The sequence below is a fragment of the Stegostoma tigrinum genome, chromosome 10, assembly GCF_030684315.1.
Source record: "Stegostoma tigrinum isolate sSteTig4 chromosome 10, sSteTig4.hap1, whole genome shotgun sequence".
NCBI classification, from domain to species: Eukaryota; Metazoa; Chordata; class Chondrichthyes; order Orectolobiformes; family Stegostomatidae; genus Stegostoma; species Stegostoma tigrinum.
The window spans coordinates 6965209-7030990 of NC_081363.1; the positions used below are offsets into that span (position 1 = coordinate 6965209).

Consider the following 65782-nt stretch of genomic DNA (forward strand, 5'->3'; position numbering starts at 1 on the left):
CAACCACTGCATCCCAAAACCAGTCCAACCTGTCTCTGCCTCCCTAACCAGTTCTTCCTCTCACCCATCCCTTCCTCCCACCCCAAGTCGCACCCCCATCTACCTACTAACCTCATCCCACCTCCTTGACCTGTCCGTCTTCCCTGGACTGACCTATCCCCTCCCTACCTCCCCACCTATACTCTCCTCTCCACCTATCTTCTTTTCTCTCCATCTTCGGTCCGCCTCCCCCTCTCTCCCTATTTATTCCAGTTCCCTCTCCCCATCCCCCTCTCTGATGAAGGGTCTAGGCCCGAAACGTCAGCTTTTGTGCTCCTGAGATGCTGCTTGGCCTGCTGTGTTCATCCAGCCTCACATTTTATTATCTTGGAATTCTCCAGCATCTGCAGTTCCCATTATCCCTTCACCAAATGGGGAGCTGGTCTGCTGAATGAATTGACTGGACTGGGCTTGGTGTTGGTTTTGAGGGCCAGTGCAAACAGTTGGCCGGCTGCTTAAAGCTGGGTCTGCCACTGCCAAGCAGGTAATTGGAAGCGAGCCTTTATATATTTGTACAAAGCTCCGGCAGAATATTTCCACCCGCCGCAGTGAGGCCTGACCTAATCAACTGCGTCGTGCTGTTTTTTTCAGGCTGACAAGTTTACAAGTCACGGGACTGACGAAAACCTGAAGTCTTGTCACCCTTCCAGATAAATCTCTGAAGTGAGGTTTTGGCCAGGAAATGAGTCCGGAATGAACGTCAAGCCAACGTAGACCGATGTGCTGTCAGGCTGAAGGCTTTAATTTGTTATGAAGCTTAAAGCAGCTCGACACTGAAACTTACAGGGCTGTCACCAGGAGAGATCTATGCAAAAACAAACAGTGTAATCACCTTCACCCCTTAAAAATTAGGCATTGTTTCTTACAAGCTGCTCTCAGGGGTTTTGTGCACCAGTTGCATTTACAGGCTCTCACGCCCGCTCTTTCTTTACGGCTCAAAAGCATTCAGTGCCACCATCATCCTGCTGCATCCTACAGCATCGTGCGTACAGCATACACACAGGCCATTCGGCTCGCCTTATCTACACACGTGTTGATCCTTCACAGGAAGCTCCCATTTCATTTAACTTCAAACCATGCCCTTCCCATTGTTTCTCCCTGGTTTAATTACCCAGTTTTCCCTTAAGTATATCTATCCTACTCACATCAACTATTGTATGTGGCAGAAAGTTTCACATTTAACAGTGGTTTCTTTCCAATTCATTAATGTATTAATTAATGGCAACCTTATATAGCTGGCCTCGGGGTTTGTTCTCCTGGCCAATGCAAATTTTTTCACAGCCAATCTGTATCCTAGCTGCACCTTTTCCCCCCTTGTTGTACACCCCTTGAGCTACTTGCATAACAAACTTCTATCAAATACAGGATGTCCCCAATTAATGAACATCTGACTTGTGAACACATACAAATGTAATCCCTTGCAGGGGTGTGTTTTAAATATCCAACATAATATTTCTTGTCCTTATAAATGGCTGCTTTATGCTGTTTGGCATTGTGTACGAATTAACTTGCAAACAAACTCAAGAATAGAACTGTTCACAACCTACGGACTGTCTGTAATCTAATCAAGGCATTTGGGAACATAGTAACAGAAGTAGGCCATTTAGCCCCTCAAGCCTGCTCTGCCATTCAATTAGATCATGGCTGAGCTGTGGCTTAACTCCATTAACCTACCTTTGACCCATATCCCTTAATACTTTTGCTTAGCAAAAGAAAATCCATCTCAGAAATTAAAAACTAACAACTGATCCTGCATCAATTGCTGTTTGTGGAAGAGAGTTTGAAATATCTACCACTCTGTGTGTAGAAGTGCTTCCTGACATCTCTGCTGAGTGGTCTGGCCCTAATTTTTAAATTATTCCATTAATTCTAGAATCCCTAACCAGGGGGGAATAGTTTATCTTTCCCTTCCCTGTCTTTTCCCACTAATATTTTGAAGTCTTCAGTCAAATCATCCCTTAACATTCTCGGCCTCATTTCTATAATCTATGTTAAAGGTTGCTTGAGACACTATATAAAGAAAAAAACCATTTCTCTCTTGTTCTAAACTTGCCCAAAAACTTTAGAATTTGAACTAAGCACATTAGAAATGAAATCAGCAAGTATTTTTTCACATGAAGCCAAGTAGGATTCTGGAAATCTCCCCCATTAAAAAACAATAGATGCTGACAAAGTACAGTCAAGGAGTCAATTAGAATTTCAAGATTTTATCAGAAGAGTATCAAGTGGGAGGAAGAAGCTACACACAAGTGGAAGGGATGGTGTAAGGGTTCTATCACTAGACTATTAATCTAGACAGGCAGGTAATGACCTGAGTTTGAATCCGACCATGGCTGATGGTGGAATTAAAATTCAATAAAAGTCAGGAATTAAGAGTTGCTGAGTGTTGGAAAATTGTTCATTAATGTCCTTAACGAAAGAAATCTGCTGGCCTACATGTGACTCCAGACCCATCGCAATATGGTTGGCCCTTGGCTACTCTCTGGGTAATTAGGGATGGGCAATAAATGCTGAACCTCGCTACTGATGCCCACATCACTAATGGATAAGTAAAAATAGCCCTGATCTAGGTGGTGATGGCACAAGCTCAAAGGGCTAAATGACCTCCTTTTCCGATGCTCCTCACAGTACCCAGTATAAAGATTAGAGCCCCTTTCAGTGTTAACATTACAGTATAAGGACTTTGGACAATATCGTGCAATACCATATGTAGCCACAGGATGGCGGTAGACTCCTTTGATTCTAAGATGCTGCTTGGCCTGCTATGTTCATCCAGCTCCACACTTTGTTATCTTGGATTCCCCAGCATCTGCAGTTCCCATTATCTCTCAGCCTCCAGCCTAGCTTGTACAGGAAAACTTGTGAGAGTCATAAAACTCCCGAACTAAGAACAGCTCAGGGTACATATTCTGCCTACCCAGTATCCCCTTCCATAGAAACGACAAATATGTCAATCACAATAGGTTGAAAATATACTTTCTCCACCATCAGCACAGAGTGACTTGGTTAACGATGTAAGAAATGGATCAGAATGCTATATGACCCAGAGAGCTCGCTCTGTCATTCAATAAAATTGTGGCTGATCTTGTATCTCTACTTGAATTCCGTTTCCTAACCCCAAGAGTCCAAAAATATATCCTGTCAGTCTTGAACATACGCTACAATGGGTTTCGGCCTGAAGCGTTGACTTTCCCGCTCCTCAGATGCTGCCTGACTACTGTGCTTTTCCAGCCTTACACCCATAGACGCGCACATCCACAGCTCTTTGAAGTTGATAACTCCCAAAGATTTTGCAGTGTGTACTAACAACTGATTGTGGTGTCGCCACTCAATGAAGCTTCTTTGATAGTGTTTTATCATTCTCGTTGTGGTAGTGCGCTGGAAATCAAGCCCCTCCTGAAGTTGTCACAGATGTGATATTCAATGACTTGTCCAACTTTACTTCTCTAACTCAGGTTAAAGGATTTTCCTAACAACACCAAAATACCTATTGTAATCAAACTGCTTTTGAAAAATATATGAATTGCTGATATGTAATTTTATAACTTAAACTCTTACCGCATTAAAATTTTGATATACATTCAAACAGACAGAGAGACAAGTATTATGGGACGGTGTAAAGTCAGACAATTCTGGCACCAGTCTGGATCATAGACATTGAACAGCAGCTTTTATTTTGAGTTTCTCTGAATTCCTCCTGACTCTTTGCTAATAACACAACATTGTGTATATACCTGTTCTCGGTCTTTCATTCTCACTGGTTGAAGCCTCATCCTTTCGGTTCCTCTGTAGGTGGCTTTTCCCCTTTTCCTTTCAATAGTGGAATTTGCAGAGAGCAGTTACAGGAAAACATGAGTTGGTACAGCTATTAGGAGATTTTCTGTTTTTCTCCACAGAGGAATTAGAGAGATTCAGGTCCTGTTTCTTTGCAGGCTAGAAGCTGTTTTGCTTATTGAACACAGGCTGAGGATATATGAAGGGTCATCAGACCCAAAACGTTAACTCCACAGTTTTCGACTCCACAGATGCTGCCAGACCTGCTGAGCTTTTCCAGCAACTTTGTTTTTGTTTCTGAGGATATGATTACCTACTTAGAGACAATAATTTATAAAGAGGAAATCATACTTGGCAAATCTACTTGAATTTTGAGGATGTTACGAGTAGAGTTGATACAGGGGAGCCAATGAATGTGGTTTACTTGGAAATTCAGAGTTTTTTTTGATAAGTTCCTACTTGAGATTAGTACATAAAATTGAAACATGGGGATTAGGGATATTACTGAGATGGATAGAGAACTGGTAGGAAACAGGAAACCAGCAGTATGAACAAACAGGACTTCTTCTGAATGACAGGCAGTGACAAATGGTATACCACAGGGATCACTGCTAGGATCCCAGCTATTCACAACATAGATTTAGATGAGGGAACTATATTAATATCACTAAGTTTTCAGTTGACACAAAGCTGCATGGTGGGGTGAACTGTGGGGAGGATACAAGCAGGAAAAATAATTAATTAAAGGAACTCATTGTGAGCACCTCGCTGGCTGCTGTGATCCTTGATTTTGTTACTCATGTTTGGCCAGTCTACCACATTTCTTGCTTTCCTCAGACTTGACTCAATTCCTAAATGGCTTGCATAGATGTACTTTAGCATTTCTCCTCTGAATTCATTTGGGATAATGACCATTTTCTTTCCACAATATATGATCTTTGGACTGTCAATTCACCTCTAAAGCAACAAGCACGTCCTTGATGTCTTTCATCACTACTCTTTGCGACACTGGAAGAGGTGTAGTTTTTTTGGGTTAGTTGTTTGAGTTTAGCAAGTCTGTTGTTTTCCAGTGGAAAGTAATGGGGCTAAAGAACTGCACATCTCCTGGAGCTGATGGAATGGATCCTAGGATATTGAAACAGGTAGCTAAAGATAGTGAATGCATAGATCATACAGTTCCAAGAATCCTTACATCGGAAAACTACCATCATAACATCTTTATTTAAAAAGGGGAGGAGACAAAGAACAGGTTAGTGAAGCTAACGTCCATTATTGGAAAAACTGTTAGAGTTTATCAGAAGGGTACAATTACAGACTATAGAGGAATACAGAACATGATCGGGCAGGGTCAAGCATGGCTTCATGAGGGAAAATCATACGCGACAAATGTATTGTAATTCTTTATGGAAGTACCAAGCAGGATAGACAAGGAGGAAGCTGTGGATGTAATATATTTGGATTTTCAAAAGACATTTAATAAGGTACCATGCATGAGGCTACTTAGTTAGATGAGACATGTGAATAGAGATTTGACAAAGTAGTAGAAGACAGAGCTGGGATAAGGGGTCATTTCAGAATAGCAAACGGTATATCTAGTGGAGTGCCACAGGATTAGTGCCACAATTATTTATAGTGTATATGACTTGGATGAGGAAAAAGAAATGTACTATAGCCAAGTTGTGGAAAACATAAAACAAATAAATGGGAAGGCAATCGGTGAGGCTGACGCAGATTCTACAGAGGATTCAAGAGACAGGTTAAGTGAATGTTCAAAACCTTAGCAAGTTGAACACAATGTGGAAAAATGTGAAATCATGCACTTTGGGAGAAGGAATAGAGAAGCTCAATGTAGTTAAACAAAGAAAGACTGCAAACTGCTACAGCACAGAGGGATTTGGAAGCCCTCGTATATAAATGCCAAAAAGCTAGCATGCAAGTTCAGCAGATAATAGGGGAGGCAAGTGGAATGCTAGTCTTTATTTCAAAGAAAATGGAGTGCAAAACAGGAGACTTGCTAAAACTGTACAAGGCACTAATCAGGCAACAGCTAGATATGCTGAACAGTTTTGAGCCCCTTGTCTAAAGGGGAGGATATACTGGCATTGAGACAGTCTGGATAAGGTTACTTAGGCTTATAACAAAAACAAAGTTGCTGAAAAAGCTCAGCAGATCTGGCAGCATCAGAGAAAGGGTCACTGGACCTGAAAAGTTAACTCTGTGAAGGAAACAAAACACATGCTGCCAGGCGTGCAGAGCTTTTCCAGCAAGTTTTTTGTTCCTGATTTACAGCAGTTCTTTTGGTTTTTAATTAGGGTTATCCTAGGTATGGAAGGACTAGCTTATGAAGACAGACCTTACTGAAATATACAAGGTTCTTAAAGGGCTTGACAGGGTAGCTATGGAAGCATTCATTCCCCTTGTGGGAAAGTCGAGGGTTACAGAGCAAAATCTCATAATTGAAAAGTTGCCCTTTTAAAACAGATGAGTAGGAATCCTCAGGGGAGTGAATCTGTGGAATTCTTCACCACAGAGAGCCAGCGAGTCTCAATTGTTGAGTACATTCAAGGCTGAGATGGACAAATTTTAACGAGTAAAGGAATCAAGGGTAACGGGAATAAAGTAGGAAACTGAAATTGAAGATTATTCAATCAGCCATGATCTCACTGAATGGCAGAAGAGATTCAATGGGCAACATGATCTATTTCTGCTCTACAGCTTATGGGTCACTGGGCCAGAAGGAGAGGAGCAAGAGACTTTTGAGCTAATTGGGTCAGCCAAAATTATTGTAGGTTTGAAAACAACGATGACACTTCCAACATTAAGACATTGCGATTAGCTTTTAGGTCCGTGGAGAGGAGAGAACAGAAAAAATAGGTGCGAGTTCAAAAATAGGCAGAATTTGGGTAATGAAGTGTGAAGCTGGATGAACACAGCAGGCCAAGCAGCATCTCAGGAGCACAAAGGCTGACGTTTCGGGCCTAGACCCTTCATCAGAGAGGGGGATGGGGTGAGGGTTCTGGAATAAATAGGGAGAGAGGGGGAAGCGGACCGAAGATGGAAAGAAGATAGGTGGAGAGGAGAGTATAGATGGGGAGGTAGGGAGGGGATAGGTCAGTCCAGGGAAGATGGACAGGTCAAGGAGGTGGGATGAGGTTAGTAGGTAGGAAATGGAGGTGCGGCTTGGGGTGGGAGGAAGGGATGGGTGAGAGAAAGAACAGGTTAGGGAGGCAGAGACAGGCTGGGCTGGTTTTGGGATGCAGTGTGGGGAGGGGAAGAGCTGGGCTGGTTGTGTGGTGCAGTGGGGGGAGGGGACGAACTGGGCTGGTTTTGGGATGCGGTGGGGGAAGGGGAGATTTTGAAGCTGGTGAAGTCCACATTGATACCATTGGGCTGCAGGGTTCCCAAGCGGAATATGAGTTGCTGTTCTTGCAACCTTCGGGTGGCATCATTGTGGCACTGCAGGAGGCCCATGATGGACATGTCATCTAAAGAATGGGAGGGGGAGTTGAAATGGTTTGCGACTGGGAGGTGCAGTTGTTCATTGCGAACCGAGCGGAGGTGTACTGCAAAGCGGTCCCGAAGCCTCTGCTTGGTTTCCCCAATGTAGAGGAAGCCACACCGGGTACAATGGATACAGTATACCACATTGGCAGGTGTGCAGGTGAACATCTGCTTAATATGGAAAGTCATCTTGGGGCCTGGGATAGGGGTGAGGGAGGAGGTGTGGGGGCAAGTGTAGCATTTCCTGCGGTTGCAGGGGAAGGTGCCGGGTGTGGTGGGGTTGGAGGGGAGTGTGGGGCGAACAAGGGAGTCACGGAGAGAGTGGTCTCTCCGGAAGGCAGACAAGGGTGGGGATGGAAAAATGTCTTGGGTGGTGGGGTCGGATTGTAGATGGTGGAAGTGTCGGAGGATGATGCGTTGTATCCGGAGGTTGGTGGGGTGGTGTGTGAGCCCTGCCGAATCTTCACCGTCCCCCCAGACCTCCCACTGACTGAGGACGAACGGTCAGTCTGAAGGAAGGGGCTCACCTTTGTCCCCCTCCACCCACACATCAACGAATACCAGTCACTTTTGGACAAGGAGCAGTTTTTCTGCCGCCTTCGCCTCCATGCTTACTTCTTCAACCGGGAGCCTAACTCTCCCTCCACTGACCCCTTCACCCACTTCCAACACAAGTCCTCTTCCTGGACACTACTCCCAGGCCTCCTACCCTCCCTCGACCACTTCATCTCCAACTGTTGTCGAGACATTAACCGCCTCAACCTCTCCACCCCTCTCACCCACTGCAACCTCTCCCCCGCAGAACGGGCAGCCGTCCGCTCCCTCAGCTCCAACCCCAACCTCACGATCAAACCCGCAGACAAGGGAGGCGCAGTGGTAGTGTGGCGCACTGACCTCTACATCGCCGAGGCCAGACGCCAACTCTCCGACACCACCTCCTATCGCCTCCTCGATCATGACCCCACACCCGAGCACCAAACCATCATCTCCAACACCATTCATGACCTCATCACCTCAGGGGAGCTCCCACCCACAGCCTCCAACCTTATTATTCCCCAACCCCGCACGGCCCATTTCTACCTCCTTCCCAAAATCCACAAACCTGCCTGTCCTGGTCGACCCATTGTCTCAGCCTGTTCCTGCCCCACCAAACTCATCTCCACCTATCTGGAGTCCATTTTCTCCCCTTTGGACCAGGAACTCCCCACCTATGTCCGTGACACCACCCACGCCCTCCACTTCCTCCAGAACTTCTGTATTCCGCATGCAGATGGCCTCAAGGCCCTCCGCTTCTTCCTTTCCCGCAGGCCTGACCAGTCCCCCTCCACCAACACCCTCATCCGTCTAGCCGAACGCGTCCTCACCCTCAACAACTTCTCTTTCGATTCCTCCCACATCCTACAGACAAAGGGTGTGGCCATGGGCACCCGCATGGGCTCCAGCTATGCCTGCCTCTTTGTAGGTTACGTGGAACAGTCCTTCTTCCGCACCGACACAGGCCCCAAACCCCACCTCTTCCTCCGATACATTGATGACTATATCGGCGCCACCTCATGCTCCCCAGAGGAGCTTGAACAGTTCATCCACTTCACCAACACCTTCCACCCCAACCTCAAGTTCACCTAGGCCATCTCCAGCACATCCCTCACCTTCCTGGACCTCTCAGTCTCCATCTCAGGCAACCAGCTTGTAACTGATGTCCATTTCAAGCCCACCGATTCCCACAGCTACCTAGAATACACCTCCCGCAAAAATTCCATCCCGTATTCCCAATTCCTCCGCCTCCGCCACATCTGCTCCCACGATGAGGCATTCCACTCCCGCACATCCCAGATGTCCAAGTTCTTCAAGGATCGCAACTTTCCCCCCACAGTGGTTAGGAACGCCCTTGACCGCGTCTCCCGCATCACATCCCTCACACCCCGCCCCCACCACAACCGCCCCCCCCAGAGGATCCCCCTCGTTCTCACACACCACCCCACCAACCTCCAGATACAACGCATCACCCTCCGACACTCCTGCCATCTACAATCCGACCCCACCACCCAAGACATTTTTCCATCCCCACTCCTATCTGCTTTCTGGAGAGACCACTCTCTCCGTGACTCCCTTGTTCGCTCCACACTGCCCTCCAACCCCACCACACCCAGCACCTTCCCCTGCAACTGCAGGAAATAGAACATAGAACATAGAACATAGAACAGTACAGCACAGAACAGGCCCTTCAGCCCACAATGTTGTGCCGACCATTGATCCTCATGGATGCACCCTCAAATTTCTGTGACCATATGCATGTCCAGCAGTCTCTTAAATGACCCCAATGACCTTGCTTCCACAACTGCTGCTGGCAACGCATTCCATGCTCTCACAACTCTCTGCGTAAAGAACCTGCCTCTGACATCCCCTCTATATTTTCCACCAACCAGCTTAAAACTATGACCCCTCGTGCTAGCCATTTCTGCCCTGGGAAATAGTCTCTGGCTATCGACTCTATCTATGCCTCTCATTATCTTGTATACCTCAATTAGGTCCCCTCTCCTCCTCCTTTTCTCCAATGAAAAGAGACCGAGCTCAGTCAACCTCTCTTCATAAGATAAGCCCTCCAGTCCAGGCAGCATCCTGGTAAACCTCCTCTGAACCCTCTCCAAAGCATCCACATCTTTCCTATAATAGGGCGCCCAGAACTGGACGCAGTATTCCAAGTGCGGTCTAACCAAAGTTTTATAGAGCTGCAACAAGATGTCACGACTCTTAAACTCAATCCCCCTGTTAATGAAAGCCAAAACACCATATGCTTTCTTAACAACCCTGTCCACTTGGGTGGCCATTTTAAGGGATCTATGTATCTGCACACCAAGATCCCTCTGTTCCTCCACGCTGCCAAGAATCCTATCCTTAATCCTGTACTCAGCTTTCAAATTCGACCTTCCAAAATGCATCACCTCGCATTTATCCAGGTTGAACTCCATCTGCCACCTCTCAGCCCATCTCTGCATCCTGTCAATGTCCCGCTGCAGCCTACAACAGCCCTCTACACTGTCAACGACACCTCCGACCTTTGTGTCGTCTGCAAACTTGCTGACCCATCCTTCAATTCCCTCGTCCAAGTCATTAATAAAAATTACAAACAGTAGAGGCCCAAGGACAGAGCCCTGTGGAACCCCACTCACCACTGACTTCCAGGCAGAATATTTTCCTTCTACTACCACTCGCTGTCTTCTGTTGGCCAGCCAATTCTGTATCCAAGCAGCTAAGTTCCCCTGTATCCCATTCCTCCTGACCTTCTGAATGAGCCTTCCATGGGGAACCTTATCAAATGCCTTACTGAAGTCCATATACACCACATCCACAGCTTGACCCTCATCAACCTTACTAGTCACATCCTCAAAAAACTCGATAAGGTTTGTAAGGCATGACCTACCCCTCACAAAGCCGTGTTGACTGTATTTGATCAAGCCATGCTCTTCCAGATGGTCATAAATCTTATCCCTCAGAATTCTTTCTAACACCTTGCAGACGACAGACGTGAGACTTACCGGTCTATAATTGCCGGGGATTTCCCTATTTCCTTTCTTGAAGAGAGGAATTACATTTGCCTCTCTCCAGTCCTCAGGTACGACTCCAGTGGAGAGCGAGGATGCAAAGATCTTCGCAAGTGGCAAAGCAATTGCATTTCTCGCTTCCCAAAGCAGCCGAGGACAAATCTGATCCGGGCCTGGCGACTTGTCAATCTTAATGTTTGACAAAATTTTCAGTACATCAGCTTCCTCTATCTCTATCCATTCCAGCATGCACACCTGCTCTTCAAAGGTTTCATTCACTACACAGGTCGTTTCTTTCGTAAAGACAGAAGCAAAAAACTCATTTAGGGCTTCCCCTACCTCCTCAGGCTCCACACACAAGTTCCCTATGCTATCCCTGATCGGCCCTACTCTTTCTTTGACCATTCTCTTATTCCTCACGTAAGTGTAAAATGCCTTTGTGTTTTCCCGGATTCCTTCTGCCAAGCCTTTCTCGTGCCCCCTCCTGGCTCTCCTCAGACCATTTTTGAGCTCCTTCCTTGCCTGCATGTAATCCTCTCTAGCTGAACTTGACCCTAGCTTCCTCCACCTTATGTAAGCTACCTTCTTCCTTTTCACGAGAAGCTCCACCGCTCTCGTCATCCAAGGTTCCTTTATCTTACCCCGTCTTGCCTGTCTCAGAGGGACATATTTACTCATCACTCCCAACAACTGTTCCTTAAACCATCTCCACATGTCTATAGTTCCCTTACCATGGAACAACTGCTCCCAGTCCATGCTTCCTAACTCGTGTCTAATCGCATCATAGTTTCCTCTTCCCCAATTAAATATCCTCCCATTCTGCCTAATCCTCTCCTTCTCCATAGCTATGTAGAATGAGAGAGTGTTATGGTCACTATCACCAAAATGCTCTCCCACCACAAGATCTGATACCTGCCCCGGCTCGTTTCCGAGCACCAAGTCTAGAATGGCCTCTCCCCTCGTCGGCCTGTCAACGTACTGCGTTAGGAAACCCTCCTGAACACACCTAACAAAAACAGCTCCATTCAAATCTTCTGCTCGAAGGAGGTTCCAATCAATATTAGGAAAGTTAAAGTCACCCATTACAACAACCCTACTGCGTCCACACTTTTCCAAAATCTGTCGACCTATGCTTTCTACAATCTCCCTGCTGCTATTGGGGGGCCTGTAGTAAACCCCTAACGAGGTGACTACTCCCTTGCTGTTCCTAATTTCCACCCATACTGACTCGGTCGGCAGATCTTCCTCGACAATGGAAGCTTCTGTAGCTGTGATACCCTCTCTGATTAGTAGTGCTACACCCCCTCCTCTTTTTCCCCCCTCCCTATTCTTTTTAAATGTTCTAAACCCTGGAATATCCAGCAACCATTCCAGCCCATGAGAAACCCATGTCTCTGTTATGGCCACAACATCATAGCACCAGGTACTGATCCATGCTCTAAGTTCATCACTTTTATTCCTGATACTCCTTGCATTAAAGCAAACACACTTTAACCGATCCCTTGGTTCCTTCCCAGGAAAATCCTTCCCACTAGCTGGTCTACCTCTTGCTACTGCCTCACCTGCATCAACGCTCACCTCTGGTATACAGCTCAGGTTCCCACCCCCCTGCCATACTAGTTTAAACCCTCTCGAACTACTCGAGCAAACCTTCCACCCAGGACATTGGTCCCCTTCCAGTTCAGATGCAACCCGTCCTTCTTGTACAGGTCCCACCTTCCCCAGAAGGCATCCCAATTATCAACATATCTGAAACCCTCCCTCCTACACCAGCTGCGTAGCCACGTGTTCAGCTGCGCCCGCTCCCTGTTCCTCACCTCGCTATCTCGTGGCACCGGTAGTAAACCAGAGAACACTACTCTGTTCGTCCTGCTCTGCAGCTTCCATCCTAACTCCCTGAAATCACTTTTTATATCCTCAAACCTATTTCTGGCTATATCATTTGTGCCAATATGTAACACGATTTCTGGCTGTTCACCCTCCCCTTTCAGAACTTTATACACCCGATCGGAGACGTCCCGGACCCTGGCACCAGGGAGGCAACATACCTTCCGGGAATCCCGATCTTGCCCACAAAATCTCCTGTCGATTCCCCTAACTATCGAGTCCCCTACCACGAGTACTTTTCTATTCTGCCCCCTTCCCTTCTTTGCCACAGTGTCAGGCTCAGTGCCAGAGAACTGACTACTATGGCTTTCCTCTGGTAGGTCAACCCCCCCAGCAGTATCCAAAACGGTATACTTATTGCTGAGGGGAATGCCCACAGGGGATCTCTGCACTGTCTGTCTGTCCCCTTTCCTCCCCCTAACTGTAACCCATCTATCCTCGTCCTGAGCCTTAGGAGTGACCAACTCCCGATAACTCCTCTCAATTACCCCCTCTGCCTCCCGAATGATCCGTAGTTCATCCAGCTCCAGCTCCATTTCCCTAACACGGTTTTCAAGGAGCTGTAGCTGGGTGCACTTCCCGCAGATGTAGCCAGCGGAGACGTGTGCCACATCTCCCAACTGCCACATTTTGCAGGAGGAGCAAGCAACTGCCCTAGCATCCATACCCCACTTATCTGAACACCCACTCAATACTAAAGCAGAAAGCTCACTTCAAGTAATAATAACAAATTAATAACAAACTTATGTTCAATAGAGAAAGTTTAGAATGAACCTTACCTTATTAACTAGGTTAGAGGAGGAGGGCGGGTGGGAGACACTACAGTTGTAGAGTCTCGGGTTAAGCCGCCTTGCTGATATATATGGTCACTGCTTTCCTTCCCGGCTGCCCCTCTGGTCCTCGTCACTTCCTCTGATGCTCCCGCTCCTTCTCTGAAAGAGGAAAAAAAAAACACCGCTGCCCGCTACCGGTAAGTAATTTTACACTTGCCCCCACACCTCCTCCCTCACCCCTATCCCAGGCCTCAAGATGACTTTCCATATTAAGCAGAGGTTCACCTGCACATCTGCCAATGTGGTATACTGTATCCATTGTACCCGGTGTGGCTTCCGCTACATTAGGGAAACCAAGTGGAGGCATGGGGACCGCTTTGCAGAACACCTCCGCTCGGTTCGCAATAAACAACTGCACCTCCCAGTTGCGAACCATTTCAACTCCCCCTCCCATTCTTTAGATGACATGTCCATCATGGGCCTCCTGCAGTGCCACAATGATGCCACCCGAAGGTTGCAGGAACAGCAACTCATATTCCGCTTGGGAACCCTGCAGCCCAATGGTATCAATGTGAACTTCACCAGCTTCAAAATCTCCCCTTCTCCCACCGCATCCCAAAACCAGCCCAGTTCGTCCCCTCCCCCCACTGCATCACACAACCAGCCCAGCTCTTCCCCTCCCCACACTGCATCCCAAAACCAGTCCAGCCTGTCTCTGCCTCCCTAACCTGTTCTTCCTCTCACCCATCCCTTCCTCCCACCCCAAGCCACACCTCCATGTCCTACCTACTAACCTCATCCCACCTCCTTGACCTGTCCGTCTTCCCTGGACTGACCTATCCCCTCCCTACCTCCCCACCTATACTCTCCTCTCCACCTATCTTCTTTTTTCTCCATCATCGTTCCGCCTCCCCCTCTCTCCCTATTTATTCCAGTTCCCTGTCCCCATCCCCCTCTCTGATGAAGGGTCTAGGCCCGAAACATCAGCTTTTGTGCTCCTGAGATGCTGCTTGGCCTGCTGTGTTCATCCAGCTTCACACTTTGTTGTCTTGGATTCTCCAGCATCTGCAGTTCCCATTATCACAGAAATTGGGTAATGCCAAGTTCACAAAGATTTGAATGAACAAAGCCGGCTGGAAGTGTTTTGTGGGTTTCCTGCAGGCTGTCAACCTCTTGTAAGTTGTTTAAAGTTGCTTTGGTCTAGTCAGGTGGGGACTGTTCCACCACACTCTTGCTTTGTGTGTTATAAAGGCTTTGGGGAGTCAGGACGCAATTTACTCGCTGCAGGAGGCTCTAAAAAGGAGAATATTAGGCGAGAGAGACCTAGGCAGCTGGAAGCACACTTTTTAAAAATCAATATTTATTCTGGGAAGGTGGGTGAATTGACCATCCAAACTGCCTTTGAGCTGGTAAGCTGTTTTCCTGAACCACTAGAGTCCATGTTGTGTAGTTACACGCACAGTGCTGATAGAGACGGAGTTCCAGGATTTTGATGCCAAAGCAGTAAAGTAACAATGATCAGAGATAATGGGAACTGCAGATGCTGGAGAATCCAAGGTAACAAAGTGTGAAGCTGGATAAACACAGCAGGCCAAGCAGCATCTTAGGAGCACAAAAGCTGAAGTTTCGGGCCTAGACCCTTCATCACAGAGGCGGATGGGGACAGGGTTCTGAAATAAATAGTAGGAGAGGAGGAGGCGGACTGAAGATGGATAGAGGACAAGATAGGTGGAGAGGAGAGTATAGGTGGGGAGGTAGGGAGGGAATAGGTCAGTCCAGGGAAGACAGGTCAAGGAGGCAGGATGAGGTTGGTAGGTGGGAAATGGAGGTGCGGCCTGAGGTGGGAGGAGGGGGATAGGTGAGAGGAAGAACAGGCTAGGGAGGCGGAGATGAGCTGGGCTGGTTTTGTAATGCAGTGGGGGGGGGAGGGGACGAACACATCCCTCACACTCCGCCCCTGCAATAACTGCCCCAAGAGAATCACCCTCGTCCTCACATACCACTCCACCAACCTCCGGATACAACGCATCATCCTCCGACACTTCCACCATCTACAATCCAACCCCACCACCCAAGACATTTTTCCATCCCCACCCGTCAGCTTTCCGGAGAGACCACTCTCTCTGTGACTCCCTTGTTCACTCCACACTACCCTCCAACCCCACCACACCCAGCACCTTCCCCTGCAACCGCAGGAAGTGCTACACTTGCCCCCACACCTCCTCCCAGGCCCCAAGATGACTTTCCATATTAAGCAGATGTTCACCTGCACATCTGCCAATGTGGTATATTGTATCCACTGTACCCGGTGTGGCTTCCCCTACATTGGGGAAACCAAGCGGAGGCTTGGCGACCGCTTTGCAGAACACCTCCGCTCGGTTCGCAACAAACAACTGCACCTCCCAGTCGCAAACCATTTCAACTCCCCCTCCCATTCTTTAGACGACATGTCCATCATGGGCCTCCTGCAGTGCCACAATGATGCCACCCAAAGGTTGCAGGAACAGCAACTCATATTCCGCTTGAGAACCCTGCAGCTCAATGGTATCAATGTGGGCTTCACAAGCTTCAAAATTACCCCCTACCCCAGTGCATCCCAAAACCAGCCCAGTTCGTCACCGCTCCCCCCGCCCCCCCCCCCCCCAACCTGTTCTTCCTCTCACCCCAGGTTGCACCTCCATTTTCCACCTACCACCTCATCCCGCCTCCTTGACCTGTCCGTCTTCCCTGGACTGACCTGTCCCCTCTCCACCTATCTTCTTTTCTTTCCATCTTCGGTCCGCCTCCCCCTCTCTCCCAATTTATTTCAGAACCCTCTCCCCAATGAAGGGTCTAGGCTCGAAACGTCAGCTTTTGTGCTCCTGAGATGCTGCTGTGTTCATCCAGCTCCACATTTTGTTACAAAGGAACAATGATGTAGTTTGAAGTCAGGATGGTGGCGATCTTCCAGTTGGTGGCATTGCTGTATATCCGTCGCAGTTACCTTACTGAGTGGTTTAGGTTGCAGTTTTGAAAGGTGCCATCAAAAGGTAGAACAAAGGTTGTGAGGAATGTGCAAGAAACCTGAACTGAAGAACAATGGAACTTAGAGAGCTGTAGGACTAGAGGAGGTTACTCAAATCAAGAGAAGGTTAAGACCACAAAGTGATCCAAAAATAATTCAGAATGACTGAGTGTGTAAGGGTGGAAAAGGGTAGTATGGCTGCAAAAACAGGCGCTTATGGGACAATATATGGAGTTTTGAACTGTGTCAAGCACATCATCATTTGAGATTAAAACTTTCTGCTCAATGCTGGGCCTATAACTTTGCATTCTAAAAATGGCCTGCAATTTAGGAACTAGTTCTAACTTTGCTAAACGTACCCTAATCAAGCTTCAGTGTGCTCTTATCATCTCTGGGCACAAAGTACCTTGATTCTACAGTTTTTTTTGCTGCATGTATCAATTCCAGGATAGTGTACATAAACAGGAATTAACAATCACACCACGTCAAATAAACAAGCCGTTTATTTAATCAAAATTTTACTGAACCATGTCACAAAAATATTAGGCAAAACAAAGCCTTTAAATTACACTATTTGAATATACACTTTATCTACAGATAGTGTGGCCAAACTGTTCCAAGCTATTCTTACACACCAACTATAAAAAATAACTATGGGCACAAGTTCATAAATCCCATGATTCCGGCTGACTGAAGAATTTGGTCCTTTAGCCAGTGGATCTGGGTTCCACAGCCTACTACCGAACTAAGCCAGAGAGAAGTATGGAGCCTAGTTACACTAACATTTCCAAAAAAAAAAACAAACGACAAAACAAATTGGTAACAACCTTGTGTGTTTGGGGTTTCTGTCTTTTAAATTAATGGGACTAATTTTCTTCATGTTCTTTCTTAAAAATCACAGGCCACCACACTGGTTTCTGTCCAGACAGGTGTTCTTCAAATGCTGCAAATGTGATGACGTGACCAACAGCAACTCTGTTCCAATGCACTGCTCACTGTCTGTAGCACAGCTGATATCACCAAGTTGCATTCACTTCTAGTGCAATGGAGTATCTCAGTACCAATGACCACGGTGAACCAGACCTTGAATGGAGGCAGAAGTCTTGTGAAGCAACAGCTCACAGCATGTCTTGGGGTGGTGGGATGGGACATTTTGGTCTCAGGCTAGAGGGAGGTGGCAAACCAAGTAGTTGCCAGTGTTATGACTCATGCCATCTTAAAGAGTAATGATGGAAGATTGTTTCTGAAAAGGAATAGCAAGGATCCAAATGTTCACAAGCACAAAAAAAAACCTTTGCCAACATCAAATCTTAATCCCAGCAGGGGTTACTACAAACCCATAAGCATCAGGAACTCTGCTTGATATTTTCCCTTATCTCCATAGAGGATGCAGGCCATTTGTGGTATGATGAGCATGAAGCATTCAAAATGTTTCCTTTTTCCAAATAAATTGTCCGTCATCTTTTTCTTGGTTCTTTTTGCTCATTTTAGGGATCAGAGCAAAACAAAAAAAAAAAAAGACCGGTCCTCATTCCTTCTGACTCCTGGAATGGAAACCCTTAGCAGCTCCTCAAGACAGTACAGTTCATATCTATAATTAGCCACTGATATCGGCACAAAGTCGCAGCTCCTTTGGCACGGGATGCAGGAGTTCCAACTCACCTCAGGAAAACCAAAAGTATCCTCAGATAAGCTTGCCCTGCCACTCAGCAGTTGTACTGCATCTTAAAAGTCCAGCTTTAAAACAGGAGGAAGTGCAGGAAGGATACTTTTTTTTAAAATTTGATGTCAAAATAGCTCTTCCTTGACTCAATTTAAAGTAAACCTATAGTCATGGCAATGAGGTGGGGATAAGGATTGGCAGGGAGTGCCCAGTTTAGTCTGGATCCTAATTCAAAAGCTGCACTGGAGGCTTAACTGCTCAAGGCCAGAAATTCACCTTATCAGAAATCCTTACTCTCTCAACAAACGTCTCCCCATCATCAAAATCGCAGTGCCCTGGAAAAGCCAAGCTTTTAACTTCTCCAAAGCAAGGTGGGGTTTCATCATCATGGGGCCAATACGATTAGGATCGCAAGAAACCAAAAACAAAACAAGGTGGTAAATGGGAAAGATTAAGGCTAAGAGCGAGCAATGTTGTTTTACAGCTCACAGAACCCAGAAAGTTACATCCCAATGCAGTAGCAAGACAATTTCTAACAGAGACATGGCACTAGAAACGGCTTAAGAGAGCAGCTCAGAGAGAAGGGGGATGGTAGTTTAGGGACCTGCTTCCATGGCTTTGGTTGGGGAAGTAAGAAATGAAAAGTTGATCTTCCACTGGTCCTATGGTGAAAGAATCGCCTAAATGACAGTAAAGCCATGAAGGCCACAAATCCAAATCCATCGACCCCTTCTAGAAAAGATTGGGCTGGGCATCAGTTGATGTCAGGATCATGGAAAATAAACAAAATGATATAATGAGGTGGAAAAGGGGCAAAAACTTCATTTAAAGAAAAAAAAGACCAAAAAAAAAGGGGGACACACTTAACAAGTGAACAAAATAAGTCAGCCTGTACTGAGCCTGACAAGGACTCCTTACAGAAGACTATGAGTGAAGCAGGGATGTCATCAACGAGGTGAGCATCCAAACAGCATCTACTGGAGAGATTCCGCTTTGAATAATTTACGTTGCATTCATACTCATTGCTTTGGCTGCTGTTGTGCCTATGATTCAATGTTCAGGTATCACATCACAACCTTCTGGTGAGAAGCTCTGAGCATGTGCACAGCATTTTTCACAGATGCATGTTGGCCAATTTCACTTCTCATTCAGTTCCAAAAACAGAGTTATACTTTGGAAGTACATTCAAAATTCTGGCAACACACCCATCAATGGTCTAGCTGATAGGAAAGGCAGCTGAGGCCTAACGATCAGGAAAAATCGCAGCTAAAGCCCTGTGTCTGCTTAATTAACCAAAATCAGACAATGGGAAGTAACAACATAAAAAAAATTACACAGGGCTCCTGTAGCTGATTATCACTAATATCATGGGCCCTCTTGTTTGATTGAATACCAGGTAAGGGCAGGATTGGCACTCTGAAATGATGCCCTCCTCAGATGTACAGTCTCCCAAACACAAAGAATTTCAAATTTGACACAGGTTGAGAAGGGTAACCAGGACCTGTCCTTGAAGACTTCAGGTGACAACAGGTTCAAGGTAAAAGGTAGAGGAAATGAAGGAAATGGCCATTAAAAGTAAGAAGTTCCAGTGGTAAATTACAATAACACTGGTTTCTGAAAGGGCTCTGGTGGGACAGCTTACCTGGAACAAAATTACACAAGAATCACATTCTGCAAGCTCTAGATGGTAAGATCATGAACTGATTTGCCTCTTAACCAACTGATGTTCCTTTGGCATTTCCATTATCTTAAAAGCAGCACACTTGAAATTCTAGTCCATTAAAAGAAATAAGTATTAAAATAGCCTAAATTAGACCTTAAAATGGAGATTGGGCATCTTGCATCAGAACTTCATTCTGCTCAGCAGGCAGTGTCTGTCCATGAAACTTCATGAGGGCTCATTTGCCATGTGCAAGACTCACTAGTTGTGTTTCTTAAAAAATCAACCAAGGGGTTTCAATCCAAACTTGGCAAGCAGCGAGAGGTGATCAGATGAGCAGATGCCATTGGGCAACCCGTTGGCCAGCCAGATGTCATGTTCAGACAACAAGGAGAGTCGGCCCAGCAGCTTGAGGGGTCCGTCTTTGTACCGCCTACGCCCTATCAGGAAGAAAAGAAACGATGGTGTCATAATGCTGGGGAGGATGGGGTGAGATTCGAGTGCTCACACTGATCATTTCAAAGGCAGGATTAATAGTCATGAAGAATGGTCTGAAGTCACTGCTTTAGGAAGTGCAAAACAGGACAGCAGCTGCTTCAAACATTGATGTTAGATGACAAGTATTTATCAATTTATCATAGTAAATAAATTAACTGATGTCAGTCAGAAGTCACCAGTCCTTAAATGGACAAAAAAGACTTAACATTTCACAACGTGACCTCCCCGAACAGCCAAAGAAATTTTGATCTATTGAAATGCAGTAGTCTCAATACTCAACCTCAGCGATAAACCCAAACAAAACGGGCTCAGAAACCATAACCACTCTCCCCTACATCAAAGACATTTCCGAAATGACTGCCAGACTAGTCGGACCTCTTGGCATCAGGGCAGCCCACAAACCCACCAACACAATGAAACAGCAGCTAATGAACTTAAAAGACCCTATACAGACAACAAACAGAACAAATGTCATCTACAAAATACCTTGCAAGAACTGTGACAAACACTACATTGGACAAACTGGCAGAAAGCTAGCCACCAGGATACATGAACATCAACTAACCAAAAAATGACATGACCCACTATCACTCGTATCCTTACATGCAGATGAGGAAGGACACCACTTTGATTGGGACAACACATCCATCCTAGGACAAGCCAAACAGAGACATGCACGAGAATTCCTAGAAGCATGGCATTCCAACCGGAACTCCATCAACAAACACATTGATTTGGAGCCAATCTACCATCCCCTGAGAAAAAGAACAGGAAATGACATCACCAACCCAAGGAAACTTAACCAAATAAATAGAAAGCGGGACATAACACCAGCGCTTCGTCAAAGGCTCACTGATGATGTTACCTAGAATGGTGAAGTAACGTCTGAAAACGAACCTTCCAGCTCAGTGAGCAAACTCACATCCAAAACCTCAGCCTGAGCTACAAATCTTCTCAAAACTCACTATGCAGTATTCAGTTTACATATAGCAAATTCTCCCAAAAAGAATTGTTAATTCTTTTTAAGGCATTGATCAAGACGTATATTTTAGCAAAACACTGGAGATAATTCTCTTCTTAGATGTTTGGTAGTATGGAACTCAAGTATTGCTGATAAAGGACACACTTTGTCAAAGCCGTGCACTGAGCGTGACAGTTCACAACACCAATTCAAAGGAAGAACAGGATAGAGTGGACTTTGATAATTAGTGTGCTACCTCTGAGGTACGGATCAGCACATCCCTTCAGCTGCTCACAACAAGCAAGATACCGACCGTACCCAACCAGCCCCTGCTTACAAAACTCAAATGTCCAACAGTAGATGTAATTCCGCAATTGGAGAACATTGGCTGGATAATACTGAGTGCATGAAGAATTATGCTGATAAGCAATTTATGATTGTTAGTCAAGGTCAGATGGTGGCACACATGCATGTACTGTAAGCTACATTAACACAAAAGAACCTGTTCTTTGCAGACAAAGAACATACACACACACAGCATATATTTTAACTCAACAAAATAGGTGAGGCTGTTTGCTAGTTCATTTATTAGGGCAATTTCCTGACCAACCACAGTTAAGCTGCTTGGTTTAAAATTCGAACAACATATGGCAGTTAACTGTCAATCATTAGCTGCTGCATGCAATATCACTTGCCAACAGAGCAGCATTCTCCTCTCATACAATGTACCTTTGAACTGGTATTCTTGCAAATTGTCCTAATGAGTAAAAGACAATAAGCTTCAACAAAACGTGCCTTTTTCAGTAATACTCATGTCCTTCTCTTCAAAATTCAATCTTCCATACCTACCCGAGTGGGAAAAATGGAGGTCTCAATGTCATGCACGAGATGGTAATATCAACAGTTTGACATTCCCTCAGAAATGCACTCGTGTCAACCTGAATTTTGTGCTCAAATACCTGGAGTGGCATTTTAGCCTATAATTTTGTGACACAAGTGAGAAAACTTGACAATGAGCTCAGTGTCTGAGGGATTAATACAAAATGGGCCAAGGATGGACTTTAATTTAGATAAATGGGAGGTGCTGCATTTTGGATAGGCAAATCAGGACAGGACTTATACACTTAATCGGAAGGTCCTGAGGACCATTGCACGAAAGTCTCTTTGTTCAGCAGGTCTGTAATTCCTTGAAAGTGGAATCCCAGATAGACAGGATGGTGAAGGCAGCATTTGGTACGCTTGCCTTTATTGGTCAGTGCACGGAGTATAGGAGTTGGGAGGTCTCATTTGCAACTACAGCACATTGGTTAGGCAACTTTTGAAATATAACATGTAATGTGGTCTCCCTGCTAACAGGAAGGATGTTGTGAAACTTGGAAGGGTTCAGAAAAGATTTACAAGTATGTTGCCAGGGTTGGAAGTTTTGAGCTACAGGGAGAGGCTATTCTCCCTGGTGCGTTGGAAGCTGAGGGTGACATTATAAAGGTTTAGAAGATCATGAGTGGCACTGATAGGTTGAATAGCCAAGGTCTTTTCTAAAGGGTAGTGGACCCAAAACTAGATGGCATAGGTTTAAGGTTAGAAAGGAAGATTTAAAAGGAGCCCAAGGGGCAACTTCTTTGTGTGTGTGTATGGAATGAGCTGCCAGAGGAAGCTGGTACAATTACAACATTTAAGAGGCATCTGGATGAGTACATGAAATAGGAAGGGTTTAGAAGGATATGGGTCAAATGCTGACAAATGGAGTAGATTAATTTATGATGTCTAGTCAGCACGGACGTGTTGGACCAAAGAGTTTGCTTCCGTGTTGTACAGCTGTATGACTAAGTGCTGTTAACATTTCAGGGGCACACTTCATCAAAACTCTACTGTTATTTCTAGTAAAACATATCTAATTTTTTTTTTAAAGCCAGGGAATTTATAACAAATATCCAACAATTGCATTGCTTCTTCCATTTAAACTGGTGTTATAGTTATCATCACACATTAAAATGCCTTGGACTGTGGAAGATGGTTTTCTACTTTAATTCCACGTATCTGTCATCTATCTGTCATAAAGCCCAATAACAAGATATAACTATATGGCCCTCTGCAGCTTCTGAAGCCAAGTCTGTTCTACACACCAGGAAAGGAAAGTTGGAATTACGTTACCATACCTGTGGTCGAGTATATGCATGTAGGAGTGCTAAACATGCAATCCCGATATCAAAACAGAACAGCATTCTTAATTCAAACCGTTGAATGCAAATCTACATTCCCACCACCCACGTTGTGACACATTCCTGGATACAAACCCTTTCCACTCTTATCAGTGACTGGTTGTGCTGAGTAGAAGATGTAATCTACAGTGAGGCCAAAACCAGATGAGCAGGTTGTAACCTCAGGCCGACCTGTATCAGGCAGATAATGACTGTAGACTGATGTTAGGTTGAGGTTGTGTCGGAGGGTGGTTGGAGACCTGAGGGGACAGAAAGAGACCAAACAACATCATATCTGTCACATTGTTAATTTCAAGAACCCAAGTGCAGATAACATAATGATGGATGGGAAGCCGACGGAGTTGAAAAATGAAACTCCACAAGTTGTGAAGAATATTAGTGGAGCAAGATGTCAATTTAAAACAATCTGGCAGCTTTTATAGCTAGTTATTCTGTTGCCAAACTATGACAATCTTTCTTGAACAAGGCTGTAATTTTTCTAAGGATAATGCCAGCAATTACAGGGGGTTAGTTTAACTTTGGTGGGGCAGAAGTTTTAGAAATTATTTAGAACACAATCAGAAGTCACGTGAAAAAAAGCAGGAGCTGGCTATGAAAAGTCAACGCAAATTTCTAAAAGGAAAATCACAATTAACTAAGATAACAAAGTGTGGAGCTGGATGAACACAGCAGGCCAAGCAGCATCTCAGGAGCACAAAAGCTGACATTTCGGGCCTAGACCCTTCATCAGAGAGGGGGATGGGGAGAGGGAACTGGAATAAATAGGGTGAGAGGGGGAGGTGGACCGAAGATGGAGAGAAAGCAAGATAGGTAGAGAGTATAGGTGGGGAGGTAGGGAGGGGATTGGTCAGTCCAGGGAAGGTGGACAGGTCAAGGAGGCGGGATGAGGTGGTAGGTGGAAAATGGAGGTGTGGCTTGAGGTGGGAGGAAGGGATGGGTGAGAGGAAGAACAGGTTAGGGAAGCAGAGACAGGCTGGGCTGGTTTTGGGATGCAGTGGGGGAAGGAGAGGTTTTGAAGCTGAAGTCCACATTGATACCATTGGGCTGCAGGGTTCCCAAGCGGAATATGAGTTGCTGTTCTTGCAACCTTCGGGTGGCATCATTGTGGCACTGCAGAAGGCCCATGATGGACATGTCATCTAAAGAATGGGAAGGGGAGTTGAAATGGTTCGCGACTGGGAGGTGCATTTGTTTGTTACGCACCAAGCGGAGGTGTTCTGCTAAGCGGTCCCCAAGCCTCCGCTTGGTTTCCCCAATGTAGAGGAAGCCGCACCGGGTGCAATAGATACACAATATCCCACATTGGCAGATGTGCAGGTGAACATCTGCTTGATGTGGAAGGTCATCTTGGGGCCTGGGATAGGGTTGAGGGAGGTGGTGTGGGGGCAAGTGTAGCACTTCCTGCGGTTGTAGGGGAAGGAGCCGGGTGTGGTGTGGTGGGGTTGGAGGGGAGTGTGGAGCGGACAAGGGAGTCACGGAGAGAGTGGTCTCTGCACAAGGCAGACAAGGGTGGGGGATGGAAAAATAGCTTGGGTGGTGGGGTCGGATTGTAGATGGCGGAAGTGTCAGAGGATGATACGTTGTATCCAGAGGTTGGTGGGGTGTTATGTGAGAATGAGGGGGATCCTCTGGGGGCGGGTGTGGCGGGGGCGGGGTGAGAGAGATGTGTTGCGGGAAATGTGGTCGAGACCATACTCGACCACTGCGGGGGCCAAGTTGCGGTCCTTGAAGAACGTGGACATCTGGGATGTGCGGGAATGGAATGTCTCATCCTGGGAGCAGATGCAGCAGAGACGGAGGAATTGCGAATAGGGGATGGAATTTTTGCAGGAGGGTGGGTGGGAGGAGGTGTATTCTAGGTAGCTGTGGGAGTCAGTGGGCTTGAAATGGACATCAGTTTCTAGCTGGTTACCTGAGATGGAGACTGAGAGGTCCAGGAAGGTGAGGGATGTGTTGGAGATGGCACAGGTGAACTTGAGGTTGGGGTGGAAGGTGTTGGTAAAGTGGATGAACTGTTCGAGTTCCTCTGGGGAGCAAGAGGCGGCGCCGATACAGTCATCAATGTAACAGAGGAAGAGGTGGGAAGAAGTGGCCTATTCCAGGGATGCCTAACCTGAAGAAGTTACCCTCCTCCCTCCGGACCAACCTCAGGGAATCTCTCTCCCACTGCAACTCTCTTGTTTCTCCTCACCTATAGTCTCCTCTCTACCTATCTTCTTTTCTCTCCAACTTCGGTCCGCCTCCCCCTCTCCCTATTTATTCCAGTTCCCTCTCCAAAGAAGGGTCTAGGCCCGAAACGTCAGCTTTTGTGCTCCTGAGATGTTGCTTGGCCTGCTGTGTTCATCCAGCTCCACACTTTGTTATCTTGGATTCTCCAGCATCTGCAGTTCCCATTATCACTGATACAATTCTAACCTCACTGCGAAGCCTCTTCCAGGAATGCCTAACCTGAAGAAGTTACCCTCCTCCCTCCAGACCAACCTCAGGGAATCTCTCTCCCACTGCAACTCTCTTGTACCTCCTCACAATTAACTAACTTTCTGGAGTTTGTTAAAAGTAGAAACAGAAAGGCTTGATGATGGTAATGCTGTTGATGTGATTTGCAGAAGGCATTTCATACAGTGCCACACAGCCGACTGTGAGAAAACTACAGGTCATAGTGAAAAAGGAACAGTAGCAACGTGGATACAAAATTGGCTGAGCGTTAGGAAACAGAGTAACGGTCAGAGTTTTAAATATCAGACTAGAGGAAGGTTTAGTAGTGGCGTTCCCAAGGGTCGGTCTTGGGGCCCTCGCTTTTCCTGATGTATATTAATGATCTGGAGCTCGCTGTGAAGGGGACAATTTTAAAGTTCTCAGATAACACTAAATTTGGAAGACCTGTAAGGAGGATAGTGTGGAACTCCAAAAGGACATTGCCAAGTAGGTGAAATAAGCAGATAAAGTTCACTGCAAAGAAGATTAATTTTGATCAGAAAAACATTAAAGGCAATACAAAATACAGGACACAATTCTAACAGGTGCAGGAGCAGGGGGGCCTAGGTGTGTATTGAAGGTGGCATGTCAGATGGAGTCAGCAGTCAGTAAGCTTACAGCGTTCTCAGCCTTATTAATAGGGGCATCGAGTACAACAGCATGCAGCTGATGTTGAACTTGTACAAGACACCTGTTAGACCTCAGCTGGAATACTGTGCATAGTTACAGGCATTACATCTTAGAAAAGATGTGAATCCATTAGAGAGAGTGCAGAAGTGATTTGTTAGAATGGTTTCAGGATTGAGAAAGTTCAGAAGTGAGGGCTGTTCTTCTCGGACATGAAACAGTTCAGACAAGATTTAACAGAGGTTCACAAATCACGACAGTGTGATGGACAGAGTAGATGGGAGAAACTATTCCTGCTCATAAAAGGAAAAAAAGGCACAAATTTAAAAATGATGAGCAAACATGGGTGATGTGACAGAAACAAAATCAGACAGAAACTAGTTGGGAGTATGGAATACACAGCCTAAAGATATGGAAGAGGGAGCTATTCAAGACAGCATCGGATGATTATTTGGATAGAAATGTGCAAGGATATGAGGAAAAGGTAGGAAATTGACACTCGTAACAGGCCATCTTCTGCACTTTAAGAATGCTGTAAAAATCCGATTTATTAAACTGGATTCTATAAGACAGTAGGTATGGAATCTGAACTCAAGACCTCTAGATTGCTAGCACAGTGACATAACCACTACAACAACAACACCACCATCATCTTTCTTCACCCAGCCAGAAGTCACACAACACCAAGTTATAGTCCAACAGGTTTATTGGAAACCATACGCTTTCAAAGTGTAGTCCCTTGTCTGGTGAAGTGAGCAGGGAAAGCACACAGACCCAGAATTTACAGGTAGAGAGAGCAAAAGATCATACAACTCGTGTGAGTGGAGTGTCAAATAATAAGTCTCTCCAGGTGACCAGGGGTGTTAGACAGTGTGCGTAGTGTCAACAGCTGAATAACAAGCAAAGGAATGATCTATAAACTGATTAAAATGAGGCAGAGAGAATAATTACTAAAAATTAAAAGTAAGGCAGTGCTGGAGACAAACTAAATGACTAGAAATACCATGATAAATATAACAGCCGCATGCCAAGGGTGTGACAAAGTAATAAGTAATCCAAAACTATACAAACTAATTAAAGGTAGTGAGATCATAACAATTTATCAAGGTGATAGTAAAGAAGGTTTTACAGACACAGAACACTGTGGTGGGGTCACATATAACTTGACATGAACCCAAGATCACAGTTGAGGCCGTCTTCACGGGTATAGAGCTTGGCTCTCAATCTCTGCTTGATGATTCTGCATTGCTGTATATCTCAAAGTCCACCTTGGAGGACGCTTACCCAAAGATCAGAGGCGGAATGTCCTTGACCGCTGAAGTGCTCCCCCACTGGGACGGAACTTTCCTGTCTGGCAATTGTTACTTGGTGTCCATTCATCTGTTGTCGAAGCATCTGTATAGTCTTGCCATTACACCATGCCTTGGGACATCTTTGCCTGCAGCATAGGAGATTGACAATGTTGGCCAAGTCATGAGTATCTGCTGTGTATGTGATGTGTGGTGTTCCCATGTGTGATGGTAACATCCATGTCAATGATCTGACAGGTCTTGCAGAGGTTCCCATGGCAGGGTTGTGGTCATTGTTCTGAAGGCTGGGCAGTTTTGGTGTGATACCACTATGTAGTTGCTTCAGTAATTCCTTGCCATGAATCCAAAGGAAGAACGTGTCAATGAATCTGGTGTATAGCATTGGTCTGAGGTCCTGCACAGCAAAGCAGTCTTGTTCGAAACAGTGCAGGAAACTGTTGGCATATTCGGATGCTAATCTGGTCCCCACGGCTGTTCTGTGCACATAGTTGAAAAACGGATTATAGAAGTTGAAGACATTATGGTCGAGGATGAAGCGTCTGGAAATTGGCAGTTGTTGGTATTGAGTACTGAGGCTGTTTGTGGTGGTGCCATCATCGTGGGACATGCAGATGTCGAGTGCAAAAATGTCCATCGTGTCGAGCCTAGTGCAGCGGTCTTCTTGAGGGGTCCAGTTCGACTTTTTCTTCTTTGGTTGCTGCAGCATGGATCTCTTGGTCGACTGTTCTGGTTTATTGGTCATCTCATTGGGCTCGCTGCTGACATCTTGGGTTAATGGAAGAATTCCTCATTTACCTGATGAATTCCTCCGTGTCTGCCATGAGACCAATGGGGTCTATTTTGGTAGTGGGGCAGACATTGAGCCCTCAGCTGAGAATTTCCATTTCTTCCGGTTGAAGGGTGTGGTCAGACATGCTGACGACAGATTTCCCTGTGTGGGTAGCAGTTTCAACTGTGGGACCAGGGAAGGCTCAGTTGCTGCTGACGGTGATGCCAAGTTTCTCCAGTTTCTTGTGCTTTGGTGTGCATGTATATGATGTAGTTCCATTGGTGTCATGTGACCTCTGACTTTGTCCACCCAAGTCCAACACTGGCACCTCCATCATCACGGCTACCATTGAGCTGGCAGTTTGTGTTGTCAAAGTGGAAGAGACCTCCAAGAAGACTGCGCATATTGACACAGGCATCAAGTTTATGTTGAGATGTATGAAAGCACAGAAGATCCTGAAAAGACGACAGATCACAAAACCAAGATAATAAAATGTCAGGCTGGATGAACACAGCAGGCCCAGCAGCATCTCAGGAGCACAAAAGCTGACGTTTCGGGCCTAGACCCTCAGGCCCGAAACGTCAGCTTTTGTGCTCCTGAGATGCTGCTGGGCCTGCTGTGTTCATCCAGCCTCACATTTTATTATCTTGAATTCTCCAGCATCTGCAGTTCCCATTATCACAGATCACAAAACCAACCAGGTTGACCAACAATACAGACTATGCTGACAGACTCTGCCATCGCACCCCTCGCACACTCCTCAATCATCTTGTACAAGAACTCTACACCAGATGTTGCAACCTTGAAATTTAGTGGAGTCCATATTACCAGCTAGTGGTCAGTATAAAGCAGAGCAGCTACAAGGCACCACCAATCAGATGAGGCAATGGAACTATACCATCTACACTCTCACCAAGAACAAGAAACTGGAGAAACTTGGCATTACTACCAGCAGCAACCAAGCCTCCCCTGGTACTATGGTTGAAGCCAGTACCACCAGAGAAATCCATCATCAACTTGTCTGACTACACTGTTCAACTGGACAAAAATCAAAGTTCTCAGCCAAGGGTTCAGTTTCTACCAAAATGGACCCCATTGGTCTCACAGCATACACACAGGAATTCGTCAAGCAAATATGAGGAGCCTCTGGGGATTCTTTCACAAACCCCAAGATGTCAGCAGCGAGCCTAATGAGACAACCAATGAATCAGAACACACAGTCAGAGAAATCCGTGGGGCAGCAACCAAAGAAGGAAGAGTCAAATTGGACCTCTTTGGAAGACCACTGCACTAGGCTCGAAATGTATGTCCAAGATGTCAGGAGAGACGTTCACGCTAGATTCATCAGCAGTGCTCACAAAATAGTGCAGAACATCACCCAAGCCCAACGCAACACTGTGCTCTCAAGACCAATCACAACACTGTCTGCTGGTTTGATGACAAAGGAAGAGCCATCATCTCAAAGAGAAGGGAGCACTGCAAAGAAGCATACTGACAACCGAACAACCAGGAACACTACAGACAACTACCAGTCAATCCAACCAAAGAACACACCCATCAACTCAAGAGACAGATCAAGACCTTTCAGTCAGATCTTCAGAATATCCAAGCACTCTCATCCCACATATTTCTCGCATAGGAGACTTTCACCACCTTCCAAAGATACACAAAGCCAAGATACCTGGACGTCCCATCGTATCAGGCACTGGGACCCTGTGTGAGAATCTATCTGGGTGTGTCAAAGGTATCTCGAAACCCACTGTACAAGGAACTCCCAGCTTCTGTCACAACACTACAGATTTCTTGCAGAAACTCACTTAGACCACTAGAACCAGGAATCTTCTTCGTCACGATGGATGTTTTGGCACTTGGCACCAGCATCCCCCATGACAACGTCACTGCTGCAACCGCCTCAGTATTCAATACCAACAAATGCCAATTTCCAGACGCCATCCCACAACTTATCTGCTTTATCCTCGCCCACAAATCTTTCACCTTCGACAACCAGTTCTTTATTCAGGCACGTGGAACAGCCATGGGGGCCAGATCTACAACACTGTCATGCACAAGTTCGAACAAGACTTATTTGCTATACACCAGATTCATTAACATTTTCTTTCTTTGGTCTCATAGCAAGGAATCACTGAAACAACTATATAGCGATATCAACAAGTTTTATCCCACCATCTAACTTACCATGGACTACTCTTCAGAATTAGTCTCATTCTTGGACATAGCCATCTCCATCAAGAACAGAGATCTCAGTACTTCATTCTACCGCAAGCCCACAGATAAACTCAATGCTGCACTTCTCTAGTTTCTACCCTAAACATATTAAAGAAGCCATACCCCACAGACAAGCCCTGCACACGTGCAGGATCTGCTCAGATAAAGGAGGAACTCAACAGGCTACCTAAAGATTTTGAAAGACACCCTCGTAAGAGCAGGATACGATGCCCAACTCATTGATCACTAGTTCCAACATACCACACCGAAAAACTGCAAAAACGTCCTCAGAAGACAAACATAGGATATGACTTCCATGGAGTGGAGAGACGATGCCATGTTCTTCGCTGCCTTCAACATGTCATCGATGACAGTGAGCATCATCATCCCTCCACTTCTTACCTTCAAACAACTGCCAAACCTTAAACAGACCATCGTTCACAGCAAAACTACCCAGCATTTGGGATAACATTGACCACAACACTGCCATGGCAACCTCTGCAAGTCATGTCAGATCACTGAAAATGGATACTACCATCACATGTGGGAACACCACCCACAACGTACACAGTGGATACTCATGCGACTTGGCCAATGCTGCAGGCATGGTATATTGGCAAGACCATGCAGATGCTACGACAACAGATGAATGGATACTGGGCAACGATCGCCAGACAGGAATGTTCCTCCCAGTCAGGGAATACTTCAGCTGTCAAGGAAATTCAGCCCCCAATATTCAGGTAAGTGTCCTTCAAAGCAGACTTTGAGATATACAACAACGCAGAAATCGCTGAGCAGAGACTGATAGTCAAGTTCCATGCCCATGAAAACAGCCTCAACTGTGATCTTGGGTTCATGTCGCTCTACATGTGACCCCACCACACTGCTCTGTATCGGTAAAACTTTCTTTACTGCCCTGTTTGGTCACCATCACCACGATAAGGAAGGATTTTTTCAAACGAAGGTGCTTATCTCTCATATCTCATTAATCCTACTTGAGATAATGGCTCAATTGTATCCAAAACACGACCAACGATGGGATTCATTTGTGGATAAACTGAAAAATTCTCTAAATTTCTTCGCAGCTCTTAGATATCTAAGATCACAAATCTACGCTGCTCAGAACATTTCAATTGGGTTTTCAAAATTTTAGCAAAGTTCAGTCAAGACACACTTTTCAACACAACTCACCCTGCTCATGCCTTTCTGCAAATTTCAGCAATCTGCAAGGCCCAATACCTGACCAATTGCTCAAAGATTTTCTCTGCTAAATTGCAAACATCACAATTTAAGGAAATTAAACATGGAACATTCCAAGGCCATAGAAAGGGTATATACACATTTACTGAAAATTTTCAAACAATGAGGGAAATTAGTTATGTGGAGAGACTGGAGAAGTTGGGGTTAACCTTCTTATAAAGAAACTTAAGGGGACATTAAACGGGAATGCTTAAAACACTGTTGCAAACTGGAATTTGTTGGAATAGTTTGGACTATGCCAAGTTTCCAAAGAAACGCATTCCAAGATGTCATGAGTTCCAATATTTCAGCACTGTAAGTGGTCCCAACACTTATTTCCAGCTGCCGTTTAAAGCTAGATTTTAAAAATATTAATCCAGTTGCTGTTGACAACACAATACATACCTATTACAGAAGAGTTCATCCTCTGGCTCGGATACACTGACATAGCCTTCTGAACCATCCCCTGGAGGCTCTGAATGGAGACATCAATAAGATTGGCAGACTGAGAAACAATGGCCTCACTATTAAACATCATCCCACAACAAATTGGAGAGGAAAGGGTTTAAAAAGTCTAACCCAACCCACTCACTTGGGGTGGAGAGAATCCTGGAAGTTAGAAGATAATGGGGCATCTCCCTTTCAGGTGAACAATCCCCACCACCCAACCTCTCACTCACACAGCTTTGTTGTCCCCATCCATCTCCATGTCAATGTCCAGGCCAGAACTTCACTATACATCAACCTGACTGTACCTGGTTTTGCATCAGTCACACCTTCAATGAAGACAAGATTCTCTGGACGTTCGAGTGCTGGCGCGGAATATTGTAGCTGAAGGAGAAACTCACGGCCATATCTGCGTTTTCCTAAATGAGGAAACAAAATCAGATACCAAGCACTGCAAGCATCACTTGAATAATGAAACTTGGCAGGAAGCTATAAAGTGTGTGACATATATGGTCACATTGGATTTCCAAATTTGGCAGTGACACACCAAACAGATGTTGACCACAGCCCAAAAGATGACAGGTACAACAAAAAGAATTTCCAAACTTATCTTAGATAACAAAGTGTGTAGCTGGATGAACACCGCAGGCCAAGCAGCATCTAGGGAGCACAAAAGCTGACGTTTCAGGCCTAGACCATTCATCAGAAAAGGCGGATGGGGAGAGGGCTCTGAAATAAATAGTGGGGGGGGGGGGGGAGGCAGATTGAAGATGGATAGAGGAGAAGATAGGTGGAGAGGAGACAGACAAGTTAAAAGAGGTGGGGATGGAGCCGGTAGAAGTGAGTATAGGTGGGGAGGTAGGGAGGGGATAGATCAGTGCGGAGAGGACGGACAGGTCAAGGGGGCGGGATGAGGTTAGTAGGTAGGAAATGGAGGTGCAGCTTGGAGGTGGGAGGAGGTGATAGGTGAGAGGAAGAACAGGTTAGGGAGGTGGGGTCGAGCTGGGCTGGTTTTGGGATGCAGTGGTGGGGAAGGGAGATTTTGAAACGTGTCAATGTGGATTTCACAAACTTCAAAATGTCTCCTCCCCCCACTGCATCCCAAAGCACCTCCTAGACGCCAACCATTTCAACTCCCCCTTGCATTCCTTAGACGACATGTCCATCCTGGGCCTCCTGCAGTGCCACAACGATGCCACCCGAAGGTTGCAGGAACAGCAACTCATATTCCACTTGGGAACCCTGCAGCCCAATGGTATCAACGCGGACTTCACCAGCTTCAAAATCTCCCCTTCCCTCACCGCATCCCTAAACCAGCCCAGTTCAATCCGCCTCCCTAACCTGTTCTTCCTCTCACCTATCGCCTCCTCCCACCTCAAGATGCACCTCCATTTCCTACCTACTAACCTCATCCCGCCCCTTTGACCTGTCCATTCTCCCTGGGCTGGCCTATCCCCTCCCTACCTAACTCACCTCTACAGGCTCCGTCCCCACCCCTTTAACTTGTCTGTCTCCTCTCCACCCATCTTCTTCTTCTCTCCATCTTCGGTCCGCCTCCCCCTCTCTCCCTATTTATTCCAGAACCCTCTCCCCACCCCCCTCTCTGATGAAGGGACTAGGCCCAAAACATCAGCTTTTGTGCTCCTACGATGCTGCTTGGCCTGCTGTGTTCATCCAGCTCCACATTTTGTTCTCTCGGATTCTCCAGCATCTGCAGTTCCAATTATCTCTCTCCAAACTGATCTTTTTCTTTTAGCAGTCTGCCACAGAGCAAGCGAGATCATAGGCTAAATCCACCCACTAGAGCAAAGGGAATCAAGATAATGAAGTGGATACACTTTAAGTTCAGAATGGTGGCAGTCATGTCGGTTACTACTACAACAATTTCACTCAGCAGTACAAATTAACCATTCCTTTCCTCAAAACTTGTTAAATGTCAACCGAATTGCAACAATAATTGTGAAGAGGTCAGGAAAGTGCACCGCTTTGCTAAGTGTAGGCATTTATTTCTATTACTTGGCATTTTCATAAAGTGTACTTACTGTGAAATGTAGAAATACAGAACATTCTCAACATTAAGTTACATATTTAACAGGAGAAAAAAAATCCTTACTTTAAAAGATTCCGAAATAGGCCAGTTTTGAAACTCGAGCTCATTCACACAAGATGGACTCAAGACAAAACTCTGCCGTTAGTGTTATGTTGTAAAATTCACAGAATCATAGGATACAATCACAGAATCTCTCCAGTGTGGAAACAGGCTAGCAAGTCTACACAGACCCTCCAAAGAACATCCCACCCAGATAAAACTTTCCGCTGGCCTATGCTTGTGACTCTGCATAATCCATACCTACATACCAATGGACACAATGGGCAACTTTGCACAGCCAAACCAACAAACCTGCGCATCTTAAGACTGTATAGGAGGAAGCCGGAGCACCTGGAGGAAACTCACACAACCATGGGGAGAATATGCAAACTCCACATAGAAACTTGCCTGAGGGTGGAATCGAACCCGGGTCCCTGGTGTTGAGGCAGCGGTGCTAACGACTGGGCTATCATTCCACCTTATTCAGCGTGACACATACGGAACATACCATTTAAAAGTTTGGAGACAACCAATCTGTAACATTCTATCACAGCCCAAATTCAAGCATCCTTCTGCATACAGAATTGGCTGTCCAATAGAAGACAGAGGGTGTCAGCAGATGGAAAGTATTCAGCCCAGAGCTCAGTGGCCAGTCGTGATCTGCAGGAATCTGTTCCGGGGCCCTCGCTCTTCCTGATCCTTATAAAGGACTTGGATGAGCAAGTGCAAGGGTGGGGTTAGTAAATTTGCCGATGACACAAAAGTTGATGGAGTTGTGGATAGTGTGGAGGGCTGTTGTAGCTGCAGTGGGACACTGGCAAGATGCAGAGCTAGGGAAAGAAATGGCAGATGGAATTCAACCCAGAAAAGTGCGAAGTGGTTCATTTTGGTAGGCCCAATTTGTCTGTAGAATACAGGGCTAACGGCAGGATTCTTCGCAGTGTGGAGAGATGTTGGGGTCCTCGTCTCAAAGTTGCCACCCAAGTTGATAGGGTTGTTAAGGTGGCTTATGGTACATTAGCTTTCAGTGGCAGGGGAATTGAGTTTTAGAGTTGCAAGGTTATGCTGCAGCTCTGTAAAACCCAGTTAGATCACACTTGGAATATTATGTTCAGTTCTGGTCGCCTCATTACAGGAAGGAGGTGGATGCAGAAGCTTTACAGAGATGCAGAGGAGATTTACCAGGATGCTGCCTGGACTGAAGGGCAGGTCTTATGAGGAAAGGCTGAGAGAGCTTGGGTTTCTTTCTTTGGAGTGAAGAAGGATGAGAGGTGACTTGATACAGGTTTACATAATGATGACAGGCATAGATAGTGGATACCCAGCAAAATTTTCCAAGGGTGGAAACGACTATTACAAGGGGGCATAATTTTAAGATGACTGGAGGAAGGTATAGGGGAGATGTTCTTCACACAGAGAGTGTGGTGGGTGTGCGGAATGCCCTGCCGGCACTGGGAGCGGGGTCAGATACATTAGGAACATTTAAGCAACTCCTGGATAGGCATGAGAATGATAATAAAATGTAGAGTATGCAAGGTAGTTTGATTTAAGAGTTGGATAATTGGTCCACAATGTTGTGCCAACCTAAGGGCCTGCACTGTTCTATGGTCTTAAAACAGAACTTGTGTCAAATTATCCTGATCTTACATCTCATACCATTCTCCAAAACAGCTCAGTGCCATGATGAAGCCTTAGTTTTGTCCTCAAGAATGTAGAATAATTCAAAGTAATAGGTGGCTATTTAGTTCAGTGGGTCAGTTCTACCATTAAACAGCTCATTTACACTACAACTCCGCATACTGCCTTTACCTTTGATATAACTTTACCCATTAAAGATTTTGCAAATTTCAAGAGATCCATAATTTATCAGAATTGAATTCCTACACTTTGCATAAAGCAGTATTCCTGATTTCACTTCTGAATGACCTGTCATCTTAAGACACTGTGCTTTTGTTGTCTAATTATATGTCCCTTTAAACACCTTGATTAGATCATCACTCAATGCTCTAAAGCGAGCTAAATACCTTCATCATCATCCTGTCGACATATGACAGCACTTTCAACAAACTATGTACTTATACTTCTAGGTCCCTGTTTTACAACACTCCTCAGGACTTTACCATTTACTGAATAAGTCTTAGCTTGGTTTGACTTTCCAAAAGTGCAACGCACACACTTATCTATATTGAATTGCATTTGCCAATCCTCAACCCACTTCCCCATCTCGTCAAGACCTCGCTGTAATTTTTGATAACCTTCCTTGCTATCAATAATACCTCCTAATGATCTATCATCCACAAACTTACTAATCACGCCTTGAACATTCACATCCAGATTACTTATGTGAATAAAAAATAACAAAGGTCCCAGCACTGACCCTGTGGGACACTGCTAGTCACAGGCCTCCAGTCTGAGAAACAACCTTCAACCATCACCCTCTGCTTCCTACCATTCAGCCAATTTTGAATCCAATTAGCTAGCTCTCCCTGGATCCCATGTGACCTTTCATTACTAGCCTGCCATGCGGGACCTTGTCAAAGGCCTTCATAAAGTCCATTTGGATACCATCCTTTTGTTTACCTCCGAGAATCTCTAAAAGCTTTGAGAGATATAACTTCCTGCTCACAAATCCATGCTGACGATCCCTATTCAGACTGTGACTATCCAAGTGTTGGTTAATCCTGTCCCTCAGTATCCTCTCCAATTATTTGCCTACCACTGTTGTCAGGCTTACTGGCCTGTAGCTCCCTGGCTTGACTTTGCCACCTTTCATAAACAATGGAACAACACTAGCCACCCTCCAGTCTTCTGGAACTTCATCAGTGGCTACAGATGAAGCAAAAATCTCTGCAAGGGCCTCTGCAATTTCATCCATGGCCTCTCACAATGTCCAAGGAGGGACGTGATCAGGCCTTGGGGATTTATCCACCTTAATGTGCTTTTAGTCTGCAAACACCTCCTCTCTGATAATGTGTATTGGGTCCAAAACATCACCGCTTCTTTCCCTTATTTTCATAGCATCCATGATTCTGTCCTCAGTAAACACTAAGGAGAAATATTTATTAAAAACCTCCCCCATCTCCTGTGGCTCCAAACATAGACAGCCATGCTGATCTTTCAGGGGACCTATTCTTTACCTCGCCACCTTTTTACTCTTAATATAGCTATAGAAGCTCTTGCAATTATCCTTAACCTTATCTGCCAGATGCATCTCATACTGTCTTCTTGCTCTTCTGATTTCCCTCTTAAGTGTGCTCCTAGTCATCTAGGGATTCACTTCAGCTCTAAAGCTTAAAGCCAATGTATGCCGTCTTCTTTTTCCTGACCAGAGCCTCAATATCCCTTGTCAGCCAGGAATTCCAAAACATGCCAGCTTTTTCCTTCACCCTAACAGGGACATACTGTCCCTGGCCTCTTGATATCATACTTTTAAAAGCCTCCAATCTGCTCGTCATTCCTTTCACTTCAAACAGATTCACTCAATCAACCTCCGCGAGATTCTGCCTAATGGCCCCAAAATTAGCCCTGCTCTAGTTTAGCAGCTTAACCTGTGGACCTCAACTAGTTTTAACATAGTTATGGAAAAAGATAAGAGTTATGGTCACTGGGCACAAAGTACTCTCTGACTGACACTTCAGTTATTGCCCGACCTTGTTCCCCAAGAGGAGATCCAGTGCTGCACCCTCCCGTGCAAGCCCATCTACGTACTGATATTGAGGACCCTATTCCGAGTGCCAAGTGCTAGAAAGAGTAGGAATAAGAAGACAGAGAAGATCAATCAATGGCAAAGGAGATGGTGCATTAAGCTAGGATTGAAATCTTTGGACCATTTGAATCTCTTCTGGGGCAAAAGAGACCTGTTCAAAAGGGACAGGTTTCAACTGAATTAGAAGGGGGCCAATACCCTAGCAGGGAGATTTTCTAGATCCATTCAGAAGCCTTCAAAGTAGTCAGCAGGAAACGGAGGAGCAAATATACAGAGAAATCTCAGACACATGTAAGAATAATAGGGTTGGGGGAAGCAGGCCATTTGGCCCATCAAGTCCATACCGACCTTTTGAAGAGAATCAGAAAGTATGTAAAACCACGTATGTTCAGGGTGACAGAGAAAGCAGGAAGTACGAGTGTATATGAGACCCAAAGTTTCAGTTCTTGATTAAACGTTCAGAACACACAGAGGTGGTGAGCAAACAGCACAGTGGAAAAGCAAATTTGCAACTAACCTGTTCTCTTCTTTTCACACATATCCACATACTGACAATTGTCAGTTATCCTAAGTCTGCTTGGCCACAAAGGACCATAGAGTTTTCTTGGACACATCTGGTGAGAACAGTCCTCCTGACTGGACACCTGCCAAAAAATGAAATAGAACAGCTCAAAATGGTTACTGGTGTTTCTTGGAGACAGGCTGCAGGTCAAAAAAAAACTAATCTGGGAAACTGGCCAAATGTGATTTACCTTCCATGTTGGCATTCCATAATAGTAGAGCTCACCATTTTGAATGAGTTTATACAGAGGAGATTCCGGGACAGAGTTCAGATCACCACAGAGAAGGATTGGACTTCGGTTACCATCAGAACCTGCTGTGTGTATCAGTAACTCAATTTCAGCAAATAACACAGCAAGCTGGGTGAGTTTAATATCGCCCCGTCTGGGATTGAATATCAGGTGAGTGTTTGCCACACAGATGTCAGGAAACTTGGAGTTTCCTTGGACACAGTCTGGGCTCAGAGGTCGGAGGAGAACAAGCAGCGCTACATTATCTCTGTTCAACGTTTCCACAATAGGTCGAAAGTACTCCACAGGGTGCTCGAAGACCAGGGAGAACCGCTCCCTTTTGTAGCAAACAGCACACCCATCTGTCTTGATACCAGTGCGTCGTTTATAAACACACTCATAGCCTGCAGAGAAAACAGCAAGATTAAAACTTGGGTAACCCATTCAGTGTTTTAAAAAAAAATAAAGAATTGTGGATGCTGGAAATCAGAAAACAAAGCAGAAATTGCTGGAAAAACTCAATTGGTATGGCAGCATCTGTGCAGAGAAAGAAGAGTTAATGCTTCAGGTCCAGTGCAGGGTTTTTCCAGCAATTTCCCTTTTTGTTCCATTCACAGTGTTCTTCCATTTATAGACAGTAACAAAAAATAACTCTGCACTGCACTGGTGGAACTAACTCGTTCCATGAACCATGAGCACGATAACTTTTAAGTTCGCATGTATGCTGAACAAATGAACTTGATGTTTGGTAGTATGTAATGAAAATGGACAATTTATGAATAGGGAATTTCAAATAATGCCCCTGAAAATAATATCTAAAGTACACAACTGGTAATCAAAAGGTGAGGTCCCATTTCCTGTTAATCCAGACCTTTACTCTCACCATTGATAGTTCAGTAGCTTTATCTAACACTGACCTTTGCAGGCACAACTCTAGAGGTTCACAAGTTATGATAATAAAATACTTATACTGCCCTATCCCATTGATGTATCCGAAAGTGCTTCAGTTGAAATATAACAAAGTACAGAGGTTAAAACTTACCAGAAAAATTCAAACAGCAGCAATTGTGTAAGTGACTAGGTTATCAGAATTGAAAACCAGGAGGCCATTCAGCCCTTGCAGGTCTATCCTGCCATTCAACTAGAATGGCTGATCTGTACAACAATTGCATCTACACACTTTAGATTTTTAATTTGGCAAATGTCTATCAATCTTAGTCTTGTGAGTGATTAAGTTGGTCGAGTAAAAATTGTTAGCGTGAACACCAAAAGAAAACTCCACTCCCTCTCAAATCATGACATGGGATTTTTTACTACCCAGCAGTTTGGAGTGCAAAATTGACCTGGGCGCTATTTCTACTCTTGGTTCCCATCCAGTGGTCATTGCTGGAAATTGCATTCAGTGAGGTACCCCAAAGCAAACAGCTTTGAAGCACTCACTACATTAATACAAAGGTGACACACTGTGGAATAGTAGGTCTCATGTTGCAGATTCTATCAGGCATACTGAGCATTTCCAACGGTTTCTATTTTTATGTCTCAACACTCATTGTCGAGTCTCACACATGGAGGCATTCCAGTGAATTCAAAAGAGAACAACAAAAGTAAAAATAAACAAATTAATTAATGCTGACACTTCATGGCTCATTGTTTCTACAACACTCACCCTGTAGTTGGAGAGCTGGTCGAAACTGCTGATGGTAGTGGTTCTCCTGAACTTCCTGCAGGCACAGAATCTGAAAGAGGGCCCACAAGATGTCAGGCTGTCACGTCCTCTTAGTACTTGGTTTGCACTTTAAAAATATTTATTGATATTTAGTTGGACACAGCCACTGCACAGAAATGAAAAGACAACCACCTGTTCTGGCAGTAAGATCAAAGCCAGAGATATACGGTCAGCAATGTACCCCAGTGCTAGTCTGAAGTGTTTAAGATTGGGCGTATAAATCAACTACGGACTTAAGTTTAGAAAAGGCCATTGCAGTGAAGTTACATATTTCACACAGCAGGCAGTCTCATAACATACCTGAATAAAAAAGACAATTCACTGTCACTTGAGAGGCATTTGAGCTTTTGAATAAACATTACCGAGGATGTGGATGAAGTTAACCAATCATTTAATTCAGGATCCTTTCAGTTCAAAAAGATACTTTCATTTTATGTAGAGCTGGCATTATGCCATGTTTTGCAACACTCTTGTATCTTTTCCAACAGTTAGAACATCAAGTCAAATGCACTGCTCTCTACAGGGAACTGCGGTAGCAGGCACACATACTGACATGCCTGAGTAGGGAAAACAAGCCAACCAATGAGGCTTCAGGCAAGAGAATTAAGTTGGTGAAAATCTTTCAACCAGTTTATGGTTTAAACTGTAATCCTCACAGCAAGATCCAGCACCGTTTTCACTGCATTTCTTGCCCAGAAGGTACCCAACCTTCACCGTAATTTTGAGTGATTCTGTACGTCAAAACATATCAAAACACGCAATGTGGAACTGGAGGAACACAGCAGGTCAGACAGCATCAGAAGGGCAGGAAAGTTGACATTTCAGGTCAGGACCGTTTTTCAGAGGTTTCTTCTCTGAAGAAGGGTCATGGCCCGAAACATTAACTTTCCTGCTCCTCTGATGCTGCCTGGCCTGCTGTGTTCCTCTAGCTCCACACTGTATTACCTCTGACTCCAGCATCTGCAGTTCTTACCATCTCAAAGCACCCAATAGCAGATTGAAGGGTCAACAGGATATTGGCCTACACTAACCCACTGTCTAAACGCTGTTCTTTTTTTGTGCGGCAGACAGTAACCAATAGTGGATAAGCGAATTGGCCAGATGTTTCATTTATCTACAGTTTGTCAGCCCAGTCATCTTCAGCTGTTTCATCAATGATTTTCCTTTCATCATAAAAGGTCTGAAATGGGGATGCTCATTGACAATTGCACTATTTTCAACACAATTACAAATTGATGTGAAAAGGGGACATCTTCCCCGAATACAAATCAATAGTCTGTGAGACCACTTCAGAAGATCACTAAGAGTCAAGAGCATGAATCACACAGTTTAGGGGGATGACAACAACAGAGGGACTCAGGGGAATAATTTTTTTCCTACAGAATGTAATGGGAAGGACAACAATATAGTATTTTGACAGTGACAATTGTCAATCCCGAGTGTTTAAATTCTGTATTTATTTCACTAGTTTTAACAGAACATTGGTTCATTTGTACCGTACTCACATCAGGGTCCCAGGTCTCAAATTCCTGCAGAATATTCTGAAATCTAAATTCCCACTTAAGGAACTCAGGCTGGCAGTGAGCGTACAAATCAGAATTTGTCTCCAAAAGGTCCTGCGAAAGAATATTGTATGACATTATGGTGAACTCAAATGGCTTGTTGTCATCTTTGCCATCCACCTGGGATCTTGGTAAATCCTCCCATACTCTGGCAAGAAGACCTAGAGGCAGAAAAGATAGACGAGACTGCATAAGTAAACATAAATTAAGATATGAGAGTGTTTAAGAGTGAGTTGCTGTTTGTGAACAGTTGGCTGGTGGTAATTGATCACACTGGGGATTTTGCATTAGTGAACCACACATATCCCACTCTCAGTCACGATTCCATCATAAATTCACTTGGGCTGTGAATCAGACTTTCTTACCCTGCATTGCTCATAAATATTAGGCAAGGATCATTTACAACAAGCCCCATCTATTTTTCAACATTACTATCACTGAATCCCCTACCATTTGTTTCCTTACAATTGATCAATCATGGCCTTTTCAGAGAGGTACCTACCAAGTGGGAAGTGCTAACAAATTTAAGATTTAAAATTCTCAACACATTTGACAGACCAAATCTCGGTTGTTTTAAGGATAACAATGTGGAGCTGGTGGAACACAGCAGGCCAGGCATCAGAGCAGCAGGAAAGCTGACGTTTCGGATCAGAACATCTCCCGACCCGAAACATCAGCTTACCTGCATCTCTGCTGCTGCCTGCTGTGTTCCTCCAGCTCCACGCTGTGTTATCTCCGACTCCAGCATCGGCTGTTCTTACTTCCTCTCGGTTGTTTTAAGGGTTTCGTTTTGGCAGAACTCCAGGCCAGGCCAAGTTTCTCTTACGCAGAACTGAACAGATCAAGGAATGACTTGCAATTCTGGTGAAGAGTGAGCAGTGACACTGAAGTCATTGCAAACAGTTGTTCATGTATCAGTTTAGTTTTGGTAACTGAAAGTAAAGAGATTTCTAACTAGAGATAATAGGAGCTGCAGATGCTGGAGAATCCAAGATAACAAAGTGTGAAGCTGGATGAACACAGCAGGCCAAGCAGCATCTCAGGAGCACAAAAGCTGACATTTCGGGCCTAGACCCTTCATCAGAGAGGGGGATGGGGTGAGGGTTCTGGAATAAATAGGAAGAGAGGGGGAGGCGAACCGAAGATGGAGAGAAAAGAAGATGGGTGGAGAGGAGAGTATAGGTGGGGAGGTAGGGAGGGGATAGGTCAGTCCAGGGAAGATGGACAGGTCGAGGAGGTGGGATGAGGTTAGTAGGTAGGAGATGGGGGTGCGGCTTGGGGTGGGAGGAAGGGATGGGTGAGAGGAAGAACTGGTTAGGGAGGCAGAGACAGGCTGGACTGGTTTTGGGATGCAGTGGGGGAAGGGGAAGAGCTGGGCTGCTTGTGTGATGCAGTGGGGGGAGGGGATGAACTGGGCTGGTTTTGGGATGTGGTGGGGGAAGGGGAGATTTTGAAACTGGTGAAGTCCACATTGATACCATTGGGCTGCAGGGTTCCCAAGAGGAATATGAGTTGCTGTTCCTGCAACCTTCGGGTGGCATCATTGTGGCACTGCAGGAGGCCCATGATGGACATGTCATCTAAAGAATGGGAGGGGGAGTTGAAATGGTTCGCGACTGGGAGGTGCAGTTGTTTATTGCGAACCGAGCGGAGGTGGACTGCAAAGCGGTCACCAAGCCTCCGCTTGGTTTCCCCAATGTAGAGGAGGCCACACCGGGTACAGTGGATGCAGTATACCACATTGGCAGAAGTGCAGGTGAACCTCTGCTTAATATGGAAAGTCATCTTGCGGCCTGGGATAGGGGTGAGGGAGGTGGTGTGGGGGCAAGCGTAGCATTTCCTGCGGTTGCAGGGGAAGGTGCTGGGTCCGGCAACAAATCTTACCACAATCTACAAAGTATAAGCTGGAGTGCGACGGAATACTGTCCAATTGCTTGGATGAGTGCGGCTTGAAAAATACCCAAACACGCCACATCACCCAGGACAAAACAACTTGTTTGACAGGCACACCATCCATCAGGGGTGCAGAGCAGCAACAATGTGTACCATCTACAAGATGCACTACAGCAATACACCAAGGCACCTCTGACAGCACTTTGCAAATCCCTGAACCCTACCACCTAGAAGAATAAAAGTAAGTAGGCTCTAATAACACCATCTAAAGTTTCCCTCCAAAGCTGACACCATCCTGTCGTCAAACCATATCATTCCTTCACTGTTACTGCATCATGATTGTGGCATTCTCTCCTGACACCACTGTGGGCGTACCTGCACCACATAGATTGCAAGGATTCAAGGCAGCAGTTTACCAACACATACTGAAACATAATTAGGAATGGGCAAAAATTATTGGCTTTTCCAACAATATCCAAATCCATAAATGAATTTTTAAAAAATTGACGATATTATGAATGAGCATGGCAAGTTCGTACATTTAATGGGTCTATTAGTTAAGAGTCCACTAAAGACATGTTATGAACGTACTAAGGATTTGTCTGCTCATACTGCAAAGTAATTCCACTGTTTTCGACATTCTTGGTACAAGCCAAAATTAAAATGTGCACCTCATGAATTTGTGTAACAGTCAAATCCTCTCAATACTACACTAAAAAAAATTATTTGCATCCTGAAATAGTGCAAACAGTTTTGGTCCCTATCCATAGCATTGGAGGCAGTCCAAAGAAGGTTGACTAGAATGATACCGGTATAGACATCTCATAAGAACATGTAATTGATGACAATGAGCATCTCACCAAGGTCATCCTTATGCCTCCATTTCTCGCCTTCAAACAACCACTGAACCTTGAACAGACCATTGTTCATAGTAAACTGCCTAGCCTTTAGGGCAACATCACAAAACCATGACTTGACAAACACTGCAAGACATGAATACTACCACACGTGGGAACACTACCCACCACGTACACGGCAGATATTCATGCAACTCGGCCAATGATGTCTATCTTACACGTTGCAGGCAAGGTTGCTCCAAGGCATGATACAATTGGTCAGACCATAATTTCAAATAAACCTGTTGGACTACAACCTGGTGTCGCCTGACTTCTGACCGAGAAGGGCGAGTAGATTGGGCCTGTACTTGTTGAAATTTAGAGAACAAGATGAGACCTTTTTTTTGAAATAAACAAGATTCTTAGAGGATTTGACAGGGTAGATGCAGAAATAACACCAGCGCTTCGTCAGAGGCTCACTAATGATGTTACTTAGAATGGTGACGAAACGTCTGAAAACTGTCCTTCCAGCTCAGCGAGAAAACTCACATCCAGAATCTCAACCTGAGCTACAAATCTTCTCAAAACTCACTAGATGCAGAAAAGTTGATTTCCCTCGTAAGACAGTCTATAACCAGATGGCATAATCTCATAATAAGTGGTTGCACACTGAGGAGGAATAAGGAGAAACTTCTTCTCTTGGAAGTGTAAAATCCCTGCAGTGAGGAAGAAGGCCATTCAACCCATCAAATTCATGCCAACCCTCCAAAGAACATCAACCAATAACCACCCCAATCTTATCCCAATAACCCTGCATCTCCCATGGTTAATCCACCCAACCTGCACATCTTTGGACTGGAGGAGAAGACTGGAGCATCTTGCAGAAACCCATGCAGACACGGGAAGAATGTGCAAACAACACACAAACATTCACCGAAGATTGGAATCAAACCCGGGTTCTTGGCGGCAAGGCTGCAGTACTAACCACTGAGCCACTGTGCTGCTGAAAAATAGTGAACCAATAGAATAGAGGACTTGAGTCAGGCTCATTAAGTACATCAAAAGCTCCGATAGACAGATTTTTAATTTTTAAAGAGAATCAGGAGTATGAGGAAAAAGGCAAAGTGGAGTTGAAGATTTTCATATCAGCCATGATTTCATTGAACAGCAGCACAGGCTCAATGGACCGAATAGTCTACACTTCAATGTCTTATGATCTTACACACACACACGGGAAAAACAATACTGATAATATTAGCACGTAACCACAATCCATGACCTTATGGTTCCTATCATGTCGAGCAAATCATTCAAGTGCACAAATATAGTATTTGGATTCAACTCATGTTTTAAGGTCAAATATCCATATCTGTATTGCTGGGAATGTGATTAATAAGTAAACACTTGGTACTAAACTGTGTAAAGTTAAAATCAGCCTACACACTTTACTGAAACGCAGTAGCTCTTTTACAGAGAGTCTAAGTTGTTACTGCTCAGAAAACAATGTATTTTTGACTTTCATATCATTATTTTGAATTCTTTTCACTATTAACACAGTTGTGTGTTTATGGTTTCAAGAGGTATGACTGAAAGGTGTAGAAACATACATTGTGGTTAGCTGGAGACTTGGTTTTTGACAAAGATTAGCATGCCAATATTAATTCAAATGTAGAAATATCACTGTTATTCTACTGCTAGGTGGATTAATACAAAAACAAACATAAGTGCCAGTTTGATATCTATCTTTCTAACGCATTGTTGGAACAGGTAGGAGAGGGAGCCGAGTGCATTAAGATCTTTTATTCTGACAGATATCCATAGGATCTTGAAGCAAGCTGGCCTCAGTCACCTGGCATCAGGTCAAAAAACCAAACCAGCCAGGATTATTGATGCTTTAACAGCTGCATCAAACATGAAAACACAAGGATAGCCGGAGCAGGGGCATCATATCCTACAGACTATTTTCTTGGATAACTCTGTCATCAGGACTCGAATTACAGGTTTCTATTGGGCTACTCACACTTAGATCATAGTCTACATTCAATCTCCTGTCAGTTAAAAACTCAGAGCTTGTTTTGAATGTGTTGTGTCAAAAATCTAGTAGACTTTGAAGGGTACTTTGGGGAAAAGGCGCATTTTGGTTGCGTTTTCACATCTAATAAGAAGCATGCAATATTTACATGTACATACCATGATTAAGTATTAATCATTTTTTTAAAAATCTATTGAAGTAAATTGGTGCTTTAGAGCCCAAGGCTCACTCTGACAGAATGTAAATTCAAATGCCTTGAGGATAAGATATGTGCTGGGAGTACGTTTCAATTACCAGTCGACCTTGCTCAATTACTGGATCTTGCTATCATTTATATTGGTGTAGAGCAGGTAATAGCAAAAGGGGACACAGTTAAGATTGGCAGTTGGTATGACTATATGACTGTATAATGTGGGATCCAAGTAGAGCAGCTGGCAGAAAAGAAATGCAACAGTGGTGGCATGTTCAGATATGAACATTTACCATCAAACGGACTACGGCAGCACCAAAAACTATCAAACAACAGCACCATTCTACAACAATCTTATTTATATGGCTACTTTTATTGATGATTAAATCAAAAGTGGTCTCTGGCTGAGAACCATTATTCATTCATTCACCATCCTTACCTTGATAAGGGTCTGTGCCCAATACAAGATTGCTTTCACTTTGGAACTGCCACAGATCATTTGCTGCTGCATCATTCACATCCAAAAGAGGGGTAAACTGCCACCCCGTAGTGCCAACTGGGTCATTCATGTGTGCTGGCCATCCCATAATACCACCAGCCTGGCAATCACGCTGCCGAGGTTGAAACTCCCAGCCTGTTGGGAGCTCAACCCCACCCATACTCTGTGCAGGTACTGGTGTCCAACCTGCAGTGCCATCCTTCAGTCCTTGGATTGTCAATGTTGGCCAGGCTGTGGCAGTCTCAGATGTAGAAGTCAACTGCCATCCCACAATACTCTGGTCCTGACTGATACCCTCTACAGCTGCAGCCTGCCATTGTTCTGACTGCTGGGATAATGTTGGCACATTCTTCGATTGCTGCCATGCCATGGTAGCCTCTTCTACCTCCCAGTTCTCTGATGGTTGATCCTGGGGCTTTTTCTCCATGTCAACACTCACTGATGCCTCCCCTGCTGACTCCCCTCTTGGAAGTTCACTTGGCCCTCCCCGAAGCCAATCCTGAAGCAAAACAGTCTGGTCTTTGCTAAGTGGTAACCGTGGAGCAGAATCTCCATCAGAAAGTCTGTCACTTTCCAGTAATGACGCTTTTGAACAATCTCCTGAAGAGTCATCCTCAATGTAAGGGCCTGTCAAGAAAAAGAAAAGGGCAATAAAAATAACTTGCTGCATTTATATGAGCACTGAAAAACAAAACTGCATACAGAATTCCAATTCAGAATTCAGTTCCCATTTAGAAAAACACACTTCCATCACAGTAATCAGCTAACTTTTACAACTAAATTCACACACAGAATCAAGTTCCCTTCCTCATTATTTACTTCTCTGTCATTAGAGTTTCCCTGCAAACTCAAGATTAAACGCAGTGCCTCATTGCTCTAACATTTAATTCCCAATCCATGCATGCTGATAAAACCCAAGCTTACTGTCAACTAACTGGTTGGCCTGATCTGCTTCAAATAATAGTATTTGTGATGGCTATCTGAATAAATAAATAGGGTGATGACGATGACAAAGTGTGGAGCTGGATGAACACAGCAGGCCAAGCAGCATCTCAGGAGCACAAAAGCTGACATTTCAGGCCTAGACCAGTCATCAGAGAGGGGGATGGGGAGAGGGAACTGGAATAAATAGGGAGAGGGGGGGAGGCAGAGGCAGACCGAAGATGGAGAGAAAAGAAGATAGGTAGAGAGGAGAGTACAGGTGGGGAGGTAGGGAGGGGATAGGTCAATCCAGGGAAGACGGACAGGTCAAGGAGGCGGGATGTGGCGGTAGGTAGGAAATGGAGGTGTGGCTTGAGGTGGGAGGAAGGAATGGGTGAGAGGAAGAACAGGTTAGGGAGGCAGAGACAGGTTGGACTGGTTTTGGGAGGCAGTTGGGGGGGGGAGGGGGAAGAGAGATTTTGAAGCTTGTGAAGTCCACATTGATACCATTGGGCTGCAGGGTTCCCAAGCGGGATATGAGTTGCTGTTCCTGCAACCTTCGGGTGGCATCATTGTGGCACTGCAGGAGGCCCACGATGGACATGTCGTCTGAGGAATGGGAGGGGGGAGTTAAAATGGTTCGCGACTGGAAGGTGCAGTTGTTTATTGCGAACCGAGCGGAGGTGTTCTGCAAAGCGGTCCCCAAGCCTCCGCTTGGTTTCCCCAATGTAGAGGTAGCCACACCGGGTACAATGGATACAATATACCACATTGGCAGATGTGCAGGTGAACATCTGCTTGATGTGGAAGGTTATCTTGGGGCCTGGGATAGGGGTGAGGGAGGAGGTGTGGGGGCAGGTGTAGCACTTCCTGCGGTTGCAGGGGAAGGTGCCGGGTGTGGTGGGGTTGGAGGGGAGTGTGGAGCGGACAAGGGAGTTGTGGAGACAGTGGTCTCTCCGGAAGGCAGACAAGGGTGGGGGTGGAAAAATAGCTAGGGCGTCTCAGTTTCACACTGTGCCTGAAAGACAGCACTTTTATCAATGCTGCATTCCCTCACTGCAGACTAGTACAAATTTAAAGTTTTATGCTTATCATCACTTAATGTGTTCCATTCAGAAGGCCTTGCTCCACCCACCCATATCCACATTCCAGACAGGCCAGTGATACGATTAACAGGGGAGATGATGGCCTAGTGGTATTATCAGTGGGCTGTTAATCCAGAGACCCCGGTAATGTTCTGGGGACCTAGGTTTGAATCCAATCATGGCAGTTGGTAGAATTTGAATTCAATAAAAATCTGGAATTAGGAGTCTATGATGACAATGAATCCATTGTTGATTGTTGGAAAAACCCATCTGGTTCATTAATGTCCCTTAGGGATGAAACCTCTATCCTCACCTGGTCTGGCCTACATGTGATTCCAGATCCACAGCAACGTGGCTGACTCTGAACTGCTGTCTGGCCAACAAAGGATAGGTATTAAATGCAGAGATTAACCAGTAATGCCCACATCCAATGAATGAACTAAAAAAAAGGTGGTGTCCTTGCTCTGCTTTCTTTGGGTCTTGAAGGCACACCTTCCAATTCAACGGCAGCAATGGTAAAGATGTGCCAAGTTGACATGCACCAAAACCAACATTTCAGATCTTGGAGGAAAACCACCATTTTGCCACTCATTCTATCCCTTTCCTGCCACTTTGGACTGAATCAAAGCCATGTAAAGTCCCAACAAAACATTCCATTTGTATTTGAATTTCAGCTCCACTGACCATCCACTCCCCAAACCATTCCACCCAGACTACCTTTCCTCCCCATGACACCCACTGCCTTTGCCTCACTCACGAAGCCATTACCATCTAGGTGTGATTTTTTGCCAGTGTATCCCAATTGCAGCTTCCAAAACTTCTCTTTACATGTTCAATCCCAGCCACCCCTCTATTACAAGTTGTATTTATCACCTGCATCCTCACTGACCTACAGTACCTCCCCGTATGCTGACATGGTAAACAGAAATAACTGAATCTCCCTATTAAATCTCTCCAAGATTTTTCTCCAGACCATTTTTTCAACTTTTAAAAACACTGACCTTCTGTGAATGCTCCCCTTCAGTTCATTCTTGGTGGAACAAGCTGAATACAGCTTGCACCCCTAACCCTGGACTTTACAATCCTAATCGCCAACACCTACACCTTTAACATTTTTTTTTAAAAATCTGTCTTTTTGGCAAAGATATCTTCTAACTCGTGCCCCACAGTTTGGTAAATATTCATTTTGGTCACTTTCTGTAAAGTTAACTCTTGTTAAACGTGAAACAAAATGCATTTAATGTTGCAAGATTACAACTACAGCCAGTCTTATCGTCTAAAGAAAGTGCTGAATCTACTCCTTGAACTGTTTCAGTTCCTTGGGTCATGGTTGCCCTGTGACTGTGTTATGGAATTTAGCAAGTTAGCAACCAAGACTTCTAAACGATTTTGTCCTGAAACTGGCTTGGCAGTGCTTTTGTTTAAATTCATTCACAATATATGACATTCCTAACAAAGTCAATGCTCATAGGCAATCAGGGATTGGCACTGAAAAGGTTACAGTGAGCCATTTTGTCAAAATACAACTGAGTAGCTTTCTAGGTCATGTCAAAGGATAATTAAGGCCAACCAAATCCTATAAATCCGGAATCACTTCCAAGCAAAGATGGTAAGGACGTCACATTTCCTTCTCTAAAGGATATAGGTGAGCCTGACATTTTTTAAAACAAGTGTAATAGTTAAATGACTATCACACCAACTTTTCATTTCAAATTTGTAAACAATTTCAGCATTCTAACTGCCAAGATGGAATTTTGCCACATCACCAGCCCAGCCCTCTAGATTATCAGTCCAATCATAAATCCATTCTACTACCATGCCCTGCAAGAGAATGAAAGATGGGTTTGCATTTTTATAGCACTTTCCATGACCTCATGATATCCCAAAGCACTATGAAAGTCACTTTTATGATGCTAGAAACAAAACACAAAGTGAAATCTCCACAAACACAGCAAAATAAACAGCCACTGGTTTTAGGCAGTGATTGACAAATGCGATTGCTAGGACACCAAACAGATAATTCTCCAGAATCTTCCTTGCCCAGGTGAGAGAGCTAACAGGCTTCAGCTCATCTGAAAGGCTCAAACTTCCACAAGCAAGACACTCTATCCATGCTGCATGAAAGTGTCAGCCCATGATACATCTTCCACACTGGGACTCGAGACTGCAACCCACTGGATCAAGAACGCTGCCTGCTGTGGATCCCTGAGCAGTGGCTCTCCTGCTGGTTTCCATCCTCCCCTGCTAACCTGTGCCAGCCAACTGCCCCTCAACAATATGATTCACTCACACAGGCGAGCTCAAAGGGCATAAGGCAGAGGCTGGCACAGACTGCACCCTGGTGTGTTAAGTAGGGGCATGCCCCCAACACTGGAGCTGGCACAACCTGGGCAGGGGGGAAATGATCCAATAACAGAGGGAGGCCATTAGAGAAGCGGAGGCCAGAGGGAGAAAGGGTGAAACCCTCCGACAACGAAAGGACACCGAACAAAAATTCCAGTTTAGACTAGACCTGGGCGCGGGTGGGGCTAGTTTTAGCGGATAGTCCGACGGGAGGCCCAGGGGTCAGGAGGCCATACTCCGTCCTCTTCGCCCACGGCCCATGGCGTCGCCCGGGGCAACCGCCCTGCCCCCTGTTTCCAGGTAACGGGGCTCCCCGGGCCCAGGTCTCGCGCTCTTTCCCCCCTCCTCCGCGGCCCCAGCGCTGCACCCTCGCGGGATTTGGGGGTGCGAGGGTTACAGCCCGCCTCGGGGCCCGGCTCCCCGGAATCCCCACCCGCTCGCTCACCTGCAATCCGGCCGAGGAGCCGGGCCAGCGGCGCCAGGATGAAGTAGAGCAGGGAGCCCACCATCCCGCTCGGGGGCCGCCCGCGCGCACGCGCCGCACCGCACCGGCCCTCCACAAGCAACTTTATTGACAGTGATGACAGCGGGATCACACTGGATCACAGCGAGGTTACACAGCGGGATCATAGCGAGGTTACACAGCAGGATCACACTGGATCATAGCGAGGTTACACAGCAGGATCACGGCGAGGTTACACAGCGGGATCATAGCGAGGTTACACAGCAGGATCACGGCGAGGTTACACAGCAGGATCACACTGGCTCACAGCGAGGTTACACAGCAGGTTCCCAGAGAGGTTAGACAACTAGATCACAGCGAGGTTACACAGCAGGATCACACTGGATCACGGAGAAGGTAGATAGCTGGATCACACTGGATCACTGAGGTTATACACCAGGATCACAGCAAGTTAAGGCAGCAGGATCACACTGAATCACAATGAGGTTCTACACCAGGATCATACTGATCACAGCGAGGCTAGACAGCAGGATCACACTGGATCGCAGTGAGGTTAGACAGGATCACAGCAACATTACACACCAGGATCACAGTGGAGTTACACACCAGGATTACACTGGACCACAGCAAAGCTATGCACCAAGATTACGGTGAGGTTACACACCTGGATCACAGCAAGGTTACACAGCATGATCACACTGGATCACAGTGAGGTTACACACCTGAATCACAGTGAGGTCACACACCAAGATTGCAGTGAGGTAACACACGAGAATCATACTGGATCACAGCAAGGTACCACACCAGGATAACAGTAAGGTTACACAACAGGATCACACTAGATCACAGTGAGTTTACAGCCAGGAGCACAGTGAGGTTACACACCAGGATCACACTGGATCACATCAAGGTTACACACCAAGATCACACAGATCACAGCGAGGTTACACACTAGGATCACAGTGAGGTTACACACGAGAATCACACTAGATCACAGCAAGGTTACACACCAGGATCACACAATCACAGTGAGGTTACACACCTGGATCACAGCGAGGTTACACACCAGGATTACACTGGATCACAGCAAGGTTACTCACCAGGATCACACAGTCACAGTGAGGTTACACATCAGGATCACAACGAAGTTACTCACCAGATCAAGGTTACACACCAGGGTCACACTGGACCATAGAGAAGTTACACACCAGGATCACAGGCCAATTACACTGGATCACAATGACGTTTACACAAGGATCCTGGCCTGATCACACTGATTCACAACCCAATCACACCAGGATTGCAGCCTGATCACACTGGATAGCAGAGATGTTACACAATGATCAGAGAAAGGTTACACTAAGATCACAGTTTGATCAGTCAGGAGAAACCCTGATTTGGATTACATCATGATCACCTGCCCTTTGGGATTCAGATCACCTCGGTGCTGAAATCTACACCACACCTTGGTCAGTCAAGAGACAGGCAATGCCACATTTATATTCTACCCAGATCAATCAGGATGGAGGCCCGATACCAAATCACACCCAAACACTCACCCTCTGGATCAGAGTCTGGATATGGCCAGGTCCTGGGATCCAGAACATGTCTGAATCACCCAGACTCAGACCTGGATCACAGTTCGGAGACAGGCCAGTCTCTGAGATCTGGATCACACATACTCAACTCAGGATCACACCCAGGTTACCCAGACATCTGGATCAGTCCTGGATCAATCATTAACAGATCCAGATCAGATTAACACACAGAGGTCTGGATTCAACCCGGCTCATTCGCACAGTAGTATACAAACAGCTATGGATTTTATGCTTGCCTCCCCATGTGGAGGCGCACCCCCATCTTATTGGAGTTTCGCACCCTTGCTCAGTCATCCTTCAGAAATGTTATACATCAATCTTCTCGAAATTTTCCATTTCCCCCACTCAAGGTGCTGCTTCCCACAACAACAGGAGGAGAATGGAGGATGTCCTTGCAGTCATTACTTCCTCGACTGCTGTGAAGAAGACAGCCTGGTAGATCAACAAGCTGGCAGAGTCGATGTTTATTGGCAACAGAGAGATGTGGCTCTCCCACATAGCTGCCAATTTGTCCATAGAATCATTCACTGGAAATATTAAAGTCTGTGCATTGTTGACTTGAATATATTTTTCTTGTTAATTCTAAATAAGCTGCTTCATCTGCTGTATGCCTCCTCAGAGGGAGGTGTAGCCTTTAAGGAAGCACCATCAATCATGCTTAACTTTAACAGTGCTGACATTCACTCCTTAGTGGAGACTCCAGTCAAAATTCCAGGAACGGGTGGTGGAATGGGGAAAACCAGCAAAGGATCCCCATTGAAAGTCTCAGGACATTTGCAATCTCTGTTCAACTTAACTTTAGGGATCATGCATGAAGAAGATATTGAACAGGGAATCTGTGTCAGCATTCCAGAGGCAGTGTACACCTTGGGAAAGAGATTTGAGGAGGCCCTTGAAATAACTCCACAGAGGTTGGTATCCCTTCACTGGGTAACCCTTTGTTTATACGTGATGAGTCCTTGACAGGATCCAGCTCCCTCAGAGCCAGCTGTTGGAGTGAACAGAACCTCCTGTCAATATCTGTCACCCAGGGGTCCCTGATTAGACAAGATAAGCAGCCACAGATCTTCAGGTAAACATTTTCCAAGGCGGACTTCAGAATACACAACAACACAGAGTCACCTAGCAGAGGCTGATAGCCAAGCTCGGTACCCATGAGGACAGCCTCATCCGGGATCTTGGGTTTATGTCACACTACAGGTGATCCCACCACACTATGCTCTCTCACTCACATAAACACACTTATACACAGTCACACTCACACAGATCCTCTCTCATATACACACTGTCTCTCACACACACATTCTCACACAGATCTTCTCCATACACACACTGTGTCTCAAGCACGCGCGCACACACACTCTCTCTGAAACATACACTGTCTCTAACACGTGCACACACATTCTTTTTCTCTCTCTCTGTGTCTCTCTCTCTCTCCCCTCACACACACATGCACACACTTTCTCCCACACAGACTCTTTGTCTCTCTCTCCTACCCTCACACACACATGCACACACACTGTATCTCCCCCCTCACACACACACATACATGCATGTGAATCTATGTGGTGAGTTTGTATTTACAGATACATTCTATTTTGTTCAAAAAGCACTCAATTTACAGACAGAATGTCAATGTGGCATCTGAAAAATTCCTGCTGTAAAAATTAAACCAGTCTGACTCCAAACCAAAACACAAACAGATTCTAAACGAGGCCTCGCACCTAACATGCCTTGTCTGACATAAAATGTCACCTCTTCTTTACACTGATAAAACTTGTAGTTCACGCAGTACAGTGACTAGAAAGGAATTCGGAGGTTTACATATACATATTTGTATATTTTGAAGAGGTAACAAGTATGTTAGACCAGGGAAACCCAGTAGATGTTATCTATCTAGACTTCCAAAAGGCCTTTGATACAGTGCCTCACGGGAGGCTGCTGAGCAAGGTGGTGTTCGAGGTGAGCTACTGGCTTGGATTGAGGATTGGCTGTCTGACAGTAGGCAGAGAGTTGGGATAAAAGGCTCTTTTTCGGAATGGCAACCAGTGACAAGTGGTGTCCCGCAGGGTTCAGTGTTGGGGCCACAGCTGTTCACCTTATATATTAATGATCTGGATGAAGGGACTGGGGGCATTCTGGCGAAGTTTGCCGATGATACGAAGATAGGTGGACAGGCAGGTAGTACTGAGGAGGTGGAGAAGCTGCAGAAAGATTTAGACAGTTTAGGAGAATGGTCCAGGAAATGGCTGATGAAATTCAGTGTGAGTAAATGTGAGGTTTTGCACTTTGGAAAAAAGAATACAGGTATGGACTATTTTCTAAACGGTGAGAAAATTCGCAAATCAGAAGTGCAAAGGGATCTGGGAGTGTTGGTCCAGGATTCTCTAAAGGTTAACTTGCAGGTCGAGTCCGTAATTAAGAAAGTGAATGTAATGTCGTTTATCTCAAGAGGGTTGGAATATAAAAGCAGCGATGTGCTTCTGAGGCTTTATGAGGGTCTAGTTAGGCCCCATTTAGAACACTGTGTCCAATTTTGGGCCCCACACCTCAGGAAGGACATACTAGCCCTGGACCGTGTCCAGCGGAGATTCACGCGGATGATCCCTGGAATGGTAGGTTTAACATATGATGAATGGCTAAGGATCCTGGGATTGTACTCAGTAGAGTTTAGAAGGTTGAGGGGAGATCTAATAGAAACTTACAAGATAATGTATGGTTTCGAAGGGGTGGACGCTAGGAAGTTGTTTCCGTTAGGTGGGGAGACCAGGACCCATGGGCACAGCCTTAAAATTAGAGGGGGTAAATTTAAAACTGATATGAGATGACATTTCTTCAGCCAGAGTGTGGTGGGCTTGTGGAATTCATTGCCGCAGAGTGCAGTGGAGGCTGGGACATTGGATGCCTTCAAGGCGGAGATTGACAAATTCTTGATCTCAAAAGGAATCAAGGGCTACGGGGAGAGTGCAGGGAAGTGGAGTTGAAATGCCCATCAGCTAGGATTTAAATGGCAGAGTGGACTTGATGGGCCGAATGGCCTTACCTCCACTCCTATGTCTTATGGTCTTGTATTAATCAATTAAAGCCCACTAACCGATTAAAGATTTAACAGTATCTTAAGTTTGTTTAATACGTCCTCATCAGTGGTGTGACCCTTAGATCTTTTACTTATAAGTTCTGTATCGGATACTACCTCCCTCACTAACACCTGAAGAAGGAGCGAGGCTCCGAAAGCCTGCATTTTCAAATAAACCTGTTGGACTATAACCTGGTGTCGTGTGATTTCTGACTTTGTCCACCCCAGTCCAACACAGCACCTCCATATTGTAGACATTTGACAGGATTTGAGAAATCAGGAGGTAAGTCACAGACAAGAGCGAGAGGTGAATTGGATAATTTTCACTGTCATCTTCCATCCATATCAGATGTGTAACTTTAATTATTTTTCTGTTTTATTTCCTTTTAAAATTGGCGGTTATATGTTCTTTCAAACCATGCCATAGTAAGTTATTTAGGGTCAATGCAAGTTAGAGTTTATTATGCGTTTGATAACTTTACTGATTATTACTGCAATCTGGGGAATGGTTTGTGGTGTATACACAAATGCTTGTATCCAAGAAGAAAGGGAGAGAGAAAAGATTAAACCGGTTGGGATGCTATTTATTTCAATTTAGAAGAATGAGAGGTGATCTCATTGAAACATATAGGATTCCTAAGAGGTTTGACAGGGTAAATGCTGAGAGGATGCTTCCACTCATGGGTAGTCTCAGAATAAATGGGCACTAATTTAAGACTATGAGGAGGAATTTCTTCTCTTGGAGGGATGTAAGTCTTTGGAACACTTTGCCACAGAGAGCTGTAGGCGCAGAATGTGTATGTATATTTAGGGCTGAAATAGATAGATTCTTGTTCAGCTTGGGAATCCAGGGTTATAAGGAAAAGGCAGAAAAGTGGATCAGTGATAACGGGAACTGCAGATGCTGGAGAATCCAAGATAACAAAGTGTGGAGCTGGATGAACACAGCAGACCAAGCAGCATCTCAGGAGCACAAAAACTGACGTTTCGGATCTAGGCCCGAAACATCAGTTTTTGTGCTCCTGAGATGCTGCTTGGCCTGCTGTGTTCATCCAGCTTCACACTTTGTTATTTAGGCAGAAAAGTGGATGTGAGCGGTTTTGGATCAGCCATTATCCTATCAAATGACAGAGCAGACTTGAGGGTTGGAACATCTTACTATTCTATTTCTTATAGAATGTGAAGTAAAGTGGTCAGAAATTAATTAAAATCAAATATATCAGAATTAGTTCATGTGTATGAGAGAGTCCAGGAAGTCAGATTTCAGTTAAGGTTTTATTCTATTGGATATGCACAGAAGCTCAGATGGATTCAAATGGCTGGTGAAGGTGTAGTAGTTGTAAGCTAAGTATTATTACATTTAACAGACAAAACACAGGTTATTTTCCACAGGCTTTTGATAGATATTGAGATCAGAAGTATGCATTAAACTAATCCTGGAGCTGCTTACTGTTCTAGTGTTATAGACTAACTGGAATTCCCTCCTGAAGGGCACATGTACTAGAAAGGTTCAAGAAGGCAGTTAACCATCAACTTCTGACACCCATGTCCCACAAAAATATGTTTCGGGCCTAGACCCTGATGGAGGGCCTAGGCCTGCAATGTCAGCTTTTGTGCTCCTAAGATGCTGGTTGGCCTGCTGTGTTCATCCAGCCCCACACTTTGTTATCTGGGATCCTCCAGCATCTGCACTTCCCATTATCTCTGGTAACAGTTTCAGTCATTTGACAATGAAGTCATAGGAGTTTAGGGTGAGATTCTCAGCGAGGAATTTGGATTTGATGAACCCTCATTAGATTGTTCTGTAGCAGGTGAATGCTAAATATTTCCATTGAGTAAAGCAACAATAAGTTTGATGGTCTCCATGTTCAGAACTGACTGAGGTAGACATTTCATGGTCTTTTGTTTTTTTTTTGGCTGGAATGTTCATACAATGCGAGGCGTGTCACACATTCCAGAAGGTGATAAACTTGATTTTGAACTTATAATTGATTAACATTTCTAGAAGGAGTCAAATTGCTTGTTTGGTGTTTAGTTGCAATCGTGCCATTAATAGTCCATTTAAACAAAAAGACAAATAACCAAGAAAATAAATTTTAAAAATGTGATTTAAACCTCTCTCTTCCTCCCCTCAAGGAGTCACCATTACTCTCTGAAAATTCTTCCGACCAGCTCTTATAGCCACTGTACACGGCTGTATCAGTTCAGTTTCTGGTCAGCAGCAACCTCCAGCATATTGATAGTGGGGGATTCAGTGGTGGTAACACAATTGGATGTCAAGGAATGATGGTTGGATCCTCTCTTGTTTAAGATGGTCATTGCATGACACTTATTTGGCATGAACATTGTCCAAATCTTATTACATTTGTACACAGACTGCTTCATTATCCAAGAAGATATGTATGGTGATGAACATTGTGCAATCACCATGAGCATCCTGACTTCTGACCCTACGATAGAGGGAAGACCATTGATGAAGCAGCTGAAGATGGTTAGACCTAGGGCACCATCCTAAGGAACTCTTGCAGAAATGTCCTAGGGCTGATCTTCAACAGGCTCAACTGTCTTCTTTGCACTCCCTGATTCCCATTGATTCTAGTTTTGCTAAGGTTCCTTGATGCCACACTCAGTCAAATGCTACCTGGATGTCAAGGGCAGTCACTTTCACCTCATTCTGGAGCTAATTTCTTTTTTCTATCTTTGTAGCAAGGCAGTTATGTAGTCGAGCTGATTTGTCCTGGCAAAACCCAAACTGACCATCAGTGAGCAAGTGTTGTTGAGTAACTGTCATTTGATTGCACTCATGGTGCCCCTTTCCATCACTTTACTGATCATTGAGAGTAGATCAATAAGGCAATATTTTGCTAGCATAGATTTGTCCTTTTTTTTGTGGACAGGACATAGCTGGGCAATTTTCCATATTGTCAGTAGATGCCAGTGTTGTAGCAGTACTAAAACAGCTTGGCTTGGGGCATGGCCATCTCCAGAGTGTAAGTTTTCATTACTTCTAAAGGTACTTGCTTAATGATTGCCATTGTGCCCAGAAGGAGCTGGAGATGGAAAATATTCTGGGTTATGATGACCTTGATGACCACAGGCAATTCATTCCCACCTGATCTTCTGAGAAGGAGGTCACGTTTCAAAAAGATGTAAATTTCAACAATGCCCTGTTACAGAAGCTGGGCCTCCTGAGGCACTGTTGGTTTGTCATGTTGTGGAAGTTGACGCTGTACCTGTGGTAGGGGGCTAGTGCTTTCTTCGAACTGGAGCTCAACATCCACCCCTTTTGCCCTCTGGAGTGATGTGTGGTTGTGGGGAAGGCAGCTATTGTTGCAGTCACTGGTGTTGGCCATAGCTGCTTGCATTGTTCTTCAAGAGATCCCCGTAAAAATACGGGCATAAACTATTTCCATCCTCCTCCAGTGAAGACCAATAGCAAGGAAGTGTAGATGAAACTGAAATGCCTTCCAAAAGTTTGAATTCATATGTGAATCTCTCAGAACACAAGCTGTGAGCGGACACTTTTCACAGCTATATAGTTCCACAGCTATATAGTTCCACATTTTAAATGCTGGTGAGACTGCACCTGGAGTATTGTGTGCAGTTTTGGTCTCCAAATTTGAGGAAGGACATTTTTGCTATTGAGGGAGTGCAGCGTAGGTTCACAAGGTCAATTCCCGGAATGGCGGGACTATCATATGTTGAAAGATTGGAGCGACTGGGTTTGTAGACACTTGAGTTTAGAAGAATGAGAGGGAATTTGATTGAGACATGCAAGATTAATAAGGGATTAGACACTCTGGAGGCAGGAAGCATGTTCCTGCTGATGGGGGAGTCCAGAACCAGAGGACACAGTTTAAAAATAAGGGGTAGGCCATTTAGAACAGAGTTGAGGATAAACCTCTTCACCCAGAGAGTGGTGGATATATGGAATGCTATGCCTCAGAAGGCAGTGGAGGCCAAGTCTCTGGATACTTTCAAGAAAGAGATGGATAGAGCTCTTAAAGATAGTGGAATCAAGGGTTATGGGGATAAGGCAGGAACAGGATACTGATTGTGGATGATCAGCCATGATCATAATGAGTGGTGGTGCTGGCTCGAAGGGCCAAATGGCCTACTCCTGCACCTATTGTCTATTGCCTTTCCAGCCTGTCAGTTTTATTTGACTTTCCACGGTGCTTTTGACTTACTGACCTTCGTAAATTCCTTGCAGCTTAGAAAACCCTTTGCTCTGGCTGATAAAGGCAGAATTCTGGAATAAGTTGTCAATGAATTGAATTATCAAATTTTTAAATAACTTAAACCAATGTTTCCACAAGGTTTTCCCTTTGCCTCAAAAGTTATCTCAGTAAGAGACTGAAATAGGCAGGATCATGCTGGGTTTCTGACATGCCAACATTTTTTGGAATACTTCACACATGCTCACTTCTAAGCCTAGCTTCTAGCCACAGTGGGGCCAGTCTATTGTCAAGAAGACCTTGTGTTGGCAGCATGTTGACCCATATTGCTCTTAAAGTGGCCTAATGGCAGCTGCCATTGTTGGGCAGATAGCTGCTAACATCTTGATCCTGCTTCTGGCAAGATTGCTCAGAGGCAGGAATGTGGTGAATAGTTGATGCTATCTTCTCTACCTTCAAATTTTGGTCATGGAGCCTTGTCCAAACCATCTCCATTGGACTGGGAAGGTTTTGCCCGTTCAAACTGAAGTGTGGCACATCTAACAGTTCATTTGAAATATTTGGCATAAATAAATGAATTAAACAATCCATTCTAAGCCAAATACTCTTTGTGATTAGGGCCATCAGAGTCTTTACTCTGCAAATTTGGTTGATAGCTCTTCCTGGGATAAAGATATGACACTGCTTGGTGAAAGACAGGGGGACAGGGCCAAAGATTCTTTGTAATCAATTCAATGGACACCGTGATCAGCAGCCTCTGATGTCCTGTCTACATTCAGCTCACCAGTCAGACTGAGGCAGAGACAGTGAGCAGGGCAGCAGTTTCCAGTTGTGTTTTGACATATGAAAATGAGTGTGTGACTGAGCTTCAAATACCAATTTTTACATTAAGCATTAACTTAGGAGTGCATTTGGCACTGTGGGATAGTATAAAATACTGAATACCTATTTTCTATGGAACTATTTATTTTACAGTGTTGGCAGTACATGGTTTATACTGCAATGTGCAGTGTACCTTGAGTGAGGTCTTATTTTTGTTTTAGGGAAGTTAGAAAATATTTTCAAAATAGTTCTCAGGATGAAGGTGTTTCTGACCAGGCTGGTGTTTATTGTTCATTCTGTAGTTGCCCGAAGAAAATGATGGTGAACAGCCTTGAATGCGTATTTCTGTTTACTTGCTTTAGGAAACAGTCAATCAGATCAATTTGGGGATGAGAGTGTGTCCATTCCAAACCAGGTGAGGCTGACAGGTTTCCTTCCTTAAAGAGCAAAAGTGAGGCATTTGGATTTGCAGGCTTCAAGGTCACTTTCATTGCCACCAGATTTTTATTTACATATTTAAACCTAAATTTAAAAATTCTCATTCTGCCATGGTGGGATTTGAAGTCGCTGATTACTGATATAGCCACAACACTTCCCATCAATACAGTGTGGAGCTGGAGGAACACAGCAGGTCAGGTAGCATCGGAGGAGCAGGAAAGTCGATGTGTCATGGTCCTGATGAAGCATGTAAACCCAAAACGTCGACTTTCCTGTTCCTCCAATGCTGCCTGACCTGCTGTGTTCTCCAGCTCCACACTGTATGGACCCTGACTCTGGCATCTGCAGTTCTTGCTATCTCCCATCAACTCTTCCATACCTGTTGAGCTAGGTGATCAGCAGATGCACATTCTGGTTTATTAAGGAAGTAGCTAGTGATCCAGGGAGAATTTTCTGAGCAAAGGAGCACCATTTTTTAGCACAGTAATTTTAGAAAGTATATTGTTTTGATATTTTTTGCAAAAACAGGGAACAGAGAGATTTCATATAAATATGTGGGAATTATATTTAAAACATTGGCCGCTGAAATATAATGTGGTGAAATGTGATTCATGTCTGTAGGAAGAATAAAAAAGACAAATACTTGTGTTTAAAATGGTGAGAAATTATTGAATATTATTGTCCAGGGTTATGGTGATCTTATACACAAATATCAGAGAATTAACATGATGGTAGAGCCCTGAAATTCTGCCATCAGTTACATGGCTATTGACAAACCATGCTCTGAAACTAGGAAGGTTGAGTTCTGCACATACATGAGGAAGACATATTTAATGTTTCTTAAGAGGCACCTCAAAAGGCATTCACCTACAAAACAACACTTTGTTATTTGAATCATAACGTGGTTTATTTCACCAAAAATGCTTGGCACCATGTGAAGAATGGTGAACACATGTTACTGTCAAGTTTCTTTAAGTAAATAATAAGTAAAAGAAAGATTTCATGCTATTTGTAGTTATTGACAACTGGAGTGAGTTCTGATGTAAAGTTGTGGCCTGGATTGTTTCCCTTCCCAAGGCTACTATCAGACCCCTTAAGTATCGCCACGTTTATTTTGTGTCATACTTGGTTGTTCCTGGCACAGCACACGAAGAGAAAAAAAAAGCCTATTCTTTAAGCAGACTCCAGTAGGCCATTTAATCAGCTGTTGTTTTGGCCTTCCTAGACCTGGTTATGGAGAGGTGCTGCACGCTCTACTCACTTTAGCTGAAAATGACAATTGGGCTAATAGATTGGCATGAATGCAATTTACATATTTAAGCAACCTCCCATCTATTTCAAGTCTAAAAACTGCTCACCCATTTGCATTTTCTAATCAACCTGTTCAGAGGTATGACAACAATAGAAGTTGTTTCCATTAGGCGGGGAGACTAGGACCCATGGGCACAGCCTTAGAATTAGAGAGGGTCAATTTAAAATGGAAATGAGGATACATTTCTTCAGCCAGAAAGTGGTGGGCCTGTGGAATTCATTGCCATGGAGTGCAGTGGAGGCCGGGACGTTAAATGTCTTCAAGGCAGAGATCGATAAATTCTTGATCTCGCAAGGAATTAAGGGCTACGGGGAGAGTGCAGGGAAGTGGAGTTGAAATGCCCATCAGCCATGATTTAAATGGCGGAGTGGACTCGATGGGCCGAATGGCCTTACTTCCACTCCTATGTCTTATAGAGTTATGGACAGTACTAAATTAAAACGGAAATGACTGCGGATGCTGTAAATCAGGAGCAAAAACAGAAGTTGCTGGAAAAGCTCAGCAGGTCTGGCAACATCTGTGGAGAAAAAAATCAGAGTTAACATTTTGGGTTCAGTGACCCTTCCTCAGTTTCTGTTCTGTTTTTTTTCAATTTATCCATTCTTTCAAATATAGGAGGCAATATCATATTCCTTTAGTCTTCTTAGTTTATTTGTTGCATTTAAATTATTCACTTAGGCAGGGCTGCCCCTTGTTGCTCAAGGTGTACAATAGCTCTACAAGCTGTGTCTCATTGTTTCCCCTGGGTCCCTAGCTTCCTAACAATGAAACATAATCATGACACAGTATTGATGACAGTAACGATACAGATTTATTATTTATTCAGCAAAGGTAATGATTACTCACTGCATCATTTTATTGTGTTCTTGTTTAATTAGCAGAACAATGATTAAATTCCTTGTAAATATTAAGATTAGCTCCTGCCCACTCAGCAGTAAGACTTACTGCAGAAGCAAATGGCTTCCCCACTTCTGGACAACCACATTTCTGTGATTCTGGAGACACAGGTAGGTAAGTTTTCCTTCTCTAAATGGCACTAATGAACAACCAGATGGCGTTTTATGATGAGAGCTTCATGATCATCATTAGACTTTTAATTCCAGATTTAAAAAAAAACAAATAAAATTTCACCAAATTGCTGTGGTGGGGTTCAAGTCCAGATCCCCCGAATTTTACCTGAGTCTCTGTAGCTTGAGTCCAGTGACAGTACCACTACAGCGTTCCTGGCTTCAACAAACGGAGCTTGGTCCTTCAGATACATCATGATTGAGAAGTTGACAACTGATACCTAGTCAATGAAGCTTACAAAATTCTTAAAGGGCCAGAAAGGTTGTTGCAAATGTTTCCCTGGCCGTGGTATCTAGAACCAGGGGATACAGTCTTGAAATAAGGGTTAAGCCACTTAGGACTGAGATGAGGAGCAATTTCTTCAGACATCAGTGAACCTTTGGAATTGCCACACCAGAGGGCTGTGGAAAATCAGTTATTGAGTATGTGATAGACAGAGATCAATACATTTCTTGATATTAATGAAATCAAGGAATAACGGGATAGACTGAGAAAATCGCATTTGAGGTCGATGATCAATCACAATCTGGAATGACAGAG

At 44.7% G+C, this 65782-nt stretch overlaps 1 protein-coding gene across 4 annotated transcripts; it reads right to left on the bottom strand.

Moving 5' to 3' along the window:
* Positions 1–17005: 17005 nt before the first annotated feature.
* LOC125455512 (protein angel homolog 1-like) lies at positions 17006–52977 on the bottom strand. Of its 4 annotated transcripts, XM_059648943.1 has the most exons (11): positions 52733–52977; positions 47879–48565; positions 42432–42649; positions 40867–40936; positions 39162–39604; positions 38927–39053; positions 32923–33033; positions 32573–32642; positions 23597–23760; positions 22032–22059; positions 20192–20283 (listed from the first exon to the last, which is right to left on the bottom strand). In XM_059648943.1, exons 1-11 carry the CDS (start codon positions 52794–52796, stop codon positions 20277–20279), a joined length of 1989 nt encoding a protein of 662 aa, XP_059504926.1. In that variant the 5' UTR covers positions 52797–52977; the 3' UTR covers positions 20192–20276. The 4 variants fall into 4 exon arrangements, with proteins under 4 accessions (XP_059504924.1, XP_059504927.1, XP_059504925.1 ...); XM_059648941.1 differs by lacking the exon at positions 22032–22059 and having other exon boundaries at positions 17006–20283; positions 52733–52975; XM_059648944.1 differs by lacking the exons at positions 22032–22059; positions 52733–52977 and adding an exon at positions 52457–52569 and having other exon boundaries at positions 17006–20283.
* Between the last annotated feature and the right edge of the window lie 12805 nt (positions 52978–65782).

What these genes read in the sequence shown, in the direction of transcription:
- LOC125455512 (XM_059648941.1), bottom strand. Translation starts at nt 52,796, where the DNA reads ATGGTGGGCTCCCTGCTCTACTTCATCCTGGCGCCGCTGGCCCGGCTC. An exon ending in GCTCCTCGGCCGGATTGCAG is followed by an intron (nt 48,566 to 52,732) that starts GTGAGCGAGCGG and finishes TTTTCTTGACAG; the next exon opens with GCCCTTACATTGAGGATGAC. An exon ending in CACTGATAAGAGTGGAAAGG is followed by an intron (nt 20,284 to 23,596) that starts GTTTGTATCCAG and finishes TCTTCCTGATAG; the next exon opens with GGCGTAGGCGGTACAAAGAC.